This window comes from Pongo pygmaeus, chromosome 3 (assembly GCF_028885625.2).
Source record: "Pongo pygmaeus isolate AG05252 chromosome 3, NHGRI_mPonPyg2-v2.0_pri, whole genome shotgun sequence".
Lineage (NCBI taxonomy): Eukaryota > Metazoa > Chordata > Mammalia > Primates > Hominidae > Pongo > Pongo pygmaeus.
This window is the reverse complement of record NC_072376.2, coordinates 33,089,941-33,162,029: the sequence shown is the minus strand read 5'-3', so window position 1 is coordinate 33,162,029 and position 72,089 is coordinate 33,089,941.

Here is a 72,089-nt window from a genome sequence, read left to right as displayed (position 1 = left end):
GAATGACAGACACTCTAGATAAATTAATATATGGATTGAGCAAAACAATAATACTAATGTGTTAAAAATATAACTCTCACTAAACAGCTTTAATTGTTTTCCCTTGAAAACCTTGTGCTAACATTAGAAGACTTTTAGTGAGAAACATTGCTGTTCATTATGGTGGACAATCTTTCTTATGCATTCATTCCCAGACAAGGATACTCAAACAATATTCATATACAGAAAAATCAATTTAATAAAAACAACTTTCTGAAAGTATTCAAAATTTACAAGTAAATAAATACATTGTCTGAATAAAATCAAATGAAGTCAGTTTTATTTTACTTGACATAGGAGAAAGAGAAGACTCAATAATGGATGGAGGTTGACAGAGAAAGGATTGGTGACAGTCATTCCTTCAAAGTGGGAGAGTAGGAGATTCTGCATTTAATCAGGCATTCAACACCAGAATCAGAATACATTATTATAATTTTTTTTGCTTTCAGAATAAGCAGATAAAACTTTATTCATTATGTTCACATCATACATCAATGTGTGTGTTTTAAATCATTTAAAGCACACATAATTTGCTTTACTCAATTATTCATCTCATTTTTTCAGTATTCCACTGACATATTGGGGTCTCATGGTTATCTTGCTTTAAAACTGCACTTGAATCTTAAATAAAAAATACTTCTAGAGCAAAATAAAGATTATCATGTGAGTTTGTTGAAACATAGCTCATGAATGCAACAGACTGAAGAGTCATTAAAAAGATACTTTTTCTTTCAATTTTGCTTCTGGGAAAATAATTTGAATATTTTTCAAAGTAATATTCTTTGTCTAGAAGCTGTTGTTTTGAGATAATTTGTTAATTTATTTTACCTAAAATTATATAGATAGTATTACGTTATGTGAAAATGACATTTAAAATTTTATTCAAAGAGTGCTATAACTGTTTAAAATCTGTCGGTATAGTGTTTAACTGAATGATCCATCATGTCAGGTGAATATAAATTTATAAATGAAAGATACATAAAAATAAAATGCAAAGTAGAGAGTATAAATGTCCTTTAAATGTTACAATATTCTAGCATTATCCAAAGAGGAGTAGAAGAAATAATTGTTACATGATAATCAGTAAAGGGTGCTGATGGTAATATCTAGGATAACTACTAAAACAATAGTGAAAGTATTCATAGCTAACAATGCAGGGAAATTGAAAGGTAGAAATATGTGATTGATCCAAAAGAAGCAGAGAAAATAGAAAAATGTGTTTTAAATAACAGAGAGCAAATAGCAGTGTGATAGATACAAAATTCCATATATAAATAATTACTTAAATTGAATAGGCAAAAATCTTCCAATTAAAATATAATTTTGTAGTGCTATCACAACTTTCTGTCAGGTGTCCTCATTTATCTTTTTGCAAACCTGGCATTCTGTTATCTAGGGATTTTAGTACAACTTTGTAGGTTTTACAGGCAAGAAGCCTCCATTTGTAGAAACCCATTTTTGTCATTGTTTCCTGATAGTGTTCTCAAGAGCCCAAATTTCTAGAGTATACAAACCCAGAAATTACATATTTGATTTGAAAAAAAAAAAGCTTCAGTAAGTAGTAACTTCTTCATACTGATATGAAAGAGAAAATAATATTAATATCAAAATTAATTAATACTTTATTTTTAAAGCTTTGAACGCATCAAGAACAAATAAAGATGACTTCCACTAACCCCGGGTAATATCTTATGCAGGATTTTTTTTTCAGCTGTGGATTCCTGTCCTTAGACAAGAATTAATGTTTTTTCATAATTCAGGACATAAAAAAAGGGACAGATGTCTGCTTATTTAGAGACAACTCCAAAGAGGCATTATTTTTAAGATCTAGAAAAGTGTTACAAATTAATCACCAATATCTTAAGTTCTATATAAAGATATTTAAATTTTTATTTTATTTAATTTTGTAGAGATAGGATCTTGCTTTGTTGCCCAGGCTGGAATACAGTGGCGTGATCACAGCTAACTGCATTCTCAAACTCAGCTCGAGCAATCCCCCCTCCTCAGCCTCCCAAGTATAGGACTACAAGTATGTGCCACTAAGCCTGGCTAATTTAAAAATTTTTAAATTCTCACTCATAGGTGGGAATTGAACAATGAGAACACATGGACACAGGAAGGGGAACAACACACTCTGGGGACTGTTGTAGGGCGGGGGGAGGGGGGAGGGATAGTACTGGGAGATATACCTAATGCTAGATGACCAGTTAGTGGGTGCAGTGCACCAGCATGGCACATGTATACATATGTAACTAACCTGCACATTGCGCACATGTACCCTAAAACCTAAAGTATAATAATAATAAATAAATAAATAAATTAATTAATTAATTAATTAATTAAATAAAATAAAATAATTTTTAAATTATACTTTAAGTTCTGGGCTACATGTGCAGAACGTGCAGGTTTGTTACATAGGTAAACACGTGCTATGGTGCTTTGCTGCACCCATCAACCGGTCATCTACATTGGGCATTTCTGCTAATGCTATGACTCCCCTAGCCCCCCACCACCCAAGAGGCCCCAGTGTGTGATGTTCCCCTCCCTATGCCCATGTGCTCTCATTGTTAAACTCCCACTTATGAGTGAGAACATGCAGTGTTTGGTTTTCTATTCCTGTGTCAGTTTGCTGAGAATGATGGTTTCCAGTTTCTTCCATGTCCCCGCAGAGGACATTAACTCATCCTTTTTTATGGCTGCCTAGTATTCCATGGTGTATATGTGCCACATTTTCTTTATCCAATCTATTATTGATGGGCATTTGGGTTGCTATTGTGAATAGTGCTGCAATAAACATACATGTACATATGCCTTTATAGTAGAATGATTTATAATCCTTTGGGTATATACCCAGTAATGGGATTGCTGGGTCAAATGGTATTTCTGGTTCTAGATCCTTGAGGAATCAACACACTGTCTTCCACAATGGTTGAAATAGTTTACACTCCTACCATCAGTGTAAAAGCATTTCTGGTTCTCCCCATCCTCTCCAGCATGTGTTGTTTTCTGACTTTTTAATGATCACCATTCTAACTGGTGTGAGATGGTATCTCATTGTGGTTTTGATTTGCATTTATCTAATGACCAGTGATGATGAGCTTTTTTTCACATGTTTGTTGGCTGCATAAATTTCTTCTTTTGAGAAGTGTCTGTTCATATCCTTCGCCCACTTTTTCATGGTTTTTTTTTTCTTGTAAATTTTTTTAAGTTCCTTGTAGATTCTGGATATTAGCCCTTTGTCAGATGAGTATATTGTAAAAATTTTCTCCCATTCTGTAGGTTGCCTGTTCACTCTGATGATAGTTTCTTTCGCTATGCAGAAGCTCTTTACATTTGTCAATTTTGGCTTTTGTTGCAATTGCTTTCGGCATTTGAGTCATGAAGTCTTTGCCCATGCCTGTGTCCTGAATGGTATTGCCTGTTTTCTTCTAGGGTTTTTATGATTTTAGGTCTTACATTTAAGGCTTTAATCCATCTTGAGTTGATTTTTGTATATGGTGTAAGGAAGGGGTCATGTTTCAGTTTTCTGCATATGGCTAGCCAGTTTTCCCCATACCATTTATTAAACAGGGAATCCTTTCCCCATTGCTTGTTTTTCTCAGGTTTTGTCAAAAATCAGATGGTTGTAGATGTGTGGCATTATTTCTGAGGCCTCTGTTCTGTTCTATTGGTCTATATATCTGTTTTGGTACCAGTACTACGCTGTTTTTGTTACTGTAGCCTTGCGGTATTTTTTGAAGTCAGGTAGCGTTATGCCTCCAGCTTTGTTATTTTTGCTTAGGATTGTCTTGGCCATATGGGCTCTTTTTTGGTTCCATATGCAATTTAAAATAGTTTTCTCTAATTCTGTGAAGAAAGTCAATGGTAGCTTGATGAGGATAGAATTGAATCTATAAATTACATTGGGCAGTATGGCCATTTTCACGATATTGATTCTTTCTATCCATGAGCACGGAATGTTTTTCCATTTGTTTGTATCCTCTCTTATTTCTTTGAGCAGCGGTTTGTAGTCCTCTTTGAAGAGGTCCTGCACATCCCTTGTAAGTTGTATTCCTAGGTATTTTTGTAGCAATTGTGAATGGGAGTTCACTCATGAATTGGCTCTCTGTCTATTATCGGTGTATAGGAATGCTTGTGATTTTTGCACATTGATTTTGTATCCTGAGACTTTGCTGAAGTTGCTTATCAGCTGAAGAGATTTTGGACGGAGATGATGGGTTTTCTAAATATGCAATCATGTCATCTGCAAACAGAGACATTTTGACTTCATCTCTTCCTATTTGAATACCCTTTATTTCTTTCTCTTGCCTGATTTCCCTGGCCAGAACTTCCAATACTATGTTGAAAAGGAGTGGTGAGAGAGGGCATCCTTGTCTTGTTTCAGTTTTCAAAGTGAATGCTTCCAGCTTTTCCCATTCAGTATATCGGCAGCGGGTTTGTCATAAATAGCTCTTATTATTTTGGATAAATTCCATGAATACCTAGTTGAGAGTTTTTAGCATGAAAGGGTGTTGCATTTTATCAAAGGACTTTTCTGCATCTATTGAGAAAATCATGTGGTTTTTGTGGTTGGTTCTGTTTATATGATGGATTACATTTATTGATTTGCGTATGTTGAAGCAGCCTTGCATCCCAGGGATGAAGCTGACTTGATTGTGGTGGATAAGCTTTCTGATGTGCTGCTGGATTCGGTTTGCCTGTATATTATTGAGAATTTTTGCATCGATGTTCATCAGGGATATTGGCCTGAAATTTTCTTTTTTTGTTATGTCTCTGCCAGGTTTTGATATCAGGATGATGCTGACCTCATAAAATGAGTTAGGGAGGAGTCCCTCTTTTTCTATTGTTTGGGATATTTTCAGAAGGAATGGTACCAGGTCCACTTTGTACCTCTGGTAGAATTCGTCTGTGAATCTGTCTGGTCCTGGGCTTTTTTCAGTTGGTCGGCTATTAATTATTGACTGAATTTCAGAACTTGTTATTGGTCTGTTCAGGGTTTTGACTTCTTCCTGGTTTAGTCTTGGGAGGGTGTAAGTGTCCAGGAATTTATCCATTTCTGCTAGATTTTCTGGTTTATTTGAGTCTAGGTGTTTATATTATTGTCTGATGGTAGTTTGTATTTTTGTGGGGTCATTGGTGATATCTCCTTTATCATTTTTTATTGTGTCTATTTGATTCTTCTCTCTTTTCTTCTTTATTAGTCTGTCTAGTGGTCTAGCTATTTTGTTAATCTTTTCAAAAAACCAGCTCCTGGATTCATTGATTATTTAAAGGGTTTTTTTGTGTGTGTGTCTCTATTTACCTCAGTTCTGCTCTGATCTTAGTTATTTCTTGTCTTCTGCTAGCTTTTGAATTTGTTTGCTCTTGCTTCTCTAGTTCTTTTAGTTGTGATGTTAGGGTGTTGATTTTAGATCCTTCCTGCTTTCTCCTGTGGGCATTTAGTGCTATAAATTTCCCACTAAACACTGCTTTAGCTGTGTCTCAGAGATTCAGGTATGTTGTGTCTTTGTTCGCATTGGTTTCAAAGAACTTATTTATTTCTGCCTTAATTTCATTATTTACTCAGTAGTCATTCAGGCGCAGGTTGTTCAGTTTCCATGCAGTTGTGCAGTTTTGAGTGAGTTTCATGATTCTGAATTCTAATTTGATTGCACTGTGGTCTGAGAGAGTGTTTGTTATGATTTCCATTCTTTTGCATGTGCTGAGGAGTGTTTTACTTCCAATTATGTGGTCAATTTTAGAATAAGTGCATTGTAGTGCTGAGAAAAATGTGTATTCTGCTGATTTGGGGTAGAGATTTCTGTAGATGTATATTAAGTCTGCTTGGTCTAGAGCTGAGTTCAAGTCCTGAATATCCTTGTTAACTTTCTGTCTTGTTGATTGGTCTAATATTGACAGTGCGGTGTTAAAATCTCCTACTATTATTGTGCAGAAGTCTAAGTCTCTTTGTAGGTCTCTAAGAACTTTCTTTATGAATCTGGGTGCTCCTGTATTGGGTGCATATATATTTAGAATAGTTAGTTCTTCTTCTTGTGTTGATTCCTTTACCATTATGTAATTCCCTTCTTTATCTTTTTTGATCTTTGTTAAATTCTGTTTTATCAGAGACTAGGATTGCAACTCCTGCTTTTTGCTTTCCATTTACTTGGTAAATATTCCTCCATCCCTTTATTTTGAGCTTATGTGTGCCTTTGCACATGAGGTGTGTCTCCTGAATACAGCACACCAATGGGTCTTGACTTTTTATGCAGTTCGCCAATCTGTGTCTTTTAATTAGGGCATTTAGCCCATTTACATTTAAGGTTAATATTGTTATGTGTGAATTTGATCCTGTCATTATGATGCTAGCTGGTTATTTTGCCCTTTTTTTTACGGCGGGGGATGGAGTCTCACTCTGTCACCCAGGCTGGAATGCAGATGCACAGTCTCGGCTCACTGCACCCTCCGCCTCCAGGGTTCAAGCAATTCTCTGCCTCAGCCTCCCAAGTAGCTGGGATTACAGGCATCTGCCACCTTGCCTGGATAATTTTTGTATTTTTAGTAGAGATGGGGTTTCACCATGTTGGCCAGGCTGATCTCCAACTCCTGACCTCGTGATCCACCCACCTCAGCCTCCCAAAGTGGTGGGATTACAGGCATAAGCCACTGCACCCGGCCTATTTTGCCCATAAGTTGATGCAGTTTCTTCATATTGTCAATGGTCTTTACAATTTGGTACATTTTTGCAGTGGCTGGTACCGGTTTTTCCTTTCCATATTTAGTCCATCCTTCAAGAGCTCTTGTAAGGTAGGCCTGGTGGTGACAAAATCTCTCAGCATTTGCTTTTCTGTAAAGGATTTTATTTCTCCTTCACTTATGAAGCTTAGTTTGGCTAGATATGAAATTCTGGGTTGAAAATTCTTTTCTTTAAGAATGTTGAATATTGGCCCCCACTCTCTCCTGGCTGTAGGTTTTCTGCAGAGAGATCCATTGTTAGTCTGATGAGCTTCCCTTTGTGGGTAACTGACCTTTCTCTCTGGCTGCCCTTAACATTTTTTCCTTCAGTTGAAGCTTGGTGAATCTAATGATGATGTATCTTGGGGTTACTCTTCTCGAGGAGTATCTTTGAGGTGTTCTCTGTATTTCCTGAATTTGAATGTTGGCCTACCTTGCTAGACTGGGGAAGTTCTCCTGGATAATATCCTGAACAGTGTTTTCCAACTTGGTACCATTCTCCCTGTCACTTTCAGGTACAGCAATCAAACTTAGGTTTGGTCTTTTCACATAGTCCCATATTTCTTGGAGGCTTTGTTCTTTCCTTTTCATTCTTTTTTCTCTAATCTTGTCTTCATGCTTTATTTCATTAAGTTGATTTTTAATCTCTGATATCCTTTCTTCCACTTGATCGATTTGGCTATTGATACTTGTGTATGCTTCATGAAGTTCTTGTGCTGGGTTTTTCAGCTCCATGAGGTCATTTATGTTCCTCTCTAAGCTTGTTATTCTAGTTAGCAATTCATCTAACGTTTTTTCAATGTTCTTAGCGTCCTTGCATTGGGTTAGAACGTGCGCCTTTTGCTCAGAGGAGTTTGTTATTACCCACCTTCTGAAGCCTACTTCTGTCAGTTCATCAAACTCATGCTCTGTCCAGTTTTGTTCCCTTGCTGGAGAGGAGTTGTCATCCTTTGGAAGAGAAGAGGCATTCTGTTTTTTGGAATTTTCAGCCTTTTTGCACTGGTTTTTCCTCATCTTCATGGATTTACCTACCTTTCGTATTTTATGTTGGTATTTGGTAACCTTCGGATGGGGTTTTTCTATGGATGTCCTTCTTGTTGATGTTGACGCTATTCCTTTCTGTTTGTTAGTTTTCCTTCTAACAGTCAGGTTCCTCTGCTGTAGGTCTGCTGGAGTTTGCTGGAGGTCAACTCCAGACCCCGTTTGCCTGGGTATCAACAGTGGAGGCTGCAGAACAGCAAAGATTGCTGCCTGTTCCTTCCTCTGGAAGCTTCATCCCAGAGGGGAAACTGCCAGATGCCAGCCGGAGCTCTCCTGTATAAGGTGTCTGTCAACCCCTCCTGGGAGGTGTCTCCCAGTCAAGAGGCATGGGGGTCAGCGACCCACTTGAGGAGGCAGTCTGTCCCTTAGCAGAGCTGGAACACTGTGCTGGGAGATCCGCTACTCTCTTCAAAGCCAGCACACAGGAATGTTTAAGTCTGACGAAGCTGCACCCACAGCCACCCCTCCCAGCAACTTTCATTTTTAAGTTACAAGTTTTTAGTGGATTATCAGAGTACAAGCTCATTTTATCTGCAAATATAGTTTTACTTTTCCTTTTCAATTTGGATTTTATTTTATTTTCTGGCCTAATTGTCCTAATCCTAACTAAAACTTCTAATATAATGTTAAATAGATGTGTCAAGAGCAGATATACTTGTCTTGTTGCGATCTTAGGAGAAAACATTTGGCCTTTTACCATTAAGTTTGATATTAGCTTTGGATTTTCACAGAAGCCCATTATCAGGCTGAGGAGGTTCCCTTCTATTCCTGGTTTCTTAAGAGTTTTTATCATTAAATGCCATTGGATTTTGTAAAGTGTTTTTTTTTTAATATATCTATTGAGATGATTGTATGTTTTTTGTTTTTTATTCTACTATTGTAGTATATTACATTAATTGACTTCCAGGTGTTGAAACAGTCTTGCATTCCTGAGATAAGTCCTGCCTGGTTATAGTATATTATATGTTTTATGTATTGCTGGATTTTGTTCATTAGCGTTTTGCTGAGGATTTTTTCCATCTATTTTTGTTAAAGATATTCTTCTGCGTTTTTGTTTTCTTTTTCTTTTTTTTTTTTTTGATGCTTTTGTCTGGTTTTGTTATTAAGGTAATACTAGCTTCAAAGAATAAATTGGGAAGTGTATTCCCTTTTAATTTTGGCAAGAGTTTGTAAATAATTGTATTAATTCAACTGTAAAAGTTTGGTAGAGGCATTCTTGGCTGGAGGATTTTGTTGCTGTTGTCATTGTTTCCTGGGGTGGTAGTTTTGATTACTAACTTAATCTCTTTACTTGATAAGATTTTATATTTTTCCTTGACTCATTTTTGCTAATTTGAATCTTTCTTAGAATTTGTTCAGTTCATACAAAATATCTAAATTTTGATACATAATTGTTCATAGGTACTTTTGTAATAATTTTTTATTTCTTTAAGTTTAGTGTCCTTTTAAAAAATTCATTAATACTTGACTAGTTTCTCTTTCTTGTTGGTCAGTCTGTCTAAATTGTGGCCACTGTTGATGTGTTCAAAGAAACAATTTTTGGTGTTGTTGAGGTTCTCAATTGTTTTTCTATTTTGTATTTCACTAAGTTGTATATCCCTAATACTTTCTTGTGGTCGCTCTAGTTTTAATTTGCTCTTCTTTTTTCAGTGCCTTATGGTGGCAGGTTAGGGAATGTTATTTTTGAGTATGAGAACTACTTTTATTGCATCACATAAGAGACATTATGTGTTCCTAAAGTATTTTATCTTTTTTTGAAGTATTTTCTAATTTATCTTATTATTTCTTCTTGGACCCATTGGTTATTTAAGAGCATGTTGTTTAATTTCCACATATTTCTGAGTTTCCCAAATTTTCCTATTGCTGATTTATGATTTTACTCAATTATTGTCTGAAAATATACTTTATATTATTCCAATGTTTAAATTCATTGAAGTCTATTTTATGGCCTGGGATATGGTATTCCTGGATTCCTGGATAATGTTGCATGTGCACTTGAGAATCTACTGTTGTTACAGTGTTCCTTAAATATCTAATCAGTCTAGTTATTTTATACTATTGTTCAAGAGTTCTATTTCTTTGTTGATCTTCTGCCTAGTCATTTTATCCATTTGTGAAAGTGAGTATTAAAGGCTGTAAGAAGTATGTTAAATTGTCTATTTAATCTTCATTTTTGGAAGTTTCTGTATCAATGGATTTTGATGTCTTTTCATCACGCATATATATGCTTATAATTTTATCTGTTTTTGAGATTATGGCCCTTTTATTTTTATGAAATATCTCTACCTCTGTAACCCCTTTTGTTTTAAATACTATTTTTTTCTATATTAATACAACAATTCCAGCTTTCTTGTGGTTACTGCCTGCATAATATAACTTTTCCATCCTTTTTTTTCTATGAATTTTCATCTTTGGATCTAAAGCGTGTCTCCTGCAGACAACATGTAGATGGATCTTGTTTATTTAATTTGTTTTTCCTCCAGCCTGACAATCTCTGTCTTTTATTTGAATATTTAAATTCATTTTCACTTGAGATTACTAGTATAGTTAAATTTACATCCATCATTTTACTTCAGCTTTCTGTATACCTTATGTCCTTTCATTCCTCTATTCCTGCTTTACTGCTTTCTTCTGAATTAGGTATTTTTTATATAACTTAATTTTAATTTTAGTAATATTTTATCTATTTTTTTAATGTTTCCCTTAATTGTTACTTTAGGGTTTACTGTATACATCTTATCAGAATCAATTTTAGAAGCATAACAATTCAGTGACATATATGCATCTATAAATTTCACTTTTGTTCACTTTTGTATACTTCGACTCTCCTTTTTGTGCTATTATTGCTGTACACATTACATCTATATATGCTATATACCCAATAATTTATTGTTATAACTGTTACTTGATGCTATGGTTTATTGTTTTGTCCTCTCCAAAGTTCATGTTGAGATTTAATTTCAATGTGACAGCACTAAGAGCTGGAACCTTGAGGACATGATTAGGCTATTAGGGCTCTGTCCTCATGGATGGTATGAGTGTCTTATAAAAGGGCTGGAGGGAATTAGGATCCTTTGCCTTTTCATCCTTTTCACCATATGAAAATACAGCATTCATCGCCTCTGGAAGATGCAGTATTCAAGGCACCTCAGCAGACACCAAACCTACCAGCAAATTGATCTTAAACTTCCAGCCTGCAGAACTATGAGAAATAAATTTCTTCTTTACAAATTTCTCAGTCTCTGGTATATATATATATCAGCATGAACAGACTAACACATTTGACATAATTTTATGTCTTAAAAAAAGAGATAAAAAGAAAAGTACTATGTATTTACAGCTTTTGTTTTATGAACAGTCTTATTTATTATTTCAGGTCTTTTTATTTGTTCAGCATTTGAAACTTCTTCCTGACACCAGAAGGGCTCTTCTTAGCTGTCTTTTTCCTGGGTTATTCCTGGTAAACTAGCTGACCTTTGTTTCAAAGCATATGTCTCTAATAAAGTGCCAGTCTCTCTTATTTGCTTTTTACTATCCCTTCATTGTTTTTCAAAGTACCCTTATGGTTGAATTTCCCCAAACTCTTCTTTTGGGAAAAGCTTTATCACTCTCTGCTGTATGTTCTGCCCCTTCCTTTGGGCAAAACTTGTGAGTTTTGGCTCTGGTGATTGCAGCGAAGAGAGCAGCATTCTCCTCTCGGAGTGGCAGCCGTACTTTGAGACTGGGTCACTGGGGTGAGGAGTAGCCATTGGTAATCTCAGCTTGCCACTCCTGGAATGAGAACTTTACCTTACAGACAAACCAGAAAGAAGGCAATCAGGGCCCAGTGTTCTCAGTGTGTTGCACCCAAACAGTCCTCATTCCATGAATTAGAGCTGGTAGGAAGAAGTGATGTCTTACTTCTTGGCCACATTCAACAAAAGGTTAACCTCAAGAACAGGTAGTGGCAGCAGGTGGGGGTTAAAATGAAAAATTATGATGTACTGTTACTCCTAGAAACATACTATAGCCCCCTCCATGGGGTCTAGTAAAAGTCCTGTGTTCTTGGCTACATTGCCTTGAGTAGAGTTTTTATCAAGATAGGCTGTGAGAAAGTGAGGTAAGAATGGGTTGTGGATCAAATGCAAAAAAACTCTCACTGTTCTTAGTGAGTTTCAGTAGATATTCTTGAATAAATACTTCATCATTTTCTATGTACCGTTATGACTTTTCAAGTGACATAGATGATGGTTGCTTTATAATTTTCAACAATTTTACTGGAAAAAGATCCATGGAGCTCTTCACATTGCCATTCTAGAGGTGGAATTTCTGCATTTATTTCTTATGCAAGGAAATTCAGGTTTTTTTAAGTTAATTTCTCTTCTTTCTTCTAAAATATGCTTTGGAATCTCACTCTCTACAGCAAATTGGGTCTCAGTATATTTCTTTCTCCAAGAGAAGTCTGCTAGATACTCAAATAATTTTTGTTTTATATTGTTATGTTAGAAAGGTTGTTTTGTTGTTAAAAGACAATAGGAAGATCAACATGAAATCCTCACATTCTTTGTATGAATATTATCTTTTCATTCAGAAAGAGTTTCAATATATTTGAGTGCTCATGAAGCTTTTTAAAAAGGAGTGGATTAAGTAATCAATCTCCCTAGACAGATAAAAATGCACATGATATTCTGGTATTCCCCAACTTTTATTATTTGACTTTCATGTTCTAGCAAATAACTTTCAACAATTTGTCATCTTATTTGCACAGTCATTTATATTTTATATTATTAATTCCATTATTTATGCATGTGTTGAATAGACTTTGCTTTAATATATAGAGTAGATGTCGACACATTCGAATTTGTAACAAAGTGAAAAATTACTTTGATACATATTTCTTTTTTTTTCTGACAAAATTCTGAAGTGCTTTTCCATCTCTTCTAAAACAACATATAGAAAACATTTTTTCTCATTATTAAATATATGACTCAGATACAGCAAAACTAATTGGCTATAAAGCAAACTTTTAAAAGAGAATAGTTTGATGAAAACTATAAGCATTCTTAGTTATACATAAGATCACACAGAGCCAATTTAACTTTTTTTTCCAGATTTATGTCCCAATTTAAAATTTTAATTCCTACTGTCTAAGCATTGTGGCTAAAAGTAAGAGATAATTAATTACTCCTGACATCCAAATTTTGTGATCATAGTAGGAGACATTCCTTTGAAAAAAATAACTTGAAAATTTTCTGGTAAATGTTATGTTTGTGTGTGAGTGTAGAGTTTCATTTTCAAAACAAGCTCTCACATATCAAAGTTAAGTGTTTTAATTATCTTGTAAGACTACGTTCTTGGATACTATGCTGCATGCCAATACTAATACATGTTGAATATACTTAACTTTCATTTAGCTTACTAGCCATAATGCTTAACTTTAACCAGAGATTCCTTACTAATTCTGATGAATGTTGGTAGAAAATATGCTGTTAATAAAATATAATGTCAGAATAATTTTTAATAAAACGATAAAAGGAAAGAAGCTAGCAGAAGAGCCGGCACCACAGAAAGCAAAGTCACATTCTGGATCCAAGCATCATTTCCATGAGCAAAGAACCAGCAAATTGAATTCATGAGACAGGGAGCAGAAGCAAGAGAGTGAAGAGAAAGTACACTTTGTTTTTGTTTTTGTTTTTTGTTTGTTTTCTCATGAGAAGAGTGTCCCAGTAGTAGAAATCAGTTCTATGAATGAGACCAGAAAGACATAGGTAGAATATCTGCACCCTCTATATAGGATAGGTAGCTATTATATTGTGTGTTCTGGAGGTAAGATTTATACAAATTCAAGCCTACAATAGTATCAAGGCCTATTAAGCAAACATCCATTAGACAGCAAGAGAGACTAAGAGGCTTTCAAACTGCAAGCGTCAATAGTTAAATGTGAAGCAAATATATAGACATTTGATGCTATGACAAAAAATAATAGAGGTTTGTCATAATATAATTTAATATTTTGTTCTTCAGTTTAGTAATTATACAAAGCTGCATACTAGTTTTTCAAAACTTAACCAATCCTCTTTAAATATATTTCTGTGAAATTTCTTGCTATACTTGGGATACAGTTTAGAGTGTAAACTCATTTTGTAGGATTTTTTTTTTTTTAATCATGAAACAACATAGCGATAAATTTAAATAGTTTTGCCAGTTGAATCATGTATGTGATAAAAAGACTTTATATTTCTGATTCCTAAATCAGGACATGAGAGTACAAATCATAAATCAAGTATTCTTATGTCTGTTGTATAATTATAGAAGAATAATGCCCAAACCTTTTTTGAATGAGGGTATGCCATGAGCATCAAAAGGGAAAAAAAGTATGAAAATCCCTAAGAGTTTTACTCTGGAGAGTCATATAGATTGTGCGTTCTTTAGCTAACATTTTAAAACAAATATCTGAAATCACTTGCTTAACCCCTTTGAATAATATACTATTGCCCTTAAGAGAAATTCGGTAATCTACTAAAGGTCCTTTTCATATAGCCCTGACTTCTCTCTCCAGGCACGTGCCCTTACTGGTGTCTATGACCCAGACAAACTAGTTGTCTCTTGATTTCGCTAAGGTGTTCTGCATTCTTTCTTCTCACAGCTTTTATTCTATTGCTGCTTCTTCAAGGCATACTTCTCTAATATTTACTAGCTACTGTCTATTATTTTGAATCTGTTTAATGGTTTATTTTCAAGGAGACAAGGGCAAATTCTGCTGCTCTATATTCCCATAGTATTGTGGTCTTCTCTTTATTAAAAACTCATCGGGCTAAAAATTGTTTGTGATTCCCATTTATTTACCTGCTAGATTCTAAATTCCATGAGGACTAGAAATGCAACCCTTTTATTTACCTGCGTATCTCAAACTTTGTATTCTTCCTGTGAGATAGTCATGTATTTATTAAAATGAATTAAATTTTTATGTCTATAGACTGCATTACCAATACCTCTTGCACTATGAAATTTTCCTTAATTTCAAAAAAGCCAAACATTATTTTTTTCTCATTTATATAGTTTGAAATTCTTTTCTGGCAATAATGTTTCACCTATAAAAAGACCTATTAAAATTTATCTAATAATAAGTGGAGGGATAAAATAACTATGCATTTTTTGTTGAAAGCACAGTTGTGTCTGATACTTTAATTATGCTATCTAATTTAACCTTTCATAAATGCCCGGAATATGAGAATATCATCCATGATTTAAATACCAATTGCCAAAATTTACAGCTATCAAATGGAAGACTCAGGTTTGTGCTATGCCACATTTTCTCTTCTTTCCTTTTTGTGATGGTCTTCCAAATTGTGGAGAAAGAAAACATTTCTATTTGTGATTGCTTCTGCTAGTTATTTCTGCAAAACAAACTACTCAAATTCAGTGGCATGATGCAATAACCATTTTGTCATCCTCATATATTCTGGGGTCAGGGGGTTGAAAATGCAAAGTGGGGTGACATTTCTGTGGTCTACAGTATTTGGGGCCTCTGAGAAGTCCCAGATGTCTAGGAGTGAATTAAGCGTTGGACAATGAAATCTTCTGAAATCTTCTTCATTTACATATTTGGCTCCTGCATTGGTATGACTTAAAGGCTGGGCTCAGAATAATCTCTTAACCAGAGTGTCTGAATATTGCTTCTTCATGTAACTTGAGCTTCCTCACAGCATGGAATCATACAGGTAGCTTGCCTGAGTGTTTCAGTTAACGGGTCAGTGTATTGCCTTTAAAAATCTTGCCTCCAAAGTCACGTAGAATTACTTTAATGCTCAGTTGGTTTAAGCAATCACAGCCTGTCTGACTTCAGGGGGAAGAAACATAATGTCTACCCTTTGATGTGAGGACATTCAAAGTATTCGTGGCTGTATTTTAAAAATGCCACAGTTATCTTCCTTTTAAAGAGATGCCATATCCTTATTATCAGCAATAGAATCAGGATTTGAAAATAGTTTTTATGCTACGTATGCATTTTTATCATCATTCTTGTTATTATAATCTTTTTCAGAAAAGGTGAAGGGGTAAGGGTTATGTTTCATTCCTTCTCAAATTTTGTGCTCTATAAGTATTTTTATTTTTTGTCCATAATAGATTATGGTACAAAGGTTACTCAAAACTAGATTGTAGAAACAGAAAAAATATAAGTTTTCACATCCAAGCTGTGGCTAAGGTAGTCAAATATAAAAAATATTTTGAATTTGTTTTAAAAATTAAGTCTTCTAATTTTGTAAAAAGAACTAAGATAATTGTCCACTAATCACCCATTAAATCTCCTCGTTAATTCTACTTCCACAAAAGATATTACCATCTATGATTAATTTGGATTTCAGAGGAAGAAAATATAGTTTGAGGAAAATGGATTGTGAAGCAATCTGTATGCTAACTACTATAAAATAGCTTATTACTTGAAAAATGAAGATATTGTATTAATTTTCACTAGTCAATTGGTAGCAAAAACAAAATTTAAATGATTGCAAATATGTCATATTTAAAACTATCTTGTAAAGGTGTTATGTAGAGAGATTATATGTTACTAGCTTCTGGATTCAGAAAAATATCTAACTGGAACAGGTTTAAGTTGGGTAATTGTAGTGTGTCTAATAATTTTAATACAAGGTAAAAACATTTTCTGTTTAAAATTAGTTTTAATATTAAGTTAGCTTTTATTTATATTTTGAAAATTTAAGGACTCTTGAATATTCTTAAGTAAATTGTAATTTAATGCAATTGTAGTTTTACTCAGCAGTATAGTTACACTTGATTAGAGCCATTATAAAGGAAATGTAATGCCATACTGATGATCTTCACATTTCTTTGGGTTAAAGATCAGTTTATTTCATTGAGATTACAGTTCAGGAGAAAGGTTATTGACTACATGTATCTATAGTATTGTCTAAGCAACCGTTAGGAGTTTAGTTTGCATGTTTATTATTTTTGAGAGTACATCAATGTAATGAAATGTATTTAAAATTGTACCCATATATGCATAATTATATATATATATTTTTTACAGCAGTGTTTATCCTTGGAGCTGATTCAATCAAATTGCAGAAGAGACACTTCTAATTAGTTATTGGGAAGTACAAGCTAGGATTATTGTTTTCCTGAAAGTTTGTGACTAGCAATGATCTCTTACAGACATGGGGGTCTGGACACTTGGACCTTAAATTGGAAATGGTTAAAAAATTGTTATCCAAAGAATGAAATGGTCTGTTTTCCAAGTCTTTTTGTTTTGTTGTGTTTTGTTTTGTTTTTTGAGATGGAATCTTGCCCTGTCACCCAGACTTGAGTGCAGTGGCGCGATCTCAGCTCACTGTAACCTCCGCCTCCCTGGTTCAAGCAATTCTCCCACCTCAGCTTCCTGAGTAGCTGGGATTACAGGCAACCGCCATCATGCCCAGCTAATTTTGTATTTTTAGTAGAGATGGTGTTTCACTATATTGGTCAGGCTAGTCTTGAACTCCTGACCTCAATCAATCCATCGCCTCAGCCTCCCAAAGAGCTGGGATTACAGGCGTGTGCCACCGTGCCCAGCTGCCAAGTCTTTTTGTGTTAGAATTGCTATTGAATATATCCAGTGTTTTCATTCAAGAAAATACTGAAAAGCCATTTTAGGGTAAAAGAACCTTTCTCAGAACTATCACTGTACACATCTTCCTGTTTCACTGATCCCTCTTCTCTCCTTTAGGTTTAGCCTTTTGTGATAGCTCTTTACGCATCTTCTCCTTCTGGGGTCATTGAAGATGTGTTCTGTCTTATTGATGTCTGTTACCACTAAGTACTTCTTATCCCTAAACAGGTGGTTTGATTTTATGACCACCCAGACAACTCTTAAGTAAAATGCAAGCACGTGCTACTTTCCCCTACTCTACACTCTTAAACTTCAAACAACAATTCCCTCTTCTGTCCACATCTTCCAATAAGGATATAGACTTAGAACTTTTAAAATCGATGGACAACCACTCTTTACTGCAAGAGTGGAATACTATATTGGACCATGATTATAGGCAAGATCACCTAAACAGAACGGATAATTTTAACTCTACAATGTGTGTTTAAGTACTCACTAGGCACTCTCCTTGTAGTGTCTCTACTTGACAGAGAAAAGTATTAGAAGAAAAATGAACAGCTTCATTCTCATGATTTATAATATGTCATCATAAATATGAGGTCCTTCATTTCTGTTAAGCAGAAACCCAAGATGATACTGCTTTCAGAAAACCATCTGTCCATGTTCATCTATATCAACAAACTTCCAGGCAATTTGCATTGGCACAAGCTGTTATTTCTGTCTTTGCCAATGTTTAACAATGTCAGGTGATTCTACTTCTTCCCAGGCAGCAAATTCTATAAAATTCTCAATGACATATTTGATACTCTGGAAAGATAATATTTTTATTCTTTACAGGGTAGAACATGCATTACAAATTCTGTGATCAGTAAAATACGTGCAATGAAATGGTTTCAATTTCATGTATGAATAATTTTTATGATGGTTATCTAATAAACTAAAATATTTATATTTCAATTAGTGTTTTACTTAATACTTTGTATTCCTTCCTTTTAATCAATCAGAAAAGAGGTATTACCTGCCCAAAGGAAGCTTAGCTATGTATTATGCATTGGAGACTACATTAAGGAATTCACTAGGCAATGAGTTCTAGATGTTAAAAGGGGCATTAATTTAAAAAAGAATATTAAAAATGTGAAATTTTAAAATCCTCAGTCTTAGGTATTTCAGGATTGGTACTGGTAAACTAAAAGACATGTGAATAAAAAGTTTAAAGAAGAAAATACTGTGTTGACTGAACAATATTTATTTTTTCCCAAATAACTAAGCTTTCAAATCAGGGACTAATCATGAAGAACCACATGACTTATTTTTAAATTAAAAACCATATTGAAATATCTTTTTCTGGTTGAAGAGAGTTTTATTCTAAAAAGAAAAAATGTCTATGAAGCAAAAAAAAAAAAAAAAGACAACATATGCTCTCTTTTCTTATGTTTGCTCAAGCAGAATTTACCTCTGTGACTCATACAATTGGTGCTATAATTATGTACAGATATATTTTGATACTTCAAATAATCTATAAAATTCCCTAAATGAAAATTATTTTAGATTAAACATGATTTTAATGATCAAGACAGCTTTTTTTTTATAAGCAAGTTAGATTATATTGCTTATGAAAGTTAGTTTTTTATATTTTTATTCCATGGATCATGCAAAAAATCATGCTAGACAATGAAAGGATATCTTGTTTTCTCCTTCTTTTTACCTTATTACCATTTTTTTTTTCTGTGCTTAATTCTGCCTTTGCTATATAGTTTGGAAATATAAAGAATTACAAGAATTGCTCAGATATCTTTTTCAAACCTCCAGGTTGCCAATATATTCACCTCATCACTCTTTTCTGATACTCACACATTCCTCTATGATCCTACTGAGCAGTATGTTTATTGTAAAATCTAACAGACCACCCAACTATGGTTTGCAACATCATACCATCACGCGTCTTGTACACAATATATTAGAAAATTGGATTTTTATATATCAGAGTAGAAATATATTTCATACATATTTGAGGCATTCTGTTATATTTTTAAACAAATAATATTTTATTTAATTGAACCCACATGATTTTTACTATGATGTAATTACTCATTGACCACCAAGTCTACAGACAGCCTCTACCAGAATCAAGACACACATAGGTAAATGATTTTGAATATCTTTTGAAATCTGGGGTGCTCAATTTGATCCACACAGATTACCTTAATTAGTATACATCTATTGGTCATTGGCATACTTTTTAAAATGAGATATAAAAATTATACAAATATCTATAAGTTCTCTACAACATCTTTTCCTAGCAGGATTTTACAGCAAGCAGAGGAGGTTGCCAGTAGGTAGACAAAACAAAAAATAGAAACACTTCTTCTTAAGCATACTTTTTTTTACATGTCATAACATGAATCTACTATAATTTTTTTGATTTTTACTTTTGTATTCTGAAAAATGTTAAAATTGGTTATTACCACTGTCTCTCTCTTCTTTCCTAATAATGTCCTTTTCCTCTATTGTCAGCATTTTAAAAAACATTCTTGATCTCTCTAGAAAATTCTGCTGACAAATTAAGTGGCAGCTAGAACAAGAGGAGATTTAAAGAATTATTGTTGATAATGAAAGCAATGAAGTGCATATTTGGCATGGGCATGTTGCATGTTGACAATATATTATTGCATAAATATTTGAAATACTTTTCCTTTATGAAGTAATTGTCATCAAGATTGAAGCTATTGAATATATTTGCTGTATAACATTTTGTATAAAATATTTTATCTTGCTTTGAGATGAGCAGATATTTGCAATGAAACTGTCCTTGGCTAGAGATGTTATGTTCATATTATTTTAATTTTGTCTTATAACTGTCATTGGCAAAAATGTATCTAATTCCTTATCTCTTTCCTCTTCTCTTTCCCCCAATCACACACAACTGAAAGATGCTAGTTCTGGTAAAGTAGTCTTCTAAAATTCTTTTTCATTTATGTCTAGAGAAAAAAATGTACAAAAATTCAGGACAGATTTTTCTTCAAGGTGTCAAGAGTAGACCATACTTTTTTTCCAATAAATTTTGAAAGCTATATTTTAGAAATCAAAAGAGAAATATTTGCATTAAAACCATTTTTCCCTTAATTTTAGAGGATTCTGTTTGACTTTGGCATGAATAAAGTCCATTTTCTTATTTGCAATGCTATTAGATATGAGGAGTTTTAGTAGAGATTCTGGAATAACTTCTGCCTATCAGGGTGTGAAATCAATGACATGGAGTCCTGTAGAAACTATTTACTTTGCAATTTCTCCTCAATATATGTATATACAAACAAGATCTTTGGCACTGGCTTGAAATCCACAGCAAGAGGTACACCAGGAAGCATCAAAAACTATTAAGTATAGACAAAAATAGTTGACTGAATACCTCAGTTAGCAATGTTAACAGAGTTTGTGTCCCAGAACCATTAGATTTTGCTACCTACAATTATCAGACCAAATTAAAGTAATATAAACACAACATCTCCACTCAAGGACAGTATCTTCGCAAATATCTGCTCATTTCAAAGCAATATAAATATGTTTTATACAAAATGGCACATAATAAATGTATTTGATAGCTTAAATCTTGATGCCAATTACTTCATAAAGGAGCAAATATTGTCAAATATTTATGTAATGATGTATCATCAACATGCAGTTTGTGTTCCTTTAACATAGTAAATGCTTTCTTCTGAGAGGAAAGGGGCCTTGATTCTTCTATTTATTCATTCTTGCTGGAAAATTTTGCAAGTATAGGAAGAAGAATAATCTCATATATATACATGTATATGTATACATATGTATATATACACATATATACGTGTATATATGTGTATATGTACATATATACATATGTGTGTATACATACGCATATATACACACATATATGTGTGTGTGTATATATATATATTTTTATATATATATATATATTTTTTTTTTTTAACGGAGTTTTGCTCTTGTTGCCCAGCCTGGAGTGCAATGGCACGATCTCAGCTCACTGCAACCTCCGCCTCCTGGGTTCAAGCGATTCTCCTACCTCAGCCTCGCGAGTAGCTGGGATTATAGGTATGCACCACCACTCACGGCTAATTTTGTATCTTTAGTAGAGACGGGGTTTCTTCATGTTGATCAGGCTGGTCTCAAGCTCCTGACCTCAGGAGATCCACCCGCCTCGGCCTCCCAAAGTGCTGGGATTACAGGCGTGAGCCACCGTGGCCGGCCGAACCTAATAATTTTTTAGACCCTCTTTCGTGCAAGCCAGACATTGTCCTAAGCATTTTAGAGACACTACCTCATGTATATGTTTGGAAAAGTTATCCCTATGAAAGCTAATGTTTCTAAACTGTGAAAGATACCTTATTTGCTCCTTTAAATTCATGTGCCACTTTTTTTCCATTACCTTTTTTAACGTACATTTTGTCTTCTGGGTCCTCTGACTTCTAAATGGCCTCAGCTAATGGTGAGCCTTTAACAGGAGCTGCGAAGGATGAAGAGTTAGACAAATATACTAATTCATCTTGCTTCTTTCCTGTAAGTAGCTACATCTTTAACCACTGATTCAAACAAAGCACAGACTGTACAGGATGTTTTGCTTCTGATTTTGATCTCCTTTAGATGTGCTTATGGTAAGGAAATGGCTGCTAGGAAGTGACAGGTTACTTCACTATCCTTTGTGGTATCTCTACCCCAACCCTAACACATCCATTTGTAAATTAACCCTTCAAGAATTACACTAGTCTCAGTGTTCTATGTGTACTGTTTATGAACTGACATCTGTGTAAACTATTGAGAATTCGAGAAGCTTAACTCAGACCTTGTTTGGACATCTTGTGGAAATAGAGGGTGTGTCTCCACATTTCTATGAATATTAATAGAATTGATTTTTACTCTCTGTTGATTTTTAGCTTCAGTAAAGGTAATTTTTATGTTTTATACTTATTTTTACTTATCATATGACTATTAATTGCTCCTAGGTAATGTGGACTAAAAGGGCTTTCTTAGTTTACACACACTCGTGCACACACATACATAGACAGATACGCATGCACACACATGAGACATTTGCAATTGTAAAACCTACTACGGAGTGAAAACTCCGTAAATGCCATGGCTTACCTACAACTACAATGTGGATATTAGATATTTATCTTTTGTTCTTTCTTCATAGAATTGCTTTAACTGCTCAGGCTTTTAGGGACTCCAAATGAATTTTAGAATTTTTTTTTTCTAATTCTGTGAAAAATGACATTCATAGTTTCATAGGGATAGCACTGAATCTGTAGATTGCTTTGGACAGTATGGCCATTTTAACAATATTCATTCTTCCAATTCATGAGCATGGAATAATTTTGCATTTGTATCATCTATGAGTTCTTTTACCAGTGTTGTATAGTTTTCTTCTTAGAGATCTTATGCCTCCTTGGTTAAATGTATTTCTAGGTATTTTAATTTTTGTAACTACTTTAAATGAGACTGTGTTCTTGTTTTCAATCTTAGCTTGAACGTTATTGGGGTACACAAATGTGACTGATTTTTGTACATTGGTTTTGTATCCTGAAGACTTCCTGAAATAATTTATCAGTTACAGGAGACTTTTGTAGGAGTCTTTAGGTGTAGAATAATATCAGGTGAAGAGAGATATTTTGACTCTTTTTCTATTTGGATGTCTTTTTATTTTTTTTCTCTTGCTGATTCCTCTGGATAGCAGTTTCAGAACTATGTTGAATAGGAGTGGTGAGAGTGGCCATCCATATTTTGTTCCAGCTCTCAAGGGAATGCTTCCAGTTTTTGCCTGTTCAGTATGATGTCAGCCATGGGTTTGTCATAGATGGCTGTTATTAGGGAGCATGTTCCTTTAATATCTAGTGTCTTGAGAATTTTTATCATGAACAGATGTTGGATTTTATTGAAATATTTTTCTGCATCTCTTGAGATGGTCATTTTTTTTTGTTTTAATTCTGTTTATGTGGTAAATCACATTTATTAAATTCCACATGTTGAACCAAATTTGCATCCCAGGAATGAAGCCTACTTGACTTGGTGAATTAACTGATGTGCTATTGAATTTGGTTTCCTAGTAATTTGTTGCAGATTTTTGCATCTCTATTAATCAGAGATATTGGCCTGTAGTTTTCTTTGTTGTTGTTGTGTCTTTGCCAGGCATTGATATTAGGGTGATGCTGGCTTTGTAAAATGACTTGGGGGGAGTCCTTTCTTCTGAATTTTTTGAAATAGTTTCAGTAGAATTTGTAACAACTCTTCTACATACATCTGGTAGAATTTGGCTGTGAATCCACTTGGTCCAGAATTGTTTTGATTAGTAGTTTGTTTTTTTTTTAATCACTGATTCAGTGTCAGAACTCAATATTGGTCTGTTGCAGTGTTTCAATATCTTTCTGATTCAATCTTGGAAGATTGCATGGTCTCAGGAATTTATTTCTTCTAGATTTTCTAGTTTGTGTACATAGAAGTGCTTATAATAGTCTCTGAGGATCTTTTGTATTTCTGTGTGATTGGTTCTAATGTCACCTCTGTCATTTCTGTTTGTGCATAATTAGACCTTCCCTCTGTTCTGTTAACCTAGCTTGTGGTCTAACAGTCTTGTTTATATTTTCAAAAAATAAACTTTTGGTTTTCTAATTTTTTGTATGGGTTTTGGGGTCTCAATTTCATTCAGCTCCACAATGATTTTAGTTACTACTTCTCTTCTGCCAGCTTTGGAGTTAGCTTGTTATTCTTTTTCTAGTTCCTCTAGATGTGATGTTAGATCATTAGTTTGCGATCTTCCCAAATTTTTGAGGTAGGTATTTAGCTATAAACTTTCCTCTTAACATTGCTTTCACCATATCCCAGAAATTTTAATATGCTGTGTCTCTCTTCACTTATTTCAAAGGATATTTTTCATTTCTGCCTACATTTTTGTTGTTTGCCTGAAAGTTATTCAGGAGCAAGTTGTTTAATTTCCTTGCAATTTTGTGATTTGAAGATATCTTCTTGGCATTGATTTATATTTTTTCCTCTTTGTTCCGAGAATGTGGTTGGTATGACTTCTATATTTTTCTTAATTTATTGAGACTTGCTTTATGGCTGAGCATGTGGTCCATCTTGAAATGTGTTCTATATACAGATGAGAAAAATGTGTATTTTGTCATTGATGAATGGAAAATTCTGTAGATGTCTATTAGGTCCAGCTGACCAAATGTCAAGCTTAAGTCCAGAATTTCTTTGTTAGTTTTCTGCCTTGATGATTTGTCTAATACTGTTGGTAAACTGTTGAAGTTTCCCACAATTATTGTGTGGGCTGTCTAGGGCTCCTTGTAGATCTAGAAGTATGTGTTTTATGAATATGGGTGCTCCAATATTGGGTGCATATGTAATTAAGATAGTTTAGTCTTCTTGTTGAATTGAACCCTTTATCATTATTTAATGCCTTTGTTTGCTCTTTTTTACTGTTACTGGTTTGAAGTCTGTTTTATCTGATGTGAGAATAGTAACTCCTGCACTTTTATGTTTTCCATATGTGTGGTAGATCTTTCTCCAACCCTTAGAGCTTATGGATGCCATTACATGTGAGATGGGTCTCTTGAAGACATCAGATAGATGGGTCTTGGTTGTTTTTTTTTTAATGTTGATCATATTTTAGAAAGGCATTGAGAAAAGTTTTCTTCCTGATAAATGTCATACTTTAGTAACTAACAACTTGAGATTCACATCACAGAATTTGCCTTAGAGGTTGAGCAATAATAGCCTTTTTTTGACTAGGCTTGTAGCTTCTCTAAAAATTCAGCATCTGGCCAGGTGCAATGACTCACGCCTGTAATCCCAGCATTTTGGGAGGCCGAGGCAGGTGGATCACAAGGTCAGGAGATCAAGACCATCCTGGCTAACACAGTGAAACCTTGTTTCTCCTAAAAAATACAAAAAATTAGCTGGGTGTGGTGGTGGGCACCTGTAGTCCAGCTACTCGGGAGGCTGAGGCAGGAGAATGGCATGAACCCAGGAGGCGGAGCTTGCAGTGAGCCGAGATTGCGCCTCTGCAATCCAGCCGGGGCGATACAGTGAGACTCCGTCTCAAAAAAAAAAAAGAAAAGAAAAGAAAAAAAAAATCAACACCTAACAATTTATACTTTCTTCTAGTCAATTTATTTCTATTTGCATCATAAATTAATAACAAAAGAGGTAGGTATTTTATTAAGCCATGGTCCCTGAATCAAAACCACAATCTGGAGGTTTCCGTCTCTTAATAAAAGAAGTTAAAACTCAGTATGTGTTGCTAGATGTCATTTAAATGATCTTCATACTTCTCTGTCCAAGAGCAATGGGAAGTATTAGGCCAGAGAGAGAGATATAAATAATCTTTTCCCAAACACCCCATGCTGGTCACAGAAGCTGGCTCTTTAAAGTTTGAGGAACTGTCACTTTGTCAGGCATGGTTATAAAGTTGCCAGAAAGAACTAGTAAGGAGCATTAATATCAGATTTCCCCAGATGCCAATTTTGTTTTCTGCTGTATCTCCCTCCTTTTTGAATTTCCTTATACAATATTTCATTTAAAATGGAGAATTCAGCTTTCTTAATCCTATAATAAACACATTTATCTGTCTTGATTTGATACAACTTCTCTTGGCAAGCATATTTTTTTTTTTCTTTTCTTTTACAAATAGTCTGGCATTTTATAACAAGACACATTAAAATATCTTTATAGATAGGTGTTGCGGGAAGTCAGGGACCCCAAATGGAGGGACCGGCTGAAGCCATGGCAGGCATTTTATAACAAGACACATTAAAATATCTTTATAGATAGGTGTTGCAGGAAGTCAGGGACCCCAAATGGAGGGACCGGCTGAAGCCATGGCAGAAGAACGTGGATTGTGAAGATTTCATGGACATTTATTAGTTCCCCAAATTAATACTCTTATAATTTCTTATGCCTGTCTTTACTGCAGTCTCTAAACATAAATTGTAAAGATTTCATGGACACTTATCACTTCCCCAATCAATACCCTTGTGATTTCCTATGCCTGTCTTTACTTTAATCTCTTAATCTTGTCAGCTGAGGAGGATGCATGTGGCCTCAGGACCCTGTTATAATTGCATTAACTGCACAAATTGTACAGCATGTGTGTTTGAGCAATATGAAATCTGGGCACCTTGAAAAAAGAACAGGATAACAGCAATTGTCCAGGGAATAAGAGAGATAACCTTGAACTCTGACCGCGGGTGAGCTGGGCGGAACAGAGCCATATTTCTGTTCTTTCAAAAGCAAATGGGAGAAATATCACTGAATTCTTTTACTCAGCAAGGAACATCTCTGAGAAAGAGAATTCGTGCCTGGGGGTAGGCCTATGAACGGCCCCCCAGGCGTAGCCGTCTCTTATGGTCGAGACTGCAGGGGTGAAATAGACCCCAGTCTCCCATAGCGCTCCCAGGCTTATTAGGAAGAGGAAATTCCCACCTAATAAATTTTGGTCAGACCGGTTGATCTCAAAAACCCTGTCTCCTAATAAGATGTTATCAATGACAATGGTGCCGGAAACTTCATTAGCAATTTTAATTTCACCTCAGTCCTGTGGTCCTGTGATCTTGCCCTGCCTCCACTGGCCTTGTGATATTCTATTACCTTGTAAAGTACTTGATGTCTGTGACCCACACCTATTCGCACACTCCCTCCCCTTTTGAAAATCCCTGATAGAAACTTCCTGGTTTTTGCGGCTTGTGGGGCATCATGGAACCTATCAACATGTGGTATCTTCCCTGGACGCCCAGCTTTAAAATTTCTCTCTCTTGTACTCTGTCCCTTTATTTCTCAAGCTGACTGATACCTAAGGAAAATAGAAAGGAAAAGAACCTACGTGAATACTGGGGCAGGTTCCCCGATAGATAGGCACATGATCTGATATCTGAACTATAGCAGTTAACTCTTTAATATTTAATGTATATCATTCAACAGGTATTATCCACTTCCTACTTGGAAATTAAACACTTTCCTGCTACATGTCTCATCTCAATTAATAAATCTAATTGTACATGCTAAAGTTTATTACTTGCAACACTCCTTTAACAAGTACAACTGACTCAGGAACATATGGTAAAAATACTACTTAACTCTCTTAATAACCAGCTTATAACCAGTGTGAGCAAGTAAATATTTAAGAATCATCTCTCCACCAGGTGCCGTGGCTCACAGCTGTAATCCCAGCACTTTGGGAGGCTGAGGCAGGAGGATCACGAGGTCAGGAGATCGAGACCATCCTGGCTAACATGGTGAAACCCCATCTCTACTAAAAATACAATAAATAATTAGCCGGTCATGGTGGCAGGTGCCTGCAGTCCCAGCTTCTTGGGAGGCTGAGGCAGGAGAATGGCGTGAACCCAGGAGGTGGAGCTTGCAGTGAGCCGAGATCACGCCACTGCACTCCAGCCTGGGCGACAGAGCGGGACTCCATCAAAAAAAAAACAAAAAAAGGAATTATCTCTCAGAAAAGTTTTATATGCAACTTTTTTTTGTGTTTTACTAATATAAAGATGCATAGCATATAACGCACAAGTAATAAAATAGTAGTTCCCTTTTCAGGGGGAGTTTTTGTTAATTTTTGCCAAACTCTTAAATCCATAGATAGTGACTGCAATTAGCAAATGAATAGAGTTTCAGTATGAATATTGGTTACTATTTTTATTTACATTAGTGGTAAGATAAAAGTAAAATTAATTAAAACCTTTACTTGTTCACCAATGATACACTTTTCTGAGAATCATAATTTTTTAATACAAGGATAATATGTCTTTGTATATTGGGGTGGTTCACAATGTAATGGTTACAGACACAATTTAAAAAATAATTTGCATTATTAACATACTTTTATTCATTCTTTATTTTTACTTTTATTAATTACTTTTATTAATTCTACACAATCAACAAAATATTAAATCGAACCCTGATATGTGGTGTTAATTTTCATGCTGTAAATACTGTCTTCATGACTGAATTACAGGCTACAACCTGAGGCCACTAATAGGAAGTTGGAGACATGCACATTAGCTTGCCATTGTACAGTGTTGCCATGATACAAACATCATCTATGTAAATATTTTCAGTAGTATAAATCACAGCAAAATACTTAGGAAGTGATGAATTTAAATAATTTATTTTCCTTATTTTTAATATAATTTAATTATAAATTAACATGTTTATTTTTAATAATTTCTGTGTCTAAAAATGACCTCAAAAAATTTCTAAAAATTTAATAGTTGGATCTCATAAGTTGATGTGAGATAGCTCTCAAACACAATTGTGTATAACTAAAAAGTCGAGAATTATAGCTAGTTTTAGAGTCAGGAAATAAAATGATGTGGTCAGAATTTTATTTCTCTCATCTAGGGAACAGCTAAGATTAAATTTTATGTCTAGATTGGGTCACATGTTCATATCTGGAAAAATTAATTACAACCATCCAGTTGGAATACACTAGTCAGAACTGGGTCATGGACAACTTCTAGAATTTGCAAATTTATCAGGTTCACCTAAACCTCATTGATTCAAACTTAAAAACATTATTCCATCAAATAAAATTGGCTAAAAGAACTGCTAAACATTTATTGCATAGTCTTTCCAAAAATATACACCTACAGTATAAAATACTAACTAGTAATGAGAATATGTTTATTGAAAATTTACTATATTTCAAACACTGTGCTAAAAACTTTTATACATTATCTCATTAGATAAAATAATACAACTTTATCATTCATATTATTTATTTTCATTTAAAATATGAGTAAGTCTCTAGTTATATTTTTCTATTTAAGATCACATATGGAAAGTATTAGGATGGTGCAAAAGCAATTGTGGTTTTGCCACTAAAAACAATGGCAGATTACTTTTACTTTGTGATGGTAGATTGAAATACGTGTTAAAATCTGTATTCCAATCTTGACTCCAAAACTTACATTTTACATATAGAATGCAACACACTTAGTGAACCCCACATTCTTATCATTAAAAGTCCATTCACTTTTGTTCATGGCCCTTTTGATCATAGTGTCATAAAATATTTTAGCTGCAGAACAAAGCTACCCATTGTCTAGAACATGAAAATAAGTGAGAGGTACTGTCAATCTAGGATAAAAAGAGTAAGAACATGGTTCTAATGTATGAAGAATGTCTTCTTTAGGAGATCAATAAATAGTAAGTTGGTGATTGACTAAGTTTGAATAATGAAAAAAGAAAGAGAAGACTAGAGTGGCAAGTAATGAGCTGAAGCTGGGGACACATGGAAAATTAGTAGAAAAAACGTATTGAAAGAAAAAGTTGCAAATGCCTTTATTTTTATTTATTTTAGGTCTGTATGGCTTGATTAAGCTTTTCTTCCCAAATCCATGTATTCCAGGTAGATACAGTGAACTTCATTAGATTTGCTTCCCATAGTTTGTAATCATTGTTTAATTGGGGATTTTTCTGCTACTGCAAATATCATATGGAATCCCAGTCATCTCTTAGTGTCTTTTTTAAAAATGAATTTGCCAATATTTTATAGGTAATGCAAGTCCAGAATAGTAAAATTAGCCAATAAAGGCAAGCCAACTAATCAATTAATCTGAAAATAAAATTGTCACCTGAAATTCTACTATGTAGGGGTCACTGCTGTTAAACATTAGGGCCCTCCACTCTTGTGGGGCCAATTTAGTTCTATACACTTTCTGATACTCTCAACTTTGTCACTATAACATGTATCCCTTGTCCCGAACACCAAGTCTTTTTCTTATTCTTCTACTCTCTCAAATTCTTAAAATTAGACCCAATATTGTCTGAAGGAAGAACATTGGGCTGGGAATTAGGATGTTATCAATGAAAATGATGTAATCTAAAGGTCACTGGATATCTTTAGATATATATTAACATAGATGAAATATGGCTAGCAACATAGAAGCATAAGATATTGTGAACAGAAAATAAGAAGAAGATGAAATTATCTAAGATAGGAAGTATAAAAAAATCAAGGACATCGGAAGTGAGCCTGGGGGAGCAAAGTTTACTCTATTTTTTAAATAATAATTTTCTTTATTTCTTTTAATAATATATTCTTTAGAAATTATAAAGCTAGGTATTAAAACGTGATATCAGTGTGCTCAAATTATGTCTACCCATTGGAGAGTCTCACTTTTATCTTTCAATTTATATTTTAGAAAAATTACTTGTCCCTGTTTAAATGTATATTCATCCCAATATAAAATACAAAAATAAAATGATATAGTAGACTCAATACTTTTTTAAAAAAACTTAAATTCTAACATTCTGTAGTTCTTCCACATCTTATTTGTAAAACAAGTAACTGATTTTTAAATTAATCCCCCATAAATAGGTAAAATTTATTTTTAAATTTGCCCTCCACAGAAAAGGGTTGTAGCATTTTATTTTCAAGATACAATATCAATCTAGATATTGAAATAACCTTGTCATTGGCAGATATTCTAACAGATGAACTAACCACTAATTTTTGCCAATGATTTGTAGCAATTTTTTATTTGAATCTGTAGGATGTAAGACACTTTTTACGCTGAACATGTCACCAAACAGTACAAGACTAAGGTAAAAGTAGCTAGGAAATGTACAGAGACTCTTAAGTTATTTGAAACAAAGATTTCACGAGGCTTATCCTCTGGTGAAAGAAAAAAAAAAATCATTTCTTCATCTCCGATAATGTCAGAATAGATAGGCCATTATTGCACACATAACTGAGTCTGTAAGAATGAATTATCCCAAGTGAAATCGTCTAAATGCTTACTTAACTCTATAGGATGAAAATTTGCAAGTGAGAAAAGTTGCAAAGCAATCTTGGGGGAAGGAACAGAGTATCAACATCACAATGAAATCTGCATTTGCCGTTTTAAGTCAGATCCTGTAACAGGACTTAGAGAAGCCTGCTGTGTTTAAAAATGATCTTTTGCCCTTGTGTGTATATTTTTCAGCATTGAAATAATCAGTCCTCTTTCAAGTATAATTTGATAGCATAATTAAAGTACCCCACTAGCACAACTTTTGGAGCTAAGCTTTTCCTTTTTCTAGTGCACTTAGAAATGTTTTCACTTGTATTTGATAGCCCAGACCAATTGACTTAGAATTCCCTGTGTGATATTGTGAAGAATTTACTTCTATTTATGTCTTTTAACACATAAAATGTTCTAAACTGTCACCTCTAATTATGGTAGCATGTAGGCAATGAAGCCTAACAGGACATCTGACTAAACTAGATGTGACATGTCAGTATCACAATACATCAAATTTGATATAATGCCCTTTTTTCACTTTATATTATAAAATATTTGATTTTGCTTTTTCATATTTTTTTGCTTTTCTTTTTAGATTCAGTAATATATAAAAATATCATGTTTTAAAATTTAGTGAACCCAAGACCTAACACCTTGAAGTAATTAACAAATAAGACAACATGTCTTTGCCTGTGCATATGCATTTAAACATATTTATTAATACAATCATGTTGGAGGGCTTGATTCACACAGCATCTTTTAGATATTCAGGTTACTTTGGAGCAGCCTAAACTTTTGACCTTTAACAATGTTCTTGCAAGCCAGTCATTCAATTCTACTGGAATGAGATTAAAACAATCCAAGTATGGCTGTATATTCATATGCTTCTCCTTGTGTCCCTCTCCACTCCCACCACCCCAAGGCTCTGGCAAAGAAATGTTTGTTTTTGTTCTCCAGACTCCTTATATAGGTCTAATCTATTACTCTTTATTCACCAATGTCTGTATATTGTAGTGACTAATTTCTTATTATTCCTCTACAGAGACTCTTCTGCAAAATTCTTGAGAAAATGAATTCATTAAGTCTTCTTACATTCTGGTTGCAGTTTATGGTTGGCCCTTAGATTTCAGGATTCAAGTCTACCATTCACAGCCTAGAGAGACAAACATGAAAGCAGTTGTTTTCTTTTGGATAAAGGAGTTAAGATTTCTTCCATATAAACAGTTGGGGAAAAAGCAGACATATTTATTAGGCCCTATTTAAGAGTTTATTGACTCTGTTTAAAAAAGTCGTTAAAAACTTCAAAAAAAAAAAAGCAACGACAGTGTGGAAGGAGCTTTCAATGCTGAATATTGAACATTGAAATTTGAACATTAAAGCTTGAACATTGGCTTACAAACACACCAACAAAACAGTTATTATATGTATGTAACTTTGACTATATGAATTTACATGCCAACTTGTAGATTTCTCTTTGTAGAAAAGAAAACTTGAAAGATTAGTATATTGTTTTATAGGCCATTAACAAGTGCTGTATTTTATCTAGCAGTCTTATTTTAACATTTCTCCCCAAATTATCTTTATATGCCAGTTTCACAAAATGTCTTTTAAACCAGTTGTACCTTCCTTTTAGTTATCTCATTAATGAGTTGTATATAATCTTAAAATATGTTTCTCCTATGTTTGTGTGAGAAACATCTTTTTAATATTAAACTTCTAACTTTTGGTTATGTCCCAGATAACAGATAAAAAGAAGTGATTATACTTGAAGCATTTTTTATTCCAATTAATCTTCATAATAAATCTATTAAATTTAGCTCAAGAAATATTTGTGGAATGACTACTTATACAGGTAATGTGATAGCACCTGAAAGGGGAAAGGTTTCCTTGTCCCCCTTGCAGGGCATGTGACAGGGGAAGTGGCTTGCTTCTTCAGTGCCCTGCTGCTCAAACCTCTTGGGGAGGATACAGATGGGCAGGCTGTGGGGCTCCAACCCCACGGCAGTGTCTAGGGGTGAATGTTTACAGCTCCTGAAGCCCCAGTGGGCGAGTGTCATAGTTTTTAGTGTTGCTGTCTATAGGCTTCTGTTAACCACCTCAATTACACCCTCTACCTTGTTGCAAGGACAGAGGGCTTTCTGTACCCCAGGTTCTTGCCTTGATGTACTGGAAGAACTGGCTCACACCTGGGCTTGGAGAATGAGTGCAAGGATTTATTTAGTGGCAGTGGCTCTCAGCAGATGGAGCCAGAAGGGAGATGGTTTTTCCCTGGTGTGGGGCCGTGGAGCTTCTCCAACTGTTCTGGCCAAATTCTGCATCATTCTGCTGGTCGATGCCCTGCTGGCCTGCTGGTGTCTTCCACCTGGGTGCTCCTCTTGACATCCTCTTGACGTCTAGTCACTTGTGTGTCTGCCTGCTAGGGTCTCGGGGATTTTTATAGGCACAGGATGGGGGCCTAGCGGCCCAGGGTGGTCTTAGGAAATGCAACATTTGGGTAGAAGGCAGGGGAAGCCTTAGACAGGGACCATGCCCTCCTTTACCCAGCACTTCCCTTCCCCACTTCCGTATCATTTAAAGGGACCATGCCCTTCCCTTCCCAGCACGCCCATATCACAGCTACTCGCAAAAAGTGTCTGCCCACTTTTTGATGGGGTTGTTTGTTTTTTTTCTTGTAAATTTGTTGGAGTTCATTGTAGATTCTGGATATTAGCCCTTTGTCAGATGAGTAGGTTGCGAAAATTTTCTCCCATTTTGTAGGTTGCCTGTTCACTCTGATGGTGGTTTCTTTTGCTGTGCAGAAGCTCTTGAGTTTAATTAGATCCCATTTGTCAATTTTGGCTTTTGTTGCCATTGCTTTTGGTGTTTTAGACATGAAGTCCTTGCCCATGCCTATGTCCTGAATGGTAATGCCTAGGTTTTCTTCTAGGGTTTTTATGGTTTTAGTGGGCGAAGGACATGAACAGACACTTCTCAAAAGAAGACATTTATGCAGCCAAAAAACACATGAAAAAATGCTCACCATCACTGGCCATCAGAGAAATGCAAATCAAAACCACAATGAGATACCATCTCACACCAGTTAGAATGGCAGTCATTAAAAAGTCAGGAAACAACAGGTGCTGGAGAGGATGTGGAGAAATAGGAACACTTTTACACTGTTGGTGGGACTGTAAACTAGTTCAACCCTTGTGGAAGTCAGTGTGGCGATTCCTCAGGGATCTAGAACTAGAAATTCCATTTGACCCAGCCGTCCCATTACTGGGTATATACCCAAAGGACTATAAATCATGCTGCTATAAAGACACATGCACACGTATGTTTATTGCGGCATTATTCACAATAGCAAAGACTTGGAACCAACCCAAATGTCCAACAATGATAGACTGGATTAAGAAAATGTGGCACATATACACCATGGAATACTATGCAGCCATAAAAAATGATGAGTTCACGTCCTTTGTAGGGACATGGATGAAATTGGAAATCATCATTCTCAGTAAACTATCGCAAGAACAAAAAACCAAACACCGCATATTCTCACTCATAGGTGGGAATTGAACAATGAGAACACATGGACACAGGAAGGGGAACATCACACTCTGGGGACTGTTGTGGGGTGGGGGGAGGGGGGAGGGATAGCACTGGGAGATATACCTAATGCTAGATGACGAGTTGGTGGGTGCAGCGCACCAGCATGGCACATGTATACATATGTAACTTACCTGCACATTGCGCACATGTACCATAAAACCTAAAGTATAATAATAATAATAATAATAATAATAATAAAAAAAAAAAAAAAAAGTGTCTGCCGTCTGGTCGCCACTCCAAGAGATACATGTAAGAAAATTTAAAAGAAGATATACAAGATAATAAACGATAAACATTTATAGATAGTTATAATAAAGTGGATCATAAGAAAGGTGAAAGGCTGTAGAAACTGATGAAATAAAAATAACTTCATCTACAAATTCAGAGAATATACCATTCCTACTAAAAATTAAGTACATATTCAACTTATGTTAAAAATAACTTCATAACCACTCTTCTACTCTCGATGAAATCAACTTTTCTATCAAATTTAAAGAATGATACTGTATAACATTTCTCACTAACCATATTTTTTCAACTTTTTCTTTCTATTCTAACAACCCTTTAATTTTCTAAACATTCTTGGCCAATGCCTCTTACTTAATGCACCAAGTATTCAACAGTCAGCTACTTGGAATGTGACTGATATGGTGGATATGGATGTTTCCACTGCCATTAAGGACATCAGCTGTAACTGAACAGTAACTACAGACAAAAAGCCTTATGAGAAAATAACTAGTTCTCCACAATTCTACACTCTTAGTAAAAACCAGCCATGATTTCATAATGTAACATTCTTTATTTTGGTATAAATATGAAAAAAATCAGATTCATAATACATTTGTCTTGAATTTTTTTTTACTCATAAAGAAGAATTTTATCAGGAATGCTCACCACTTTTACTGCCTCAGCTTTCTATTAGGCATGATTTTAGATGCAAAAATGTTTCTTAAATGAGGTTTTATATTGATCTCCCATTATACCCAAGGACTCCCTAACATAAAAACCTCACAAGTACATAGTAAGTTTGAAGATGACAGATTTATAATTTTGATTTTCAACAGAAAGTACTTTATCCTAATTTACTTAGAAGAGAATAGCATATTTAGAAATGAAAAATAGTTTTCACTTTTTAATGCAACTAGTTAAAAATAGTTAACTGAATCTCATCAGGGAAAGGCATTTTGTAGTACTTAAGACAAAAATGATATACTTGTAAATATTACAGATATATTTTAAAGTTGAAAAAGTATTCTCAGCCATTTTAAGTTATAATCTGTCAAAGACAAAAATATGCCACTACAGAGGATCCAAGATGATAGGTCTGATTTGTCAGTCATCAAGGTTTGTAACAAATAGTATAGATTGAAGCAGATCAAGCATGAAGTAGTATAAAATCATCTAATGCTCTGTTATGTTGGCAAATTCCAAAGGTGTGGATATTATAAAATTAGAAAATGGCTAGTGAATAGTTTGAGAGGCAGTGGGCTCATCAACCGAGACATGACATAAATAACAGAATTACTTTACAAAAGGAAAATGGACATTTTTCAGAAACTATCATCCCACATATAATTGCTTTAACTGGTGCAAAAATGACTTCCTGAGATGACAGGTATCAATCTTTCATCAACCTTTCTCTGCAGTGATGCATAAAACAGATGGTGTTAAGGTATCCAATGGAAGTGGCAGGGTAAATAACATAGGACATAATAACATAAAATTACTGCAATACTTATTCCACTGTTAGAAAAAAAGATAACAAAAAATAACATACCAGATTACTGGCGTTGAGGTTGAGCATGACTTTGCAGGAATGACAATAAAATATTCCTGTCATTTATTTAAATGGGTATTTATGAAGCCACAACTCTGTTCATATATTAGACAAGTTGTTGGAGAAAACAGAATGAGAAAAAGAGAGGTGTGGTCCCTCCCTGCTGTCACAAAGTTTACTCAAGTAACATGTACTCAAGCAAGCAAGCAACATAGCATATTGCAATAGTGTTTCAATAGGAAAATACAAGTTAACTGCAGCAGCGCATTTAGGAGAAAACAATTTTCCAGGAAGGATTTTCAGAGACATAATTATTATAGGAGTAATTACTCATCATACTTAATACATGTATACATTTATAATAGGTTCTACTTTTGTGTACTACAATTCAAATATGCCAACTTATTTTCTTTAGTCTATATGAGTTTATCTTGCCCCATTACTCCTACTATATAAAAAAAGAGAAGAAAAATACATATATACATATGCATATACACACCTATGTGTATATGATAACTCAGTCTCTACTGATTTAAAAATAGTTAATGCTAATCAATTCAAATGTTCTCTCAAAGTTGACCAAAATTAATAGCCCCTGTTCAGAAATCATACATAAATCTAAAGTCTTCATGCTTATGCTGTACCATCATGAATTTTTGTTTAAGGAAATCAATATTTTATGCCAAAAATAGAATGCTTCTTAGAAAATAATTGAAAGAAGGAAATTCATTATATAACAGAAGAGTAGCAGTTGATTGAGACAAGGAGATTGTTATATGCATGAGTTAAAATGCTTAATTGTGTTTGGATCCTATATCAGAACTAATTTCCTCTCTTTTTAGGTTAGCATTGAGGTGAGTCCCTTGATGATAAAGCCATATCATCACTTGTTTTACTCTAAACAAAGATATTTATAAAAATAGTAAACCTGATTATATTTCATAGTATTAAGACAGATTCTTGTGTAAGATTGTTATTAATTTTTACAATGCTCCTAATGTCAGCTTAGGTAAAATTAATTAGAACAACCGTATCTTAGGAAAATAGAGTCAATGAACAAAGATTGTCACATATTTAAAGGAAATAAGAGCAGATGAAAGCTGTTCCTGAGGAATCAAGTAAAGAGAGTTTGAGACAGTGGCAGATGGAACAGGAAGAAAAAAATAAGATAAAATGGTGACATCTGTTAAAATCATTTTGGAAGAGTCATTTACACACTATGGATGAAGAGCAATTTATTCCTGGAAAATGCTTGTTGCCCAGGTTGTGCAAATTCTCATTTATGGATAGATTTAGTTGTTGATCAATCATACTGCTTTTGAGAATTTTAATCTGTTTTGATTTCTTAAAAAATTCCCATGTATATAAACAAAGTCCATTTACTTGATGGCATTATATTAGCCTTAGGATATTTGGAGGACTTGCATCCTTGGAGACAAGGGCATTCTAGATGTCAGATGTTTTCAGGACAACCCTCTCACCCAGTGAGACAGATTGTATGTTTTTTCCGCTGTGGCTTGCTCCTACTATTTATTTCTATTTCCTTCAGCCCAGAAAGGATTCTTGTAATATATCAAGTTCATCAGCATTTTTAAAATTCTTACATTAAGCTATTTAAATTGAGGTTCTATTTTACCTCAAACATATCTATAACCTGTATTTATCTATCCAATCGAGAGTTCTTGCCATGTAATTTTTTTTAAAAAACATTCTGCAATTTCCCTGAAGTTTTTAAGAGATCTTTGTTTGTTTGTTAGAATAATCCTCAAGTTTTTCTAATCATAGCACTTTTATTTTCTCATTCTTCCAATTAAAATTCTATCCTCTTCATTTACAAAGGTGAATATATTTGGAACTGTCATCTCCAATGAATGAAATGTTATTAGAAACCCTAGAAATGATATTTGAAATAATTATTACAAAGCATTTTATAATTTGTTAATTTTTCCAGATTTCTATAAAAAGCAAATGCAAATAGGAAAGAAACAAGAACTGGGCTTTCATATATTTTCCAATCTGAGCTGATTTCAAGACTTGAAGATTAAGTAGTGGTAAAGAAGAGAAAAAAAAGTTAAAATAAGGAGGATGATAAATGTAGAAGTTATCAAAGATTACAATTTTTTAAAATCTCAAAGCTTTTGTTTAAAGAGATTCCCATCAAAGGCATTTGTGTCAAAAAGAAAATTAATAAAGCTGAAATGGAATTAGAATCAATAAGAAACTATCAGAGCTGGAAGGACATTAATAAATCCATAATAAAAACAGCATTATACAGATAAAAAAAAAAGTCAGGGGTCAAGAAACTTACTTGATTTGTCTAAGGTCATGTTACTATATCAATTCATTTCCAAGACCAGTGTTTCTCCAAATAGAGATTAATGAAAAGAAGAAAGAAAAAGAAGAAAGAAGAAAAAGCGGATCTCCACTTATTATTATTATTTTTTTTTCCACCTGGAGGTCCTGATTCATTTGGTGTGGAACGGAGCATCCAAATTTCCTGTTTTCTTGGCTAACAGCAGAAAACTACTAAATGGAAAAAAATATGATATGAACTGAAGTGGTAGAAAAAAATAAAGAAAAAAAAAACAGGAGACTTTGTTTTTGGCAGTTTTTTTTATCATACATATATCTCCCTCAGCAGCCACATGAGTGGGGATGGCTGGGTCTTTCTCCATTCTTTGGGCAAGTATATTTCAAAATATGTTTGAGACTATCACATCCAAATCACCAGACAGGAGATCATAGCTATGCCCAGGCTTTTTTCAATGTAACTTAATAAAAATCTCTGTGAATAGTTCCCCAAATTCTGCATTTTTGACAAGCTCCCCACTTACAGAGCTGTCTCCTTGAGTGCAGGAAGGACAGGCTGTTTTACTGTATAACTGGGACACCGAGTACAGATTCTGGTTCATAGGAGGTGCCTAGAAAATAAGTGATTGGTAAATAGTTAAATTGAATTAATAACTATAATAAGCAGTAAAGCTTAATAAATACTATTTTTTTAAAAAAAATTGTACATATCTACCACTAGATATAAATTTTGGTTGGTGTTATTCCTCATTTACCAAAGTGTTGGTTTTTACACTTTTCCAAAAAATGTCAATTGCTATTCTGTACTCTATACAATCAGAAGGGAGTCAGTTTGAGCACATAAAAATGACATAATATTCCTCAGTATCAAGAATACACGGCTTGATACTTCAGATTTATTTTTATCTTTGAAATATGTTAATCAAATAAGTAATTTTAAAAAAACAGATTTTAATAATTGAAACAAACATACTAATTATGATAAGAGTAAACATGTAATGTAGCTGTAGGTTGAAATAAACTTGAAACAGTCTAGTGTCTGTATACCTTTTGCTTTCCCCAAGAACTATTTCTGCAAAATATTCACTAGACTGCAGAGATAACCCACATAGACTATGTTATTAATATGCAATCTTCCTTCCTGAAACAGTTTACATATGCAGTATACAGCATCTGGACCTTGTAATTGAATTTTCAAAGTTTGCTGTGGTTTGGGAACTGCATATGGGTCAGTAATCATTATCCAGACACCATCATTTATAGTACACATACAATTAATCAACTCATTAATTATGGAAAAAGAGTCTCAGGGAAGGCTAGTACACCTATTTCTTAAATATGTTACCCTTGAGCTGTAAAGGTAGCATTTCCATTAGCCATTGCCTTAGATTATTGTTAGATATTTGTTCTGGGATCTTTTAAAACAAGGCCCATAAGAAGAGTCAATATAAAAATCTTTCAGACATAAGGCCCATCATATATATTCACAGAATTTAATCAATCACTTTCTGGTTAACTCACTGCTCAAGTCAGCTTTGGATCTTTATCTTCTGAAGCTAATGTCAATAACACTTTATTTTTAATTTAACTAAATTCAGCCAACTGTAGGAGAAACAAATCATGCTTCTTTTATTATTAGTTTTAGTAGATGGTTGCCAGGGCAAAATTGGTAATTAGGGACAGTAAAGTATTCTTCAAATTTTTTTTTCTTATTATACATTTGTAAACCCAGGAGGTTGTTAAATGGAGATACTTTATAGATGCAGAAAGGAAGAAAAAAAAATCAGTAAATATATCTTCTCATATTCTTGGCTCATTAGCTAACCTGACCAATTTCCTTTCCTCTTCGTCAATCCCATTTTTTTGCTATTTTTTTTCCCTACTGCGAGCAATTTATCTTCATGTTGCCCTGACTCACATGACCTACAAAACTCCTTGCAAAAAGACACACAACATTAATAAGAAAAAGAGGCTAATTGTGTAAGATAGATGCCAAGCTAAAATAATGATAAAATACAATTTGATTTCAGCTTAAGGAAGAGAGAGGAAGGGCTGTTTAATAGAGTTTTTGCTAAATATATGGTGAGCTTAAGGAAGAGGAACAGCTGTTTGCCATCTTCACTGAAGTCAGATGTAGCTTAGACTTAATATGAGAGACATGAAGAAGAGATTTTTGTCTGTAGATTTCTAATGGGAATTTTAGTCAGAGGACCATGTAACCATAGAATTTTATTTCTTGTAAGATGTAGAGACATATGAGATAATTTATGAGCCATTCAACTTAAAGGTAGGAGGAAAGATCAATTGGTATTTTAAGGGTTCCTCTTTTCTGATACCACATTGTCCTGACTTCTTTGAGCCTCAGTTTTCCATCTCTGAGCTCCTTTGCTTTGAAGTTGTAAAATACCACAGAGATCAAGGCTTACACTTTTAGCTGTTTGGGACAATGTCTGGTAGAGCATGAGCAATGACCAAGAGTAAGCTGAGATCCTGAAGTTTTAGAGTTGTCTCTTTTGTCTCAAAATTTAACCCTTTCAAGTGCTTTTAGTGGAGGATTGTGCATGAAAGAGACACCTGCTTCTTACTTATTATCTAGACCTTGTCTATATCAATTGGATATATTTCTATCTCACTGAGGTACACTCCCAAATACTAAATTTGCCCCAATTATCCGTGTGCCCTTGTTTCATGGCCAGTTGTGAAATTTTGTTCTCCATACTGCTAAGAAAATAAATGTACAATGTGGTAAGTGGTGTTATGTAAAATGTGGGAGTTGTAGACTAAAGAAAGCATCTGGCAAAGAAAACATAATAAAGTCAACAAAATGCTTCAAGATTGTTTTAAATGGTTATAAAGAGGAAACAACATAAAAATATGGTATGTGAAGGTAAAGAATTTCATGGAGGTTTTCAACTACACTTTAGCTGTGGATATCTTTTTTTTTTACAAGCAAGCTTTTGAGCTACTTTAACATGGACCTTAGATAAGCACTGAAGTTCAATTGGAAAAACAGTAGGAAATTTGAAGCTTCTACTAAACCTCAGGGCATGTGGAAATAGTTTCAGGAACCATGCATTTCTGCTCATATAACCAATCTTAAAACCATAGCCCTCAATGTTACAGTCAAGTTTTGTAGTAGCAAAAGGGCATAATTATATTTACATTGATACCTTTAATATATAGCAATATACGATTTCTTCAAACCACATAAATGTAGACCATTAGTATTGCCTTTATGTCTTTTGCCTTAAACCGGCTGCTATCAAAACACAATGTAATTCCAGTAAGACCATGAGAAAAGAAGGGAAGTGGTATTCTGGCCCCCTAATTCGGAGCAGTAGGGAGGGAACTATCACCTATCACTCCGTGTATATGCAGGGCCGATTAAACCATGGAAGAATTTCTAAGATGAATAAGTAGCTAACAACATCCTGTTTCTTCTATTTAAATTAATGAAAAAAAGTTTTGAGACTTATTTTAGGGCTTATTACCCTTTTCTTCTTAAAATATCCATTTCTACCATCTCTGGAGATCTACTACCTTACTTATCCCTTAAGTCTCTGCTTTTATTAGTCAATGTTCATAATTGGAAGTATCTTTTCACCTCCGTCTTTCCTTCATGATTAAACATTCTGTGAAGAACAGGGCTCATGATTGGTGAATATTCATATATCTATGTTAACTTATATGAGACAACATATTAATTATTAAAATATGAATGTATCATACAAGACTTTTTGATATTGGAGGCTTCACCCATGAGTCCAGACAAAGACACACCTATTATACAACTTACATTTTCACAGCTAATGGCCCATGTCTAAAAATGTAAAATTGAAGTATATCTTTAATAATTTTGCTTTTGAATAATTATATTTTCAGTGTTTCTGGAGTCTGTTTTGTTTTCATCTTTTTTATTCCATTAAAAAGCTCACAGATTTTAGGAATTTAGATGTGTGTTATACCAGTCTAGATAATAAATGCTGATTACAATTAAAACACTAGGTCAAGTGAAAACTGGAACCAAGTTTAAAATTATTTTTATATCTCTTCACACTTAGCCAGCAAAATACCCATGCTAGATAAGATTATTGTTCAAAATTATTGCTGTCTTCATCAAAGCAGCTCATATATTCCTTGCTAATACCATGTAACACCCACTGCTTCTCTGTGGGAGGAATATACTTCACACCGCTACTGTCAGGGTTGAGGATGTGACTTAGTTGGTGCATTTGTCAGCTTGTGCTGTAATAAGAAACTACTCTAGACTAGGAGGCTAAAACAACATTGATTTCTCACAGTTCTGGAGGTTGGAAGCCTGGGATCAAAGTGCCTGTAGGTTTGTTTTCTCCTGAGGCCTATCTCCTTGGCTTGCAGATGGTTACCTTCTTTTTGTGTCCTTGCATGGCATTTTTTCTGGGTCCACACATCCCTGGGTGTCTCTTGCTTTCTTCTTAAAAGGACACTAGTCCTGGCTGGACACGGTGGCTCATGCCTGTAATCCCAGCTCTTTGGGAGGCCGAGGCAGGCCGAGGCAGGCAGATCATGAGGTCAGGAGATCGAGACTACGGTGAAACCCCGTCTCTACTAAAAATACAAAAAATTAGCCGGCCGTGGTGGCAGGTGCCTGTAGTCCCAGCTACTCGGGAGGGTGAGGCAGGAGAATGCGTGAACCCGGGAGGCGGAGCTTGCAGTGAGCCGAGATCTTGCCACTGCACTCCAGCCTGGGGTGACAGAGCAAGACTCTGTCTCAAAAAAAAAAAAAAAAAAAAAAAAAAAAAGGACACTAGTCCTATTGGATTAGGGCCCCACCTTTATGATCACATTTAACCTTAATTGCCTCCTGAAAGGTGTATCTTTGAATACACTCACATGGGCTGTTATATGCTTCAGCATGTGAATTTTGGGGGGACAAAATTTAGTCCATAACACCTGGGCTGATGGAACATGATTTAAAGTTTTTGCAAATTCTGAGTAAAAGATGAAAGATCCGTTTAATGGTTGCTACAGCTCTCTTCCCTCTGCCATGAGGCCACCATGTACTCAAACAAGGCTGCCTCTTTACCCTGGGCTCTGGATTAAACAGGACATTGAACAGAGCTGTATTCTACTTGTTACCACCACGTAAGGAGAAAATCAAGTAAATCTTTTTGTTTTCACCATTATGATTTCGAGACTTTCATGTCTCTTGATATCACAACTTAGCCCAGCAAGAGCTAAGTAATAAAGTAATCATTACTTATAAATAGAAAGCTTTTATTAAATTACGTGGCTTTGGTTTTGGAGTCAGGCTCCAGGCAGCAAGGGATTTATTATTAAAGGTTGAATAAAATGCAGTAACAAACCATTTGGTAAAACTATTAGCTGCAAGTACCTAAAAGGCAATTGATTGAGCAAACAGGCTCCTGGTGATGTTACTAGCATATCACTCTCTCCCGCAACCACTAATTAGCTACATTTACTGGAGCTACAAAAAGTGCTACAAGAAAAAGATGAGCACAGAAAAGCATTGGCAGCTTAGAAAAATTAAAAGAGAAAAAAATCCAGAAATTATCGGACTTGCAGGATTAAGATGTAAGTATTTTTCATATCCAACTTGTTAAAGATAAATTAAGAAATGCTTTGAGTGACAAGTCCAATTAGGACTCAGTCTTTGATTTAGACAAAATCCAGAAAACAGCTTTCATATCCTCGTTGAAACCAACTAATTAAGCAACATGCCATAATTCCTTTCAGTTGGACAAAAGAGCTCCATGAAAAGAGACTAAGGATGGACTTTTATCTGAAAGTCTGATAGTTTAATAAAACTATATTTTAATTTAGAGATAGGCTTGCATATGCAAAATATCATGGATGTCACTACAGGTATGTTAAGATGACTATAAATAAGAAAATCAATTTTAAAAATTCCATTGCAGTTTTAGAGAATGGTTCTGCCAACAGGGCCACAGTACTGGATTCAAATGGACTGTGGCAATTTAGGACTTAAAATGACTTTGGAACATCTAATATTCTGCAGACAGAATAAAGGTTGGAAAATGTATTCTAATCTCCCTTGCTCCCTCACAAGGAGGACATATTTTCTAGAGTCCTCTTCAGATTTTTTAATGGAAGATAAAGGAAAAGGAATAACCTCTCCCATGTTGTAGTCAAGCATTTTGGAGAATAAGAGATAGGGGAGCTACTGATGGGGAGCATAGTTAGGGACTTTGATGAAACATTAAGACTTCAAGTAAGATTTCAGAATGACCTGGTCTTCTCTGAGCATTCTAGTCTACTATTTGAGAATGAAAGCTTGTGAGTATGTGTGTATAATTGTATGTGTGTGTGTGTGTATGTATATGTGAATGCATGAGAGAAAGAGAGAGACAGACTCAGAGAGAATAGTTATTTTAAAACAGACTCATATTTTTTTCACAATTTCATAATATAGTATATACTATTACAGTTTTTGCATTATTTGAAATTTACCTGTGTCAGTGTAGATTTTGTTAAAATTATTCTTATTTTTTTCTCTTATCTCACTCTCTTTCAATTCATCTCTCTCTCTTTCTCTCTGTCACATAACACACACACATGCACACACACACACACACACAGAGATGGATTTTTGTAATAAAGAAGGAAATACAACTTTGGGCTAAGCAGCTAAGTTAATAGGTTGGCTGAGTTGACAATGACCTTCATAGAGAAATCTAAAAGAGAGGAAAGGTAGCATTCTCTGTCCAAAGAGTGAAACCTTTGTCAATTATTTTATGGTATGTTATTTTTTTCTTTCTTTGTTTTTTTGAATGTTTGATATCTATTTGACTTTCAGTTGTACCAACTAATATTCCATGGCCTTGTAAAGAATAAGATTTTTATTATAACTTTAAATCTGTTAGGTCCTGAGTTCAAGACTCTTCAGGAACAGAATGGAGGATAGTATGTGGGTGTAGAGTCTAAGATTCTCAAAGAAAAAAGGAAGACAAGAGACAGAATGGGGAAGTTGGTAGACATCTTCAAGCTCATATTTTTGTCTGTGTTTGGAGGTATTTATAAATGGAAGTTTCTAAATCCTCTTGTTCTTGACATTGTGTATATTTAGAACCTACTTTTCAGTTTCTCATCCTCAAAAAATACTTTAAATTTAAGAGGACACATTTATAAATACCTTATGTAAATAAATCAAAATCTAAAATTTTATTTTTATATGTTAAATATTTATTTGTTGTTTACTCATTTATGTTGACACCATAGTGGTGTTTAGTTTATTATGCTGCTGAAGTAGCTTCTTAGTACTATGTACTAAGTACTTAGTACTTAGTACTATGGGTAGTAGAAGTACTTCTAAGTACTTCTTAGTACTTAAATATATGATGGGATATATTTAATACTGCAGAACATTTCTGTACTAGACATCACACTGCCTAAGTTCTGCTTATGGGCAAAATCAAAGTCTACTCCTCTACAATAGGGAGATTAATGGGAATTCAAAGAGTAAAAAACATATTACATCCAAGTCCCTTGTTACACTAAGCTCATCTGAGAATCATTCTTCAGCTACCTATTGAGTAAGTTGTTTATTGTTAGGGGCCTCTGTTGAAGAGGAAAGGAGTGATTGTAATTGAAGGTGTTTATCTGGGAAGGTTCTGGGAATTTGAGAAAGACGAAGTCCCAGCACTGAGACAGGGGGAATGGATTTCAGTGATTGGATGGCAGCATAATGGGAAATAAGATATAATGAAGGAGAGAAAGCCAACAGAAGTAGGAACATGGAACAAGCTTTAAACAATTGCTAGGAGAAAGCAAACTAGGCCATTGTATCAATGTGCCTATGCAATGTTATTGTAGCTTGCAAAATTACAGAGTAAGAACCTCCTTTAGAGAGATTGCACAGGGACATTAAGTTTTAAGTAGCATAATCAAATTCAATAAGGCAAAAATAGAAACCATTTTATCTTACAATTAGTTTCAAAATTAAATCAGACATCTATGCTATCAGGCTGACTATATATCACATACTTAAACTCAAATTAATAAGTATTTATTGATGGCTTGCTATATACATGCAATAAATTATAGTAAATAAAGAAATGAGAGTAAGACAGATTCAGATTTTCAGAAAATTACTTTTTAACTTGTGGGGACATAAATCAATGTTTGGATAACTGAAAAAACAAGGTATACCAAGTTCCACATTAGGTATACAAAGAGGTAATTAAAGAGATCCAGTGGAGGAAAACAACTTATCTAGTAGGAACACAAAATTTTTTTTAAAAGATGATATTTGCTTGGAAATAAAAAAAGAAAAACCTATATACTAAAAAGAAAAATGGTGGATATACGTTGTATGCAGGAAAAAATATGTAAACAAGTTCAAGAATTAGAAGAGTGAATATATTTGTTCCAATTTGTCAAAATAATTATACATATATGCATATATAATTATATATTTGCCATATATACACATATACACACAAACACACTATATATATATATACTCATGTAGTTGGGACTCCTGCAACTCGTGTAGTTGGGACTATATATATATAAATATAGTATGTGTGTGTGTGTGTGTCTGTGTGTGTGTATAAATGGCAAAGGACTGATAAAATGATTGAGATTTATAGTATTTTTTCCCCTCATTACCCATTTCCAAACTAATAATAAAGTCTACTCTCATAAACACATAAAACAAGTTGGGAAAATAAAAATTCACTCTTCTCATTGCAGTGATTACATATTTATTCTTTTATTTATTTAACCATGAAAAAAACATTTTGTACTTTTCACATAACAGAAAATGTATATAAACTACTGGCATAAACAAAGTAAAGTGCCCATTTCTACAAAGTTCATATTCTAATGAGAAAATTGAGAAACTGATGAAGAGAATAGAGCTATTTGACAAATGATAAAATCTTTCTAAGGAAATAACATTTAAATGGAAAACTTAATGTAATGAATCAAGTATAGGAAGAGCCAACAAAAGAATATTTCAGAATTCTGGAAGAAATACAGAGTTGTTAGTGTGAGGAAATATGCTATGGCAAGTCACAGGAAACAATAACTATGATATTCCAACTCTTCACATCAAGTGGTAGAGTCAACTTCCCCTCTACTTGAACGTGGGCTGACTTTGTGACTTTCTTTAGCAAAAAGAATATGGTGGAAGTGACTATGTGCCAGTTATAAGACGAGGCCTTGATACTGCAACTCTTGTAGTTGGGACTCCTGATATTTCCATGACAACAAGCCCAAACTAGCCTGTTGGAAGACAAAACATTATGCAGAACTTAGTTTATTTATCTCATTTGTGCAAGCCATGGACCCAAAACTTATATGAGAAAGCCCAGCCAAGAGGAACCAAAGTGAAACGCAGCTGATCTGTTAGATGACCATGGTTGCATGATCAAGTCCAGCCAAGATCAGTCTAGCTTGACCAAGATCAAAGGAACTGCAGACCCAATATACAGAATCTTGGAGCAACAAGGAATTGCTATTTTAAGTGACTAAATTTTAAGGCAAGTTGTTAATCAGCAATAGATAATTGATACAATATCTTAGTAATAGATTTTTAATTTCACATTATAAGAAAACTCAAATTGGTTCACTCTGTATACCAGTATCACCAAAGACCAAGATGTCCTGTCAGCTTCAGCATATTTTTGCTTGTTTTTTCATTTATTTTTTGTCTTTACACTGACAGTCTTTCTTACAAGATGACTGATACATTTCAAAGCACCATTTCTTGTTATAATGGCACTCCAGGTAGGAAGAAAAAATACTTCTTTTCCTCATTTCTCTTTTTTTTATTTCAGGAAAATAAAATCTTACCCAGAAGTCACTCAGCACACTTCTGGCCAAAACTGAATCATTTACCCACTGAAATCCATCATATATAAAACAAATTGATAGGAAATTGACCAAGTTTTAATGTTATGATTTACTCCATAGGCATGCTGTCACTCAAACAAATTAATCACCTAACATTAAAGAAGATGATAAAGAAAACTGATAGAAAACAAAACACTAACACATTAAAATTTTTTAAATGCTAATTACTCTGAAGTCTGCATACAAGTTTAGATGCATATTGGAGAAGAGGGCAGGATCCATTCATACAAATAACCATAATAAAGATTTTGGATTTTTAAATAAGTGAGGAAAAATTATAGCAGCAATTAAGGAGAGTGGTGAATGGATTATAGGTGAGAAAAAGAGGAGAATCAGAGAAAAAAAAGGAAACTAATTAGGATACTATGTTCCTAAGTCCAAGTGAGAGAATATAACTAGTGTGACATAGACTAGACTAGGAAAGCTATAAATAGCCAAAAGTGTATGGATTTGTAATGAGTTTTAGGGGCTGACTTGCTCCTGAAGCATTTTCTGTCAGGGAAACATACCACTCAGGATTTATTCCACTGTTTGTGTCACTGGAGTTCATGGTTTGGCCATTTCCTAAAACTGACTGTTACTGGGGCAAGGTTTGGGAGAGGGAAGGAGTGTACTGAGAACGTTAAATGTAAGACACCCATTCGACATTTAAGTGGAGCTGTTCAGAAAGCAATTTGATACATGAACCTATATCAACTGAGGATTTAGTACTGGAAATACTGATTGAGGGTTCAGTATATTGACAGTATTTGAAGTGCTGGGCGAGAATCAAGTTACATAGGAGAAAGTAGAGAAAGACTGCATCTACTAGCATTACTTCTCCAAACTCATCTCTCATTACCTAAAATTGTACAGTTGTACAATACACAGCCTCAAACTTTACATGTTAAATAGAATCCTAAAGTAAAACATGGGTTCAAAGGTTAACATGCTGCCCACTTTCAAATTTTATTGATTTACTGCTATTTTATTAAAATGTCTTAGAGGGTGTAAAAGAGTTACTAAAGCTTTTTTTTTTTTTTTTTTTTTTTTTGAGGCGGCGTCTTGTTCTATTGCCCAGGCTGGAGTGCAGTGGCGTGATCTCAGCTCACTGCAACCTCCACCTCCTGGGTTCAAGCGATTCTCTTGCCTCAGCCTCCCGAGTAGCTGGGACTACAGGAGCCTGCAACCACGCCTGGATAATTTTTGTATTTTTAGTAGAGATGGGGTTTCACCATATTGGCCAGGCTGGCCTCGAACTTCTGACCTTGTAATCCACCCTCCTCTGCCTCCCAAAGTGCTGAGATTACAAGTGTAAGCCACTGCGCCTGGCCCCTAAAACTTTTAAATATTGCTGTGATTTGCTTCTTGGGAGCATTTAGCTCAGTAAGTACCAGATCAACCCACCAACTTGTGATATTGTTTAATACATGTGAATATCACCATTCCAGGGAAATTTACAGTATCCAGCTTTGCAAGGGAATAATTACACGTGTCTTAGGAGCTTTTATTTTACTTTATTTCTTATATATGGTGACTTAAAGCAGGGTAACAATATGCTGTGATAGTACACTGTTATCAAAATTTTAAAAAATAGTCTATGCTTGCATAATTAAGACCAGTTCAATTTTGCAAGCATGTGGGGCAAGTCTACTCTATTTCTATGGAACCCAAATTTAAACTTTGTTCACTTACAACTATATGAATATATAATTCCTCCCATCTTCATTGCTCTCACAGATTTATAACTGCTTCATGTAATTTTCCTTAGATTAATTTATGCAGAATTATTGAAAAACTAAAAACAATTTGTTATAAAAGTGCTTATTAATTGAATTTATATTCATTATTTTTGATACAAAATCACTTAAAAATTAATAGCACACATATGATCCTGCAATTCCACTTCCAAATATATATTTAAAAGAATTAAAAGCATGGACTCAAATGGAAATTTTTACACCAATGTTCACAGCAGCATTATTCAAAACAGCGAAAAGGTGGAAGCTATCCAAATGTCCATCAACAGATAAATGGATAAACAAAATGTGGTATATACATGCAAGAGATTACTACTCAGCCTTAAAAAGAAATGAAATTCTGATAAAGGCTACGACATGAATGAACCTTGAATACATTATGCTAAGTGAAATAAACCAGAACCAGAGGCAAAAGGCAACTATTGTTTCACTTATCTGAAGTGCATAAAATAGTCAAATACATAGATACAGTAAGTAGAATAGAGGTTAAAGGGGCTGGAAGCAGAAGGGAATGGGAAGGTGTCTAATGAGTACAGAGTTTCAGTTTGGGAATATGAAAAAGACGTGAAGATGCATAGTAGTAGTGATGGTTGCACAATGTAGTGAATGCACTTAATGACACTCAAGTGTACATTAAAAAGTGGATAAATGGTTAAGTTTATGTTATGTATGTTTTATCACACAAAAAATGTAACAGCACAAAATGACCTAGATCAGTTCTTATGTGGTACAGTATTATTTTTCTCCTTTCTCTTTTCTAGTTTGAAGTGGGCTTTACTATCAATAAATCAGCTTTCACAAAATAGATTTGGCTTATTTTCTTCGTAAAATACCCCTACATCCCATTGATAAGTGTTACTGATTCTATTTTCACATAGTCTAAATGTATTGTATACATAATAATAAAACATTAGATTATCCAATATCCCTTTACTAATAGCATATGTGTTCCAGTATTTCATGAAACCATTGCTACTGTCTCATGGAACCACTCACTGGTCATAATCACTTGGTTATAAGCCCTAAAATGGCTGGCACCACAACAGTGTAGTGCATTATTGTATCCACAGTGCTTAACACAGCTCCATTCACGTAATAGTTGCTTAAGGAGTACCTGTTTACAAAAATGAACTAACACACTAATGATGAGTTTATTTCTTGTCCTTATTTTCTTGTTCTCTCACCATAAAACATCTTGCTTCACCTTTTCAAATGGAGTGTTATATGTGGTAGAAAAGAAAAAAAGGAGAAGAGGATGAAAAACATATTATAGAGAAGCAAGAGAACCCAGCTGAGGGGTAGTAATAAACAGGGTCTTGCTGAAAAATACATGGAACATTTCAAGGTAATCATATATTATAAAAAAAGAAAAAAACCAAGACTAAGTTAAAAAGCAGCAGATTTTCCTAAATATGAAAAGTAATAGTTCTATTCTACTCTACCCTCTCCTAGTAATATTATCCAAAATCTTTTTCCAATTATGGGCACCAGATATAAAGAGAGGCATTGACAAGCTTCCTGAATTGAATGAAGTTGGATGTGTTTTCACAGTGCCAATTCAGTTTGACAAGTGGGAAAGAGATGTTTGCCGAGCAGGGAGAGAATATTTGAAGTCCAAAGGAATTGATTACACGGATGACCCCAAGAACCAAGGTGAATGAGGCTGTACAGATGAGATGCACCTTTCCTTTGCACTTTGAAAACTGGAATATTGCTTTGATTGTTCTGACAAAGTACAATCATTCTCAATGTTCTTTAAAACTTCTATTAGGATTCATAAGGTCCAGGAGGCTAGTAAGCAATTATTGGCAACTTGTGTTCATTTCCCTGACAATTTCATAACCCTTATTCACCTGCCCAGCCATGTGACCCCATTCAAAAGTCCATGCTTCTCCTGCATAATCACTTAATAACTCGATTTCCTGGATCCAACCATTTGTAAACTTCCTCACCTAATATTGTTTATAAATCAGTGACACAGAAATAGTAAATATTTGAACATTTTATAAAGTTAAATTAAGATAATTTAGTTATCAAGGGAAGCAACAGTCTTACTAAACTTTCTGATCAGACAGTATCTGTTATGTTTTACTCTTGGGATACAAATTTTAGGAGACACTTTGGTAAATTAGACAGTGTCTAGAAAAAAAAAGTATCTGAAAGAGAAGACAGAAGAAATGACTGACTAGATTACGAATATTAACCTTGAAAAGGCAATACTTAAATGACATGGTAGCAGCATTCAAATATTTGAATTGCTTTTCAATAGCAGGAACAATGAATCCATTCTGTCACCTCAAAGTAACATACTAAGAAGGATGGTTGAAAATTATAAAAGAAGATTAATTTGGCTTATAATAAGAATGATGTTTTTAAATATTTTGATCTTCCAGAAGTAAAACATTTAGCCTTATGAGGTGAATTCACCAAAAGTTCAAAGTTTTAGCCATGATCAGGTTAGTATAGATGCAAGATTATGAGAAATAGATTTTAATAGATTATAAGTGGGATATTGGAGCATATTTTATAATGTATTTTATTTTTACTATAACTTAATAATATTGATATCATTATTTATACTGTGTATATAGAAAATGAGACCAAAACTCTAAGTAGCTGGACAAGTCTATAGCAGTAATGAGTGGTAGAATCTGAATTTCAGTCGAGTTCTCTAGACCACAAAAATTTTCCTTTGAACTGCGTGCTATACAGCACTGGAAAACATTAGAAAGAAGAGAAACAAAATGGCAATAGCAATGTTCTCTGGGTGGTAGAATTAAATTTTTACACTTTTACTTACATGTATTAAAAAAATTTTCCCAAGTAAATATTTATTATATTAAAGTATGGCTATATTGTGTGTTAAGGCAGAAATAAGAAGAATGCCTTATTTCAACTAATCTCTTCTAATTGCAAGTATTTTATTTAATTTAGGAATTTGTCTTCCAAATACATTATTTTAGCTTTTTGTTTTGAAATAATATAAATCAAGAGAAAAATAGCAAGATTCAAAGAACTTATGCATAGTGGGAGTTTCCCTGTTATAATTTAATTACATTTATTTTTACTTCTGTCTCTTCTCTCTGTATGTGTGTGTATATATTTTATGTACATGCATATCTATCTATCTATCTATCTATCTATCTATCTATCAATCATGTACCTATATGCCTTCCTGTCACTACCTCTAAAGTTCTACTTCAACACCATGGGATTCATTCAAATCTTCTTTCTATTTTTGTAAATTTCTTCATTACTAAAAAATATGGCTCCCATTTTCATCAAACCATTATTTATTTATCTGATCAATCATTGTATATGTGACCAACATCCCAACCACAACTACCATTTCCTTAGTCCGAGCCCAACTGGCCCCTACCATGCCACTTTTCACCTCAGTCAGGGCCTACTCCATCTACCTCATCAAACAAAAGTAGTGCATAATTTTGCCAAATTTGCAGCCTGGTTAGGGGCTAGCAAGATGCAAAGAAGAAAGGGAGGCTACCTCTCAGTATACATTTGATTTTTATAATATTTTATATATTCTCTTCTTTAAACATTTTTTTTCTAGGAACATGTATTATCCAGATGTTGGATCTTTGCTATCCAGAGTTTAAAACTTCACATCTTTTATAATTTTCATCTCTACTTTTCTTTTCCATTATCATAGGACTTATTTATTTTTTATTTATTTTTGAGACAGTGTCTGGCTCTGTTGCCCAGCCTGGAGTGCAGTGGTGCAATCTCGGCTCGCTGCAACCTCCACCTCCCGGGTTCAAGCAATTCTTCCACCGCAGTCTCCTGAGTAGCCAGGATTTCAGGCACCCACCACCAGGCCCGGCTAATTTTTGTATTTTTAGTAGAGACGGGGTTTCACCATGTTGGTCAGGCTGGTGTCAAACTCCTGACCTCAGGCGATACACCCGCTTCAGCCTCCCAAAGTGCTAGGATTACAGGTGTGAGCCACTGTGCCCAGCCTCCTCATAGGACTTTTAAAATGAATATTTTAAAAGTGGTAGTATTCCACACCAATAATTTGATTACCTGAAGTTTCCATTGTGTTTATGATTGACTTCAATAATTTAATTTTAATTTTGCTATTACATTGTGGTTAACTTGCAGAACTTCCTTACATCAACACTTGTTTCAATAGAAATGAAACTTTTCTCACTGAGTCTTATTTTGTTCTTTTCCAGTGGTCTCTTGATTTTGTCTTAGAGTGATTGAATAGATATATTATTTTTTCTTTTTTTATTGGCAATCATATTCAGAGTTATACTGTCTTTGCCATATTCTCATGTTTAGTATATTTTATGTATCTGTGTTTAGTAAATATAATATGTACATACATATTTACAGTAAATATAATATATACATACATATTTACAGTAAATATAAAAAGTACATATTTGTTTATGCTTTTCTAAAGAGTTTTGTATAAATGTAATGTCTTTTAAGAATCAAGATGAAAATTACTTATCTTTTCTTATGATACACCTGAGAATTCTAAAATTTTCTGCTAGAGAGCAGAACAATTTGTAGAACTTCACTCCCAATTGCCACTCTTTGGCAAGTATTCTATTAATGAAGACTTTCAATTTTGAAAGAAAAAATCAGAACTTTCTTCTTTTGTTGCCTGGAAATGATATTTATCTCAGATGTCATACACGAAAAGTCACATTTTCTTCCACGTACTGCACTTCCCTTGTTCCTTGCCTATATTCCTGTCTGCTTGTCTAGAGGCACTGTTGGTGTAATGGTGACGGCTCACACAGGCTTTCAAGGAGCCTGTTAAGCACACTTCTTTCCAATTCCCTGTTCATGAATGATACGCTGGTAGCTTAAACAGGAACATTGTGGAAATATTTACAGTATGAGAGAGGCAAATACTACAAATGAGAGCTTGCATTTCTGCAAAGCCTGTTGTTAAACAGTCACAAGAACACCACCAGATCAACACGTTTCCCTACCTCCTATTAAAACAAAGGAATTTCTATGTTTAAGAGGGGTTTCTGCTCTGAAATATGCAAGGTGTATTTCTCATTTAATGTCCATACAAATAGTAGAACAAAAAATCCTTCACCAATTCAATAATTTGACTATGTGTCTTAATTTGTATGCTATTATAATCACAAAGATTTTCTTTTCATAAAAAAGCTGAGAGGGTAAAAAATTGAAGAAGATTTAAAATAATTTTTTCTGGGATTTCTAGTCTAGCAACATTTTAACTTAAAAGCTTTAATTAAAATTATTTTAATAACTTTTTCTATAATTTATCAATAGAAGTTATTTGTTATAGTCATCCTTCAAAATGCAAATGCAAAAGTGTTATTATGTAAATCAAACACCTACTTGTTAGGTACAAAGGAGCTGGAAGTTGCAACATTCTACTAGGTATTTCTTTTCTGCCTTTTACTTTTTCATGGTTATAAATTTCTGGATATTGAAGATACCTTAAAGTTTATTTAGTTTTTAACTTTCAAGACATGATTAGCCCACATTCAATTCCTTTTAAATAATACAATAATTCATTTATTATCTAATATTTGTTTAATGTCTAATCTAACAAAGACATTCTTCTTATTGAAAAAGTGCGGATGCAACAAGTATTCAGGGCTTCATGGTGTTATCATTCTGTTTGGGAATTTTCAGTTTAGATTATTATTTACCTGTTTATTTTGAGAAAATGGCTTTACTTCACTTTTTTTAATCCACCTATCTCTAATATCTGATTCTGCTGTGGCATTTTGTCATTGACAATATATTCAGCTTTTATGTTGTAACTTGCTTTAGGCAAAGGCAATAAAGACAGCATCAGCTGAATCATCTGAAAAATATGAAAGAATATCTCTTTCCAAATCTCTGTGGCATACAATTTGCTTCCATATAAACAGTCCTCTTTTAAAATAAATGTACCAGGTAACATGACTATATATACAGATACTTGTTTATTCATTTTGTTTACATCAAAATGTGTGTAAAATATCTATAAGGAATATATTTAAGGTATATGTATTTAGTAGTTTTTCTTCTTACAATGAACTTTGTTTTACAAGGATCTTTGGTTGGTCCTTTGTTTTACAAAGGATATTTGATTACTTTTTAAGGTCAGTAATGTTAATGAATACCATGCAGAAATCTTCTTGCAGGTATTCTGTATTTCTGGATTAATTTTTTGTGTAAGTAAGAGAGTGTGTGTGTGTGTGTGTGTGTGTGTGTGTGTGTGTGTGTATTTGTGTTTAATAACAGAGGCATAAGAACAGGAACAATAGTGTTTACTTATCTATGGTTATACTGCAATCAAAAGACACATGTATGCAAAATAAAACTACTCTCTGATCTGAGTGCTCTTTATAACCTTTCCCCATAAACATTAGAAAATCTAGAAGGAAAATATAACATTTCAAAAATGTATTAGTGATCCTACCAAAATAAAAGAAGAAAGAAAGGAAAAAAAGTCTTCAGATATTGTAAATAGAGACAAACCAACAACAGATTTGTGGGCTTATGAGTTGAGAAGATGAGGCCACTAGTCAGTGTGGGAAGGGGCAGAGGAGAGTGTGACCTAAACTAAATCTAAGCTCTAAAGAACAAACTATGATTTGTAACTGTAATGTGTAGAGTGGGAGTAAAACCTTTTCATAGTGGTGGGGCTTTCAAAAAATCGTGCATTCAAGAAAAGGCGAATAAGCTATTACTTGTTTGTTCAGGGAGTTGGCACAAGGTTTATCTCTACCCAAATTCTGGATAGACAAATAAAAGTCTACTGTGAAAAACAAAGAAATCATTAAAAACCAAGTGTACATCAACTATAGAGCTTAAATCTAAATTACAAACCTTCTTCATGGAGGAGAACACAAGGACAAAATTTAACATAAAATTCATAAGGCACTTTGCTAAAAACAAAACAAAACAACAACAATAACTACTGTCAAAGGACATAGCCACAACCTGAAAAACATTTTGTCCCATCATACAAAACAAACATCTGCCAAAAATGAGTTTACATTAAAAACTTATGGCTGTGAGTGGTGGCTCATGCCTATAATCCCAGCATTTTGGGAGGCCGAGGCAGGCAGATCACCTGAGGTCAGGAGTTCAAGACGAGCCTGACCAACATGGAGAAACCCCATCTCTGCTAAAAATACAACATTAGCTGGACATGGTGGCACATGCCTGTAATCTCAGCTACTCAGGAGGCTGAGGCAGGAGAATCACTTGAACTCGGGAGATGGAGGTTGTGGTGAGCTGAGATCGTGCCATTGCACTCCAGTCTGGGCAACAAGAATGAACAACTCCATCTCAAAAAAAAAAAAAAAGAAGAAGAAGAAAAACTTACAAGCCATTGTGATCAGAATCAGTAAGAGAAACAAGTAGGAAAATTAGTCCTTCAATTCTCAAATGTATATGGTAATGGGACAATCTGAAAATGATTACCAAATATGTCTTGTACCTGACCACTTCTTATAGTCATCACTACTACAGTCCATTCTAAGCAACTATCATCTCTCACCCAAATTATTGAGAGGTCCTAAGTCATTGTTACTGCTTCCACAGTGCCAACTATGAAGTATTCTCATCTTAACAGGCAAAGAAAACATGCTAAAACTTTAGTCATGTAACCCCTTTTCTCAGAACCTTCTGCTAGTTTTCTTGCTCACAAATAGCAAGAACTGAGATTTTAGCAATGGCTTAAAATGTCTGACATGCTATGCCCCCTACCTCTTGCCTCCCTCATTTCATTTTCTGTTTCTCTTCCCTTTGTTTGCATCCCACAAGCCACACTGATCTCCTTGCTATTCTGTGAGTATGTGAGGCATCCTCCCAGGTCAGGACCTTTGCATTTGCTGTCCTTTCTGCTTGATACACTTTCCCATTGGATTTCTCTCAATTCCTTCAAATATTTACTCAACTGTCTCCTTCTCAGTGAGGTCTTGTTCCTACCCAATCCAAAATCCGAAACTCTAACCCAATGCCCAACTCCCTCTTTACTCTTTGAGCTTTCTTTTTTCCTATTTTACATACTATTTAATAAATCATATCTTATACATACTTATTTCCTTATTGTCTTTCTGCTAGAAGTTAAATTTAATGAAGTTCAAATTTTTCTATTTTATTTTTTGTGTTTGGGAGCACCAAGAACAAATCCTAAAATATTTGCGTCCAATATACTCAATAAATGTACATTGAAACAATAATTATGCAACAGTTTATAAGCATATAAAGTAAATTTGTATACTAACTCCAAACAATTAAAAATCATCATAAAACCGTTAGAATAGCAAAAAAACATAGAAAACTTAAAGGTAACCTACTAGGCGATGGAAAAGCTCACTATGAAAAATTATACAATTTTATTAAAAGAGATAAAAGATGAAAATGAGTAGAAATATGAATAATTTCCATGAGTTGGAAGGGTTTACACAATAAAGATGAAAATTTTTCCCAATGAATCTCTGAACTCAATGTAATTTCAATCAATATACAAACATGATTTTTCCAGGGTTATGATATATAAATCCAATTTAAATTTTATACAGATGATAAAAGTAGCAAGATGGCCAAGATATGTTTCAATTAGATAAAAACAGTAGTGAGAAGGCAGGATGTGTGGACCTGCTCTAACAAACATATCTTTCAAATAAAGAATATTTAATCTAGGTACTAGTTTGGCAGAGATAGAAAAATAATGCCTTAGAAGAAAAAGTGAAGCTAGAAACATGTTCAGATATTTTTTAGAAATTGATGCATGTGGTAGGCAGAAAACTAGTCCCCCAAATATGCCCATGTCCTAATCCTGCAATTTGTGAATATGTTACCATACATGGCAAAAGGGACTTTGCAGATGTGATTAAGGTTAAGATTTTGAGATAAGAAAATTATCCTAGATTATCTGGATGAGTTCAATGTAATAAATAATAAAGATCCTACTAAGTGAAAGAAGGAGGCAGAAGTGTCAAAGAAGGAGATGTCATGATGGAAGCAGGAGCCAGAATGATACCACTGCTAACTGGAAGTCAGCCACAAGGCAAAGAACAAAGGTGACCTCCAGAACGTGGAAGAGGCAGGGAAACACCTTCTCCTCTAGATCCTCCTGAAGGACTACACTTTTGCATACTCATTGATCTTAGCCCACTGAGACCCATTTTGGACTCCTGAATTTCATACCTGTAAGATTATAATTGGTATTGTTTTAAACCAGACAGTGTATGCTAATTTGTTAAAGCAGCAATAGGAAACTAATACAGTTTAGGATAAAAAGACATTACAATTTGGTAGAAATCGGATGAATGATTTGATCATAAATACTTCCTTGTGAAAAGCAAAACTTTAAAATTTAGGTATTAGAAAATATCTTTATGGCATTCAGGCAGAGGAGAATTTATTAAATAAGATATAGAAAGTACAAATCAAGAGAGTAGATCTTGATAATCACAAATAAATGATAAAAAGATGGCATCTGTTTGTCAAAAGCCACCATATCAAAACAAAAATAAAAGCTGTAAATGGACTGTATTAGTCAGTTTTTATACTGCTATAAAGAATTGCCCAAGACTGGGTAATTTATAAAATTAAGAGGTCTAATTGACTCACAGTTTAGCATGGATGGGAAGGCCTCAGGAAACTTACAATCATGGCAGAAGGTGAAGGGGAAGCAAGACACCTTCTTCACAAGGCAGCAGGAAGGAGAAGTGCTGACCAAAGTGGGAAAAGCCCCTTATAAAACCATCAGGTCTTGTGACAACTCACTATCACAAGAACAGTGTGGGGGAAACCACCCCCATGATTCAATTAAGTCCACCTGGTCTCTCCCTTGACATGTGGGGAGTATGGGGATTACAATTCAAGATGAAGTTTGGGTGGGGACACACTGCTTAACCATATCATGAACTGAAGTGAAATGCATAATAAAATGGAAAAATAATGATTTTTCAGACTATAGTAATGCCTACAATATTGAGCCAAAAATATAAACAAAATATTTTCATCAGAAATAAAACAAATGGCTAATGAATATACACAAAATTACTCAAATTCAAAGTAGTCATGAAAATCAATTTGAAAGTTATAACAAAATAACATTCCATCGTCTTAAATTTATAAATATTTAAAATGTATTGAAATTAACTTTTTTTTTCATAGCATAAACCCATCTGGTCATGATTTTTTTTAAATATTTTTTCAGATGCCTATTTGATATTTATTTCTATTTTATACTGTGGTCAGAGAACATGCTAGAGTAATTTTTGTTTGTTTATTTTGATATTTTGTCCTTATTATTGAACAATTTAATTATTTTATGCCTGTGTAGTGTTTTAAATTGTATACTAGAAATTTGTAGTGTGGATAATCAAAATATTCTACCCCATAAACCAATTTGGTGTAAGGATTATTTTGAGCTGAAGGCATTTAAGGTCCAACAGATACAGAAAGAAGTCTTGGAGCTTCCATTATCTAATTAAAAGCAGAAACTTCTGAGAAATTATAACCGCTATTAATTCCTTTTCCCCAGGGCAGTTTTATGGCCTTGAGGAAGATGAAGTCAGCAATGAGATGAACCTACAGAAACCTTTCTCCTCAATGGGTCCATCATATGTGTACTCTCCCACTGTTTGCTGCCCCTGAAAGCCTAAAACCCTTTTTCTTTCCTTTGTTATTTCTCTATATATTCATCATTCTTTGCTGGGATGCTATATCAAGCCCAAGTTCTAACCACCTTTTTGAATGACTAATCATTGAGTGCAGGTGTGAATACACTCTGTTTGCTTTGTTCTTGTTAATCTGTCTTTTGTCAATATAATTTGCCGAGCCATATCTGGAAAACCTAGAAGGATAGAGGAAGAGGTTTATTTTTTTTTCCTCCACTGCAATAGACTCAGTATGTTCAAATTATGACAAAGACTCCAAACTGGGTCTCCCATGCAGATCTTGTCATGGATTGGTTTTAGACTTCGTTAGGACAGGTCTAGAAGAGTCTTCCACAGTGTGGTCCTTATTCTTGAAGGCACAAAGTTTTAGTGTCCAAGGTGGATACCATGCTATTAACACAGTCTCTACCCCGTGGCTATGCTGGAATTTTAATGTATTCCAGCAAAGCTCAGCATCTAGGAATTTTTTTCATCACTCTTAGTCTTATAGCAGTCACTGTCTGCTAAGACCTGCAAACACTCAGCTCAGCCCTTAGCCAAAGAGTAGCAGAAAACAATCTCCCACTGTCCACTCTTTGTACTACCATCCTTCTCTCTGATACCACACCTCCCAGTTTCTAAGCACCTCAGCAGCAGTGAATGCTGATCTCTGCCTGTTTTGCCCAGTGCCCTCACTCTGCTCTGTTTTGCGCCAGCTCCTTGCAGCAAAGTTGGGAAAATATTCCCAGCTGGAGAGGCAGGCAAATGTAGGGTTTGTTTCATGAGATTCCTTTCCTCAGGAGGATCATAGTCCTACACTGCTTTTGTTCAATGACTGAAGTTACTTTATACAGCTGTTCAAGGGCTATAGTTGTTTATGTCAGAAGGTGTAACTCTGTGCCAGAATTTACAAAAGCCAATTTATTTGCTTCTGAACATATTTTATAAAATTTGTAAATGAATACTTATGTATATCTAATTTACGTGAAGCTCAGTGTTAAGTATGTGAAGAGATTATGATTAACAATATGGGCATGGTTCCTGACCTAATGGGATTTGCCAATTAGTAAATTTAATGCAATTATATAAATATATGCATACAAGTTTAGTCTCAATAAATTATGTTGCCATTACTGAGGATCATGTCAGTAATTAATATGATTATCTTCCTAAGCTTGAAGGGAATAACTGATGTCAAATAGTTACCTGTAAGGCTTCCCACCTAACCAAAGAACTTAAAAGAAAAGGGACTAGAAGAAGTACATGTGTGTGTTTTAATCAATGTATGTGTTATTTTTCTAAATATCTGTTAGTACTATATCATCATGTGGAGAATACGCACATTTTAATCAGATTATTTCAGTTTTTCAAGTATCATCTATTTCACTGTAAATAATAACCTACAACACCATTTCACCAATACTGATAATCACATACACAACTTTTTAAAGTGTTGAATTTATTTAATTAAATCTGTAACCTTTGTTTGGAACAAGAGTTTAATTTCTTAAGCTGGGCATGCTGTTTATTTATTTCACTGAATGGAAGTATATTACGGGCATTTCAAGAGAAATAAATGCAATGTATTGCACAAGAAATTAATCATAAACATGATTTTTATATAAAGAATTCCCACAGAAAATCCTGTTAGACTTGCAACTTTTTTGTTAATAATACACATGTTTCATCCAGGGAACAAAATCAAGATTAATTGAATGGGAATATCCAAGTTTAAGACTGCAATAGAATCATGACTTAATTAACATCAAAATCTCGTGGTGTCCTTCAAGTGAGACCATAAAGAAATATCAGTAGAGAGGAGTTTGAAATTAATTAAACATCACAGTGAATAATAACCCACATATGCCTTTAGTAAAAAAAGCTGCAGGTTAAGTTAAACAAGAAGAAATTAGAAATTTTGCTTACTTGTGGATAAAGTAGACATTTGATGTCTGATAATATTGTGGGAATATTTGTATTGAAACATACATAATTGTTTCTTTTTAATTTATGCCTAATTATTTTACTAATTTATCAAGAAGTCTTATATTACAGTATTATCCTTTATTATCCCCATATTTTACACCAAGGAATACTTGAGCCAAAAGGGATTAGAAAACACACAATATAATATTACAATCGTATTTCTGAGTCTTTGGTCCAGCACAAAGTTATGTGACTGAATGTTCATGCCCTTCAAAATTTCCAACAATAGAATCTAATTAATTGTCTTAATCAAAGTTTGACCTTGGAAAAATTGGCTATTCCACTTACCAGCTTCATTGACTTCAGCAAGCTGGTTAACATTTCTGCTTCATTTTCTTCATCAATGCAAAATGAATACTGTTATTTATATTTAGCATTAACAAAACAGTAAAATAAGAGAAATAATGAAAATACATATTGTTTTTCTCTTTTTGATAAATGTCCTCTCCACTACTCTTCCTTCTCTTTGTGAAGAGATTTGAATTACAATTGCTCACTTTTTTCTTTCTCCTTTATTCTCTCTCTCACTCTTTGATGTACATATTTAGATATATTTTATATCTAATTTCAATATTTTATTGCAAGCCTAAAAATCTACATTGCTGCCTGTTTCTATATTGAGCCAATGATTTATATGTAGACTTATTGTTGGCCACATTCTTTACTGATATTCAAATGTCATCTTTCAAACTCAAACAAAAATTATCCTATTTGCTTGGCAACTTCTCAAAGGGAATGCTCTGCTTTATTCGGTCTTTTGGCTTTGGTCCTCAAATTGGTCTCTCTCAAGCCCCACTGTATCCCTTGAGTCTCTTTCCATACATATAGTGCTCACCCACCTCCTCTCAAAGGAATCCAATTCTACCTTGTCTCAGTGTCCAGCTCAAATTCCTTTTTGACTGACTGCTAGTACTTACTGACAGATGCTCACATAGACATTTTCCAATTATATGTCCTATTTCTCTAGGACTGAAATATAAGTCCCTTGAAATTAGTCTATGAGTTAGGGTCTTTTGGTTTCAAGTAACAAGGAATTAACTTTGCCCAATTTTAGCAAAAAAATAAAAAAAAAGAGAGAGAGAGAATTTATTGGCAATATATTGGGAAGCATATTGTATTTATTGGATAGATTACCAACTTGCAAACAGGTTAGAAAACAGAACAGATGGCCAGGTGCTATGGCTCACACCTATAATCCCAGCACTTTGGGAGGCCGAGGCAGGCGGATAACCTGAGGCCAGGAGTTCGAGACCAGCTGGACCAACATAGAGAAACCCTGTCTCTACTAAAAATACAAAATTAACTGGTCATGGTGGCTCATTCCTGTAATCCCAGCTACTCAGGAGGATGAGGCAGGAGAATTGCTTGAACCCAGGCGGCAGAGGTTGCGGTGAGCCAAGATCAAATCATTGCACTCCAGCCTGGGCAACAAGAGTGAAACTCCATCTCAAAAACAAAAAACAAAAACAAACAAACAAAAACAGAACAGATACTGCCTGGCTGACTCTGTTCCAGGTATAAGTTCAGCACTACTGCTGAACTTACCCTTGCCCTTCAATTTCTCAGGAGTGGGTTAGTTATCTTGGGAGTGGATCCCTGATGAAAGGGTGAGTTTGGCCTTCACTTGCCAAACTTCCAATCATTTTTACCAATGTATTTGGTAAAAATGATTCCATAGGAAGGAACATTGCTGGTAAAGGCAGAAGAGGAAAGAGTTACTGGGGCAATGTCTGGAGTTAGCTAGAGGTGGTGGCATGTATTATCCAAGTAAAATGTATGGCAATTGCCCTTCAATCTCTCCATTAAAAATTCAGTCCCGGGGGGGAAATTAGTTAAGTTAGCTGAGTTTAGATTGCATTCTTTTCCTCCTATTTCTGTACCAGGAAAATCAGAAGACATTTTTTTGACCAAGATAGCTTCCAGATCCTTTTAAACTTCTGAAATGGTAGGATAGAGCTACTTTGTTTACTAAACCACCAAGACTGCACACAATATTAAGAAGGAAATTCCCACAAAGGAAATTCATATGCTCTTAAGAAAAAAAATGCCAAAAAAGAAGAAGAACAAACACTACTAAATGTATGAGACAAATTTTTTGTTCATATTTTAAGTACGAGCTTTTCATTGGGGCTATAACTCAATGAGATACTATGAGTTCATATTGTGTTGCTGTAACAGACTATAACAGACTGAGTAACTTAAAAGAAGGGGCAGGGGTCGAGGGGCCGGTGGGAAGGCCCAGTGTGCTGGCTCACATCTGTAATCCCAGCACTTTGGGAGGCCAAGACAGGCAGATCACCTGAAGTTAGGAGTTCCAGACCAGCCTGGACAACATGGTGATGTCTCTACTAAAAATACCAAAATTAGCTGGGTGTTGTGACAAGTGCCTGTAATCTCAGCTACTAGGGAGCCTGAGGCAGGAGAATTGCTTGTACCCAGAAGACTGAGACTGTGCCACCGCACTCTAGCCTGGGTGAGAGAGTGTGACTCCATCTCAAAAAAAGAAAAAAGATTCACAATTCTGGAAGCTGGAAAGCCCAATATCAAGGTGTCAGCATTTGAGTACCTGGTGTAGACCTTCTTGCTGCATCATCCCATGGCAGAAGGTGACAGGGCAAAAGAAAGAGAAAGGAGGCCAAATTCACTGTTTTATCAGGGATCCACTCCCAGGATAACTAACCCACTCCTGAGATAATCATGTTAATTTATTCATGAAGGTGGAGCCTTTATGACCTAATCACCACTTAAAGGAGCTACTTCTCAATACTGTTTAATTAAGGATTAAGTTCTTAATGCATGAATTTTGGGAAACAAATTTGAACCATATCAGATACCACTTCTGCACTGTTATTAGTAAATATGCTATTTAATGTGTTTAGAGAGTGGTTGTTGAGGGAACCCAGAAGAGAGTTACTAAAACAGGCAAGGGTAGCAAGGAACACTTTTAGATGTTACAACACATTACCTAAAGGAAGTATTACCTAGTATTTATTATCTAATACTCAATAAGCTTATTCTTGATAAGTTAATGAATGTGTCTATTTGGAAGTGTTGATTAGAAAGCTTATAACTAGTTCAGTTTATAATCCGTAGTCATATCAGCCATTGTTAGAGGCAGACTAGCAATCAATAAAATCTGACTAATCTAAGAAGATATGCTCACTTCTCCCACCACATCATTTTTTTCTACCACTATCAACACTTATATAATCCACCTTCTCACCTGTTATTATAGATGAACTATTTCCACTCCTATTTAATGCCATACATTTTACTTGGGTACTACATGCCACAACCTCTAGCCAACTCTAGACATTGCCCCAGCAACTCTTTCCTCTTCTGCCTTTACCAACAATGTTCCTTCCTATAGAATCATTTTTACCAATGTATATTTTAGACTGAATAATTTTCCCTAAACATATCCACATCTTAATCCCTAGAAACTGTAAATATATTACCTTATATGGAAAAATAGACTTGGCAGATGTGGTTAAAGGTTTTAAAATGAGGGCTTATCCAGGTGGATGTGATGTAATCACAGGACTCCCTATAAGAGGAAGATAAGAGATCAGAGGGAGAGAAAGCCGTGTGATGTTAAACACAGAGAGACATTGAAGATACAATGCTACTGGCTTTGAAGACAGAGGAAGGGGCTGTGAGTCAGAGAATGCAAAGGATAGAGCCCTAAAAGCTGAAAAAGGCAAGCAAATTTATTCTTCCTCAGAGATTTCAAAAAGAATCATCCCTGTCAGCACCTTGCTTTTAGCCCTGTATGACTTATGTCATATTTCTGACATCCAGAACTGTAAGAGAATAAATTTCTGTTGCTTTAGGCCACTACATTTGTAGTAATTTGTTACACAGCAACAGAAAAATATTATACTGCACAAGCATGCTTTTATTACTATGTATTTTGAAAAAAAAATGCAAAAAAACTTTATGTAAACTAAAGTTTCTCCATTTGCTACCACCCAATTTCTATACCCCTCTTAGTGGCAACAACAACAAAGTCTCTTCAAAAGACTTGTTTGTTCTTTCTGTCTTCAACTTATCTCCTCCCATTCACTCCTTAACTCACACCAATCAGGTTTTCATGCTCATTTCTCATGTTAAGGTTGGTGTTCGCTTACACATTGCTAAATCCAATGGTCTGCAATTAAGTCCTCATTTACTATAATCTCTCGGCAGAATTTGATAGTCAGTTTTGTTATATTTTCTTTAATCAGGCTGAGGGAGAAAATATTCTTCTTGTTTTCATTACTAAGTCATTCATAAATTATTCTTGATACCATTTTTTCTATTCTTCTTAAATCTTAATGCTAAAGTATTCCCAGACTCCGTCCTTAATACTATTCTCTATATAGTCTCCCTTATTTGGTGATTATATGGAGCGCACTGGCTTCAAATGCCATCTCTGCGCCTGAAACTCACTATGTCTGTACCTCAGATCCCTTCTCTAAATTTCAGCTTCATATATACAAATTTCTACTTAAACATTAAGCAGTTATCTCAAACTCAATAAGTACAAATCTGAACTCCTGATCTTCCTTTCCCACATACCCCAAATTGATTTTCTAGTAGCCTTTCTGGTCTCAGTTGATAACAAATGCACCCAATCCCTTGCTCAGGCCAAAAACATTAAATTATCTTTATTTATTTTTCTCATAGCATATCCAATTTGCTAGACTGTCCCTTCTCAATCGTTTATCACCTTTGTTCAATTCATCATTATTGTTCTTATATTGTTTGAATAACTGACAGTTCTACTTCAATTCTTTTATCCCTACAAGTTGATTCTTGGAAGCCAGGGTAACCCTCTGTCCTAAATTTTCTGGTCTTTCCCCTTCCCTCAGAGCAAAAGTCAGAATATTCAACAAGGAACCAAATAATGTACACTTTCTCCTCCATACCCTTAATTCTCTGAGCTTATCTCCTACTACACTTCCACTTGCTTATTCTAGTGCATTCCCACTGCTGCCTTGACCTTTGTCGAATATACAGCACATTTCTGCCTTAGTGACTTTGTACTCACTGACTGCGAGTTTTTCCATCTGGAATAATAGTTATTTATCAATAATAAATAATATTTATTAACTCCACTCATAATTATTTATGATGCTAACCTATTTGGAGCCTTTTCTCAAATTTTATCTTGTCAATAAGTTTTAATCTGACCATTTTAATTTATATTGCTATCTCAATTTCTACCCTATAGTCATTCAAATACTTATTGCATTAAATAATGCACACATCCAGAAACAAATCTTGGTCTGGAAGGTTGTACTCTAGAGAAAAATTATAGATTAATAACTTAAGACATATACCAAATATAATAATGATGTAATGATGCAGAGAGATCCAATCCAGAAAGCTCTTCATTGCAACTCAAGCAGATTTATAGTAACATGCTAACCCATTCATAGTTTCTTCTACCCTTAGTAATGAAAGCATTCTGCCTAGCAATGAAAAGCATATGCAAGAAAAGAGCAAGTAAACAAGCATTTTCATGGTGGATATTTTCCATTTTAAATAGGCAATAGAGAGAGTGAAATTAAAAAGCTAAAATTGCCTAGTAGGTAGGAGAATCACACTTATTCTCATGTCTGTGTGACTCCAAAAGGACTTCTGTTTACAAATGATGAATTAATTAAAACTCAATAAAATCTTTTATGATAATGTTGATTTTGGGGTATGCATATTGCATATACACATACACAGAATTATATATTATTTTCATAGACAGGTCCTGAACGCTAACAGGCATGCATAGTTGTACTAAATATTTACTTTGAAAAATCCATTACAAACTATCAAGTAAATAATAACTATCTTAACATGCCTGCAATTAGGCATTTACACAATAATCTATAATGACTCCAATGGAGTGTTCACATAGGATAGAGTAAGTAATGCACAGCATGTTAGTGATTAGGTATTTACATAATAGTGTATAACAGCTCTGAAGAAACCATCACAGGCTATCAACTAAATAAAGCAGATTTTTGAAATATGTAATTTACTATTTACTTAATTTTGTCAATCTTGTAAATACATGTAATAAGCATCCTTATCTTTTCTCTTTTGATAGATACTAAGCACTGTGAAACTACGCCAAAAGTTTAAACCACAACTTTATTCCTATATCTTTACTCCCCCTTACAATACACTCTGAGCAGCTGTCTAAATTTGCTTTCTCCACTTCTACATTTCCAATTCTGTTTTTAGCACACTGCAAGTATACTTTCATGCCTATTGGTCTGCTGAAACCAGTCTTAGCAAGGTCTCCTCTTGCCAAATCCATTATTTATTTTCAGCTCTCATCTTACTTGAATTATCAGCAGTTCACACATTTGATCATGTGTCTTTTTCTTGATTCAATTCCATAACTGGTCCTTAAGAATTACGTGTTTTCTTATTTCACTGGCACCTCCTTCCAAATCCCGTTAGAAGACTTGTCCTCTCACTGACTTTAGTGCTGCAGAGTACTAAGTTTAATTATATACTCTTTTCTATCTTTAGTAACCCAAAATATCTCAATAAACCCTTTGAATTTAAATACCATTTATTGTTTAATAACCTGCATTTGTATGTCTGAGCCCCAGTTGTGAGTAGTATCTGCCTACTTGAAATCTCCATGTGGATGTTTGCTAAGTAGTGTGGTATAGGGATTAGGGATAATTTCTGCCAAAAAAAAAAAAAAAGCTCAGCAATACAGATTAGATATGTTCTAGAAACCATATAAACGCCCTATTGAGATAGGTGGTGAAAATAGAAGGGGTTTCAATTCCCTTTCCTGCACATTATGTTCATGTGAAGTCAAACTACCTGTGACCTCTTGAAACTCTGGGCTTTCTCATTTTTGACACTTCACTGATGCCCCTCTCAGGGCATTTTACAAAAATGTTATCTGTGCTCATCTTACCTACCAGGCTTCTAACGATTCCATGTTTTGAAGGTGATAGAGGAATGTGCAATGATCTTTCCGTGGCCTAGAAACCCATGCTTCTGTAAATGTGCAATGATGCAGAGATACTTTTTGTAGAAAAGAGAGTGAGATTACTAATTTTTTTTCTCAACTTTTGATAGCTTGTTTTTTTATTTTCACCTTTTTTCTTTCTTCTTTTATCTTTTATAATTATATAAAGTTGGCCTCATAATCAAATTAAATTTAATTAGCTGGATTGTCTAAGCAATTTACTGGCATTCTTAGGACATGGGAATTGATATTTAGTATTCTGAAAACCTTATTCTGATTCCAAATAAGACTCATTTAGATTAAATACAGAACTGAAAATGCTAAAAACATTACACCTGGGAATCACATCATCATATTCATAAATTAATCCGAGCTTTGATGTTCTTTGGACTTTGTATTCTCAATTCAGTGTTACCACTGAATGAGTATTCATATGCAACCATATGGTTTTAAATAGTTATAATGCTTTTTTGATTATACAATTTCTGAGTATTTCTATACTTAGGAGATATGTTATGAATAAATTTCTACATATTTTCCATCAAAATAGCAGTAATTTTTAAAGTAGTTTATTAGGTTAAAATTGATGTTCTATTAAGTTGAGCATGTATAAACCTTTAATGATTTAATGACATTTGCTTATTAATTACATGGAAAAATTACAGATTTTTGAAGCTAATAGATGAATATTGAATTTAGTTAAAATTTATTTGAACTATTATAGACAGTTGTAAGACTTTTTTTCACACTGTTCTATAACAAGAGGTTAGTGTTAAGGGCATAAAATAAGAATAGTTTTATTGCACCAAAATACTGCAGTAAAAGTATTATATTTCTCCAGATGTTTAAATATCTAAAAGGTTGACGCTATTTTGTCTTTAATGCATATCGGTATCTATGTTAAGGTACTTGCAATGTTACTCTGTCAATATGTTCATTAATGGGAAAATTTAATAAATTCAAAAGTATGAAGTATTTAATTAATGCCTTCATGATACTGACCTGAAAAAAGTGGGTTTAAAAATCACAAACACTAAAAAATCACAAGCACTATATTTTATTGGCTGCTTGAGTGTTACTGAGTAAGACTACAATGCCTCTGTTTTTCAAATTATGAATCTTATTAGCTGAATGAAATAAATTTACTGGGCTCTCCCCAGCATTAAAATATAAATTAATACAGTAGAATAGGGTATAGTAGAATAGAAAATATCCTAGCTTACTGGTAAGTGTAAGCATTATTTTGTACCATTCTTGTTTCACATGCATATATATGTTCATGTCTGCACCTGGACCTTATGTAAATATTTTTTCCTTGGTTTCAATCAACATATTTTGAGAAATACTTATTTAGGTTTTATGTATCTCTTTACAGTCCCAGAGTAAAGACACACGTTTGATAAGCAATACAAAAATATTTGAAAATTATCCATTTTGAAGGACAGTTAGAGAATAAGAGAAACTTTCTAAGAAGATACCGTCAGTTGGCCAGAATTATGACGCTTGTACATGTTTGTAACGATTACTTTGCAAGGAGAGTAGATTAACATGATTGTAATACCTCTATTAAGGTTTAACTGCTTGAGACTGGAGAGAGTCCCAGTCTCTTGGAAAGCAAACCACTGTTAAGGAAAGAACACAATTGGTGTTCTATTGGAAATCAGAAAAGCTGGTCAATGTCTGTTGGCCAGATGAAGAACAATGTCTGACAAAACATAGCTGAATGGCAGACATTTTAAGAGCTTCATTAAGGAATGCTGTACATGAAACAAAATGTATACATTGCAAGGATGTATTTTAATGTGTTTTAAAATGTACATAGAGTGGTGCAGTCATATAGAACATTTTCATCACCCAAAAAAGTGGATTTTTGGTCTTTTGGATCAGTACCTTTCTCCCATCCTTGTGCCCAGGCTACCATTAACACAGCTTCTAGTTTTTCATATACATGGAACCATGTAGTATATATCCTTTTGTATCTGATTTCTTTTTAGCATGCTTTTGAGATTTATTGATGGTGCCTTTACCGTGAGTTTGTT